The following is a 72,089-nucleotide window of genomic DNA, read 5'->3' as shown; positions in this document are numbered from 1 at the left end:
ATGGGAGTCGAGCGCCATGCTGCGCTCCAGTGATGTCAGCGGCCTGCTGAGACCTGGAAGCTTTCGCCTCAGCCCGAGCCTCGGCGTTCCGCCGCCATGAGTGCCCCGATGATCTCACAGACCTTTTTGTCTCGCTTCAATTTTCTTTTAAGTAGTCAGGTGCTGCTGATATCATTATTAAAAAGTGTCCCCCAGTTAGCAGTATTAGGTAGCCCTGTGTGGACCTCCCACATAATAGTATTAGATAGCCATATGAGCCTCCTATATTGTAGCTAGATGTACCCCCTCCCTCAGGGAGAAATATACATTTATATGTATGTATTTTAAATGTTACACTTTTTTTTGGGATCGTTGTCCTTTAAATAGCCAGAAACCATTTTACTGCTTTCTGTTCATCGATGATGTCTGGACTCTCAGGCCCATTCTTTGAAAAATGTCTTTCTCACTTATGTTTTATATTATTCCTCAGAAGAACATCAAAAAAGCAAGTTTTTGTTTCAACAGATCCATTGATTCCCAAGTTCCCAGCATGCCTTGTGTGAGGTACTGTCTATCTTCAGACTCCAGGAGGACACTGTCTATCTTCAGACTCCAGGAGGACTCTGTCTATCTTCAGACTCCAGGAGGACACTGTCTATCTTCAGACTCCAGGAGGACACTGTCTATCTTCAGACTCCAGGAGGACACTGTCTATCTTCAGACTCCAGGAGAACACTGTATCTTCAGACTCCTGTGGCCTGAGGACTAAACATTAGCTTGTTCTCTGACAATGGTTTCCTGATTGGATCAGTTCAGGGAAAGCTTAAAGAACAAGTGACACCCATACTAACCTAGAAATAATTAAAACACATATATAAGTAGATAAATACTACCTCTACTTACGTAACAGATGTATTGTCCTATCCAAGTACTGATTCCTGTGAATTTTATAAAGGAAAAGCAGAAAATCCTATTCTAGGCAGTGGCCATCTTGCCAAGCTAATGCTGACATCATATCCTCCCTGACTCTTGTTTTCCCCCCTCCCTTCTCTTGCTCATTGTGTATTCATTAGCTGCCCTCCTCCCAGAGTCTTCAGACACCCCCACTGAGGTGTAAACTAGCAACTGCGCTGTCTTTTTTTTATTTAAACATCCAATCACTGAGTCACCTCAGCCTTGCTTGTAAACACAAGTAATCAGAGGGTGTTTCTGATAAGCAGCTAGGCAGGGAAATACATGGAAGAGGAGGAATATATTATAGATAAAAAGAACTCCCAGCATTCAACTCTTTGGCACTAGGGCCAGTGCTCCTAAAGTATGTGATAACTACAAACCATAACAGCAGAAAAAGTTTTGCAAGTTTTGAATGCAGGATTAGCATCTTTATCACTTAATACACTCAGACCAGTTGCTGTTGAAATTTTTTATGGACAAGGTGGATATACCGCTACACTCGTAGTGGGAACCGAGCTGGACCTGGGCAACCAGCCCACAGATCAAGGTAGAAAAGAAGAGATTTGGTCCGCTTCAAGTCACTCCAATGATTTATTTGGGACTTATCCCAGGGCAGCCACAGCAATCTCAGCTAACATGTTTCGGACCTGCAATGGTCCTTAATCATAGCATGGTTATGGCAAAAACATCACAGGTTAAAAAGGGCATGACAGGGGGAGTGGTTGGTCCAGAGCCACCCGTAAAGGGGGTGGAGCCGGCCAAAATACAACCTTGTTCCCTCCGTCATGTTACAAATGCATAAAATATAAAATGTAATATAAGAAACAACGAGGTATAAAAAATGTGAAAAGGTTTAGGTAACCTGAGAGGAGAACACCAAATAGAAAATTATTTTGTTGGAAATACCTCGATACTGCAATTGAACCATAAATAGTATGTATAAATACTAGCGTACCAAAAGAGTATGACATGGACATAAAATGAAAAGGACAAGAACAGGACAGGAACCCCAGACAATTGGGGGGAGGGAAGATTGTATCAACCCAAAAAGGTAAGCAGCTAACTTGTGATAAGTGCCAAATCCCATCTCGCATTTAGGCCCCATGGGGCTCTTGTCTTCATGCGAAAGATCCAGAATGCCTCTCGCTTCTTTATTAGGGCTTGTAGATCCCCTCCTCTCTTGGGCAAAAATACCCTCTCTATACCCTGGAAAGAGAAAGAGGACATGTCACCTCCATGAACACTTCTAAAGTGTTTGGCCACATTAGATATATGCGTGGTAGACCATCCTGCCCCCAGAAAGTGCTCTGAAATTCTAGCTCTAAGGGGTCTGGTGGTACAACCCACGTACTGCAATGAGCATGCCGTACACGTCACCAAATATATAACGTTTTTTGTCCCACAGTTAATAAAATGTTTCATGGAAAAACAAGTCCCAGTGGTGCGTGATCGAATGGTGCGGGTCTGGTCATGCACAGAGCAATAACGACAGGTTGAAACAGCACATTTGTATGAGCCCTTCAGAGATAGCCAGGTGGAGGTCTGTGGGACAGAGGCAAAAAGACTGGGTGACAGGAGACTGCCCAGAGTCGGGGCCCGACGACTGGCAAATTTAACGCCATTCAGAAGGAGAGGCCGCAAAGCATCATCTCCCTCCAAAACCGGGAGATATTTCTTAATAGTCTGAACAACCTTGGTGTATTCCGAACTATAGGTAGTGACAAAAAAGGGGCCTCCCCCAGAGGTACGTACAGACGTGTTGTCCCGTACCAATTTGGACCGAGGAATAGAGAGGGCTCGCCTCTTGCCTCTCTCTATCATCCAATGTGGATAACCTCTCTCCAATAGACGCCTCCCAACCTCCACAAATTCCTCCTCCAGAGTCTCTGGATCCGAACAATTCCGGCGGGCCCGAATGAATTCGCCCACCGGAATGGCACGGATCGTGTGCTCGGGGTGACAACTTCCTGCCCTCAGAGTCGAGTTACCTGCACAAGCTTTTCTATACGTACGTGTCCTGATGGATTTGGAAATTATGTCTCCCACCAGGGTGACATCCAAATAGTCAACACTTTTATCCTGCCATGTGTACGTAAACTTGAGATTGCAGGCATTGTCATTGAGAGAGGCAACAAACTCCTGGGCTTCCTCTTGCTCCCCTTTCCAAATAACCAGCAAGTCATCGATATACCTCCCGTACCACGCAACGCACCCAAAAAGACGGCCGTCACCCCCAAAGATGTGGAACTTCTCCCACCATCCCATGAATAAATTCGCCAGGGATGGGGAGAATTTCGCACCCATGGAGGCTCCACACCTCTGGAGGTAAAAGCTGCCGTCAAACATAAAATAGTTGCGGGTCAGGAGGTATTCGACTGCAGCACATATGAAAATCCTTAAGTCAGAGGTATAGGTTGAATACTTTTCCAGATGAAATTGGAGAGCCATAAGAGCCAAATGATGGGGGATGCAGGAATATAAAGACTTCACATCAATAGCAATCCAGCTATAGTTCGCTTCCCACTCTACCCCATCCAGACTCGACAAAAGGTGTTTTGTATCCTTAATGTATCCTGGTAACCTCTTAACAAGGGGTTGCAATACAGAATCGACCCAATCGCTTAGACGCTCCCCCAGAGAGCCGATCCCCGCAACTATCGGCCTCCCCTCCTTTCTGGATCTTTCGCATGAAGACAAGAGCCCCATGGGGCCTAAATGCGAGATGGGATTTGGCACTTATCACAAGTTAGCTGCTTACCTTTTTGGGTTGATACAATCTTCCCTCCCCCCAATTGTCTGGGGTTCCTGTCCTGTTCTTGTCCTTTTCATTTTATGTCCATGTCATACTCTTTTGGTACGCTAGTATTTATACATACTATTTATGGTTCAATTGCAGTATCGAGGTATTTCCAACAAAATAATTTTCTATTTGGTGTTCTCCTCTCAGGTTACCTAAACCTTTTCACATTTTTTATACCTCGTTGTTTCTTATATTACATTTTATATTTTATGCATTTGTAACATGACGGAGGGAACAAGGTTGTATTTTGGCCGGCTCCACCCCCTTTACGGGTGGCTCTGGACCAACCACTCCCCCTGTCATGCCCTTTTTAACCTCTGATGTTTTTGCCATAACCATGCTATGATTAAGGACCATTGCAGGTCCGAAACATGTTAGCTGAGATTGCTGTGGCTGCCCTGGGATAAGTCCCAAATAAATCATTGGAGTGACTTGAAGCGGACCAAATCTCTTCTTTTCTACCTTGAAATTTTTTATGGTGACAATACCGCTTTAAGGCATTGAGAAGAATAATGGACAATATGCCCTCCAATACATAAACCCACCAACAGAGTGATTAATGTGGACGGCAGCAGAAAGAAATGTGTCTGCTGATGGTGGGGATGGTTGGGGGAAGTGTAACGATCGGTGTCAGCAACCAGAGAGAGAATCTGATTCTTGGCGATCTGCAGTATCCCCAAGAATACAGATATACCCGATTATTGAGGATCTGCGGAATCGTCAATAATCAGATATGTCTAACCTCTAGACACCTGAGAGAGAGTAAGTGTTTGGTGCAACAGTAACAACTCTGAGTGGAGATCACCAGGAGAGCTGGCGGCCTGACTCCTGAGGAATTCACCCCTGACTGTGGGCAGGTTCGGACTGGGACACCAAGGGCCCACCAAGGAAGTTTCAGCCTGGGGCCCACCCCCCTCTCCTCCTCCTCCCCCCCCCCCCCCCCCCCCCCATTTTGGGCTCACATACACATGTACTCTAGAAATTTTGCATGACTTTATGGTAGGGAATAGATTGTGAGCAATTCTGAGGACAGTCTCCAATAGGGATATGTCTAAATGCGAAACTAAATGGGTGTCACCACGCACTGGAACATCGGCGTGGTCATGATGAGTCATGGGCAGACTTAAAAAAAAAAAATACATAACACAAAATAAGTAGCGGCGTTATTCACAGAGATTAGGTCCGACCAGATACATTGTATATTCAAGTAGTTACATGCCTCATGATAATTCATCAAGTAGTCAAATGGCAGCAGATACCCCCACAAAATGCAATCGGGTTGACGGCAGATACCCCCACACAATGCAATCAGGTTGGTGGCAGATACCCCCACACAATGCAATCAGGTTGACGGCAGATACCCCCACAAAATGCAATCAGGTTGACGGCAGATACCCCCACAAAATGCAATCAGGTTGACGGCAGATACCCCCACACAATGCAATCAGGTTGACGGCAGATACCCCCACAAAATGCAATCAGTTTGGCTGCAGATACCCCCACAAAATGCAATCAGTTTGGCTGCAGATACCACCACACAATGCAATCAGTTTGGCTGCAGATACCCCCACACAATGCAATCAGTTTGGCTGCAGATACCCCCACACAATGCAATCAGGTTGGCTGCAGATACCCCCACACAATGCAATCAGGTTGGTGGCAGAGATACCCCCACACAATGCAATCAGGTTGGTGGCAGAGATACCCCCACACAATGCAAGTCCCCCCCAGCTTGGAAGGGGGGGCAGAGGGCACAGATCAGCGGGGAAGCCTCCCCCCCTCCCTCACCTAGGGCCCCCCCTTCCGCGCACCCCCCTCCTCGAGAAGTGCAGCCAGCAGCGAGCGGAGTATAGCTTACCAGCTTCAGATGATGCTATCTCCGCTCCGCATGCTGCTGCTGCCCTGCTGGTCTCTGTCTCCTGTAGTGACGCTGTCCAATCACGCTCTAGCAGGAAGTACTGCGAGAGCGTGATTGGACAGCGTCACACACTACAGTCAGAGACCAGCAGGGCAGCGGCATGCGGACTCGGAGCGGAGATAGCATCATCTCTGTAGCTATTCTCCGCTCGCTGCTGGCTGCACTTCTGGAGGAGGGGGGTGCGTGGAAGGGGGGGGCCCTAGGTGAGGGAGGGGGGGACGCTTCCCCCCCTCCCCGCCGCTCTGTGCCCAATTCCCCCCCTTCCAAGCTGTGCCCCCCTCCAGTGGCGTAGCTAGGGTGTTTGACACCCGGTGCGGATAATTTACCAACACCCCCCCCCCCCCCAAAAAGCAAAGCGCGCAGCGACAAAAAAAATGGGTGTGGACATGACATCACATGGGTGGGGGGTAATTGTAATGTAACTGTAACAGTAAGGCAGTGGGCTAATATAGGTAGCCAGAATAGTTTCCCTCAGCATAGGTTAGATAGGTAGGTGCCCCCAGTATAGGTTAGTTAGGTAGGTGCCTCCAATATAGGTAGCCAGTATAGTTGCCACCAGTAAAGGCTAGCAAGGTAGATGCCCCCAAGACAGGTTACATAGGTAGCTGCCACCAGTATAGGTTACATTGGTAGGTGCCTCCAGTATAGGTTAGATAGGTAGCTTCCCCCAGTATAGGTTAGATAGCTGCAGGGTGATAGGGCGGGCAGATAGCTAGCCGGGTGGGCAGATAGAAAAAAGGGGGAGGGGGAAGAAGTGGTGCGGTCATGGAAGAATTGGGTGTGGTCATGGACCAGAATGTGGGTGTAGTCATGGGTGGAGACAAATTTGCATGAATGGTGGGACATTAGATTAGGACAGTGGTGGCGAACCTTTTGAAGGCAGAGTGCCCAAACTGCAACCCAAAAGTCACTTATCTATTGCAAAGTGGCAACAGCAATTTAAACTAAATAAAAACGTTTTAACTCATACATGAACATTATGGAAAATCCAAGTTGAAAATAAACTGTGAAGATAAACAATTTCATCCATCCTACTCCTGAAAAATGTATTCTTTTTTTTTTTTTTTTAGAACCTCCCAGTTTTATTTTCTGTTTTAAAAAGCTAAAAAGTAGCTATTGTCTCATATGATGATGATTCAGCTTTTTCCATAGTCTCGCAGTTAGCAATCATGTGACCCTCAACAAGACAAATTCAGCAATCATGAGGTCCCCCATCAAGACAAAATCAGCAATCATGAGGCCCCTAACAAGACAAATTCAGCAATCATGAGGCCCCCAACAAGACAAATTCAGCAATCTTGAGGCCCCCAACAAGACAAATTCAGCAATCTTGAGGCCCCCAACAAGACAAATTCAGCAATCATGAGGCCCCCAACAAGACATTCAGTAACCATGAGGCCCCCAACAAGACAAATTCAGTAACCATGAGGCCCCCAACAAGACAAATTCAGCAGTCATGAGGCACATAAATAAACAGCATTTCACATAAATAGGCAGAATGCCCACTTAATATGGTAGACACCTCTCACCTGGCTTCTGAATTCTCCTCTACTGGCTGCTGTGCCAGGCAATACTGTTTTTGGCTGGATTGGGGATGATGTGTGGGCTGAAAGGCCTGGCGGTGATGCTGTGGCCGGCCTGGCGGTGATGCTGGGCTGTACTTGGCTGGTTGAAGTAAATGTTGGCCTGACTGTTGGTGGTGATGCTGTGGCCTTTTTGACAGTGATTCTGGGCTGGTTGGCTGGTGGTGATGCTGGGCTGGCCTGGATAGTTTAGGTAGTGACAGGTGCACCTAGTTTAGGTAGCACCAGGAGCCTCCCAGCTTAGGTAGTGACAGGACCCCCAAGTTTAGGTAGCGACAGGAGCCCCCCAGTTTAGTTAGTGACAGATACCCCCCAGTTTAGGTAGTGACAGGAGCCCCCAGTGTTTGTAGTGACAGGTGCCCCCCAGTTAAGGTAGTAACAGGTGCCCCCCAGGGTATGTAGTGACAGGAGCCCCCAGTGTTTGTAGTGACAGGTGCCCCCCAGTTAAGGTAGTAACAGGTGCCCCCCAGGGTATGTAGTGACAGGAGCCCCCAGTGTTTGTAGTGACAGGTGCCCCCCAGGGTATGTAGTGACAGGAGCCCCCAGTTTAGGTAGTGACAGTGCCCCCCAGTTCAGGTAGTGACAGGTGCCCCCAGTTCAGGTATTGACAGGCGCCCCCCCAGTTCAGTTAGTGACAGGTACCCCCAGTTTAGGTATGACAGGAGCCCCCCAGTGTATGCAGTGACAGGGACCCCCCCCAGTGTATGTAGTGACAGGAGCCCCTAGTTTAGGTAGTGACAGGGCCCCCCAGTATAGATAGACAGGTCTATAGGTGTCCCCAGTTTAAATAGCCAGATCTATAGGTGTCCTCAGTGGCAGCGGAGAGAGAAGAGAAGCGGTGGGGAAGGGAGGACGTTTCCCCCTCCCCCTTCCCTCACCTTGGGGCTCCCCCTCTCTCGCTCCCCCCTTTAGAATTAAGTGATGCGGCAGGCAGCGCCGCTGTGCCTGCCGCTTCTTTTCTCTCTCCGCTGCCACCCCAGGGCGGGCGGGCCAGCCACGTCCGGGTAGCTAGGGGGGGGGGGCAGCAGCTAGCCAGGGGAGTGCGCATGCCCCATTTTGCCCTATGTAGGGACGCCCATGGCATGGTAGGCAGATAGGTAGCCGGGTAGGCAGTTATGTAGCCGGGTGGGAGGGTAGGCAGATAGGTAGCTGGGTGGGCAGTTAGGTAGCCGGGTGGGAGGGTAGGCAGTTAGGTAGCCAGGTGGGCAGTTAGGTAGCCGGGTGGGCAGTTAGGTAGCCGGGTGGGCAGTTAGGTACCCAGGTGGGAGGGTAGGCAGATAGGTAGCTGGGTGGGTAGATAGGTAGCCGGGTGGGCAGATAGGTAGCCGGGTGGGAGGGTAGGCAGATAGGTAGCTGGGTGGGTAGATAGGTAGCTGGGTGGGTAGATAGGTAGCCGGGTGGGTAGATAGGTAGCCGGGTGGGTAGATAGGTAGCCGGGTGGGAGGGTAGGCAGATAGGTAGCTGGGTGGGTAGATAGGTAACCGGGTGGGCAGTTAGGTAGCCAGGTGGGAGGGTAGGCAGTTAGGTAGCCGGGTGGGCAGATAGGTAGCTGGGTGGGTAGATAGGTATCCAGGTGGGCAGATAGGTAGCCAGGTGGGCAGATAGGTAGCCGGGTGGGAGGGTAGGCAGTTAGGTAGCCGGGTGGGCAATTAGGTAGCCGGGTGGGAGGGTAGGCAGATAGGTAGCTGGGTGGGTAGATAGGTAGCCAGGTGGGAGGGTAGGCAGTTAGGTAGCCGGGTGGGCAGTTAGGTAGCCGGGTGGGAGGGTAGGCAGAAGGGTAGCCGGGTGGGAGGGTAGGCAGATAGGTAGCTGGGTGGGTAGATAGGTAGCCGGGTGGGCAGCCAGTTAGGTAGCCGGGTGGGTAGATAGGTAGCCGGGTGGGAGGGTAGGCAGTTAGGTAGCCGGGTGGGCAGTTAGGTAGCCGGGTGGGAGGGTAGGCAGAAGGGTAGCCGGGTGGGAGGGTAGGCAGTTAGGTAGCCGGGTGGGCAGTTAGGTAGCCGGGTGGGCAGTTAGGTAGCCGGGTGGGAGGGTAGGCAGAAGGGTAGCCGGGTGGGAATGTAGGCAGTTAGATAGCCGGGTGGGCAGTTAGGTAGCCGGGTGGGTAGCCAGTGGGGGCCCCGACTCCTATGCTCCCCCTCACCTGGGTGTCCCCCCTCCTTACAAGCCGCGGGGAGGGCAGCCCGACTGTTTTTTTTCCCTTAAAAAAAACTATTTTCCCCGGGGGGCCCCCTCCTATCCTCCCCCTCCCTCACCTCGGAGGGCCCCCCTCCTGTTACGAGCGGCGGGAGAGCGGCGGGTACAGCAAACTTCCGGCGAGGTAAAGCAGAAGATAGAGGTCCAGCTGCCTCCCAGTCGCTGTCTCCTTTGTAATTGCCGCGCACTAAACCAGGAAGCAGTGCGAGCGGCATAGAGGAGACAGCGTAGCCCGGAAGGCAGCTGGACCTCTATCTTCTGCTATACCTCGCCGGAACTTTGCTGTACCCGCCGCTCGTAACAGGAGGGGGGCCCTCCGAGGTGAGGGAGGGGGAGGATAGGAGGGGGCCCCCCCGGGGAAAATAGTTTTTTTTAAGGGACATAAAAAAAAACAAAAAACAGTCGGGCTGCCCTCCCCGGCTCTCCCCTCCAGCGCACCCCTTCTAGGGGCCCCCAGGAGGAGGGGCAGTCGGGGCCCACCGATGGGACCGTCGGTGGTTCGGCGGCTCTGTCCGAGCCTGACTGTGGGTGATATTCCTGTAGCCTGTGGACCCCTGAGCGAGGGACCGAGGCTGGGGTTGCAGGAAGCCCTGCTGCTAATATAAGGTCTTGCCCTGAACTGGGCTAACGTAATACAGTAGTAGCACAATCCTAGTCTTGGGTGTGAGGTCCGTATTCACAACACCCTGGAACTAGTCTGAAGAATAACATAAATGATAATACAATTCCCTAGTCTTGGATGTGAGTTCCGTGATCATCAACACCCTGGAACTAGTCTGGGATATAACACAAAGACAATACAGTTCCCTAGTCTTGGGTGTGAGTTCCGTGATCATCAACACCCTGGAACTAGTCTGTAATATAACACAAAGACAATACAGTTCCCTACTCTTGGGTGTGAGCTCCGTGATCATCAACACCCTGGAACTAGTCTAACAAATAATACAATTCAATTAGTACTTTAAAGGGACTCCGAGCTCAGAAAAAAAAGGAAAGGTGTACTCACCAGGGGCTTTTTCCAGCCCAGTGCTGGTCGGGAGGTCCCACGCCGGCGTCCTGGCTCCTCTTCTTCACCCCGCTCCGGAATGGCTGGCAGGCCGCAGCCCGGGCGACACTCTCCCGAGTGTCGGGCTGCTCCTTCCGCATATGACGCGGATTACGTCACACGCCGGCCGCCTCGCGTCATCACGGCGGCCGGCGTGAAAGTACTGCGCATGCGCAAACAAAGCGCGCATGCGCAGTACTTTCACGCCGGCCGCCGTGATGACGCGAGGCGGCCGGCGTGTGACGTAATCCGCGGCATACGCGGAAGCTGCAGCCCGACACTCCACCGAGTGTCGCCCGGGCTGCGGCCTGTCAGCTATACCGGAGCGGGGAGAAGGAGAGGAGCCAGGACGCTGGCGTGGGACCTCCCGACCAGCACTGGGCTGGAAAAAGCCCCTGGTGAGTACAACTTTCCTTTTTTTTTCTGAGCTCGGAGTCCCTTTAAGCTATCAACAGAATCTGACTAAGTGTGAATTCCCAGGTCCACCTAGTTCAAACACACTGTAAGGATCTGACTATGGTCTGAGTGCCTTCACATAAGTGTTAGCAATGGCAGACAACCAGCAATTGACAAGCAGCAGAATATATAGTAGCTGGACTCTGCCGCCCCGCCCGATCCACTCAGCCAATCATGAGTCCTGCAGGAATCAGCTGATCTTCCTGATCAGCTGACACTTCCCCTGCTGGTATAAGGCCTCGTTCAGACTATACGCGCTGCCGTCCGCATTTTGGCAGCGCGTATAGTGTGCGACACGCAAGAACGGTAGAAGGGCATAGACAGCCCTTCTACCGTTCCCATCATATGCGCTGCGTGGCAGCGCGATTGCGCTATCGCGTGCTGCACGCATTTTTGGGAATCGCAGCGCAGATCCCATTCATTGTAATGAATGGGATCTGCAGCGCAGCGCATAGGAGCGCAGATGGCGTGCGATCGGACGCGTTGCGTTCCAATCGCACAGCCATCTGCGCTAATGATGTGAACGAGGCCTAAAGGTCCTGAGTTCAGGCCCGCGCGCGCGTAGCTCTCCATCTGCCTATGTGCACTAACAGACCCAGCCACAGCAAGCGCACGCTGCTGCATGCAAACCGCCGCGTTGGACGCGGAAACAGCCGCTTTGCTGTCAGGACATGCGGCGGCCTTTCCGCATTCCACCATACTACCTGACGCGTGTCTATGCGTGCAAACCGCCGCGCTGGTCGCGGAGTCAGCCGCCTTGCTCTTGACACACGCGGCGGCTTTTCCGCGTTTTCTCACAGGAAGGGGTGTTATCAAGTTCTTTATCCCTACTGGAGAGATTTCCATACAGGGCTTAGCAAGAACTCAAGTGTTGGTTAGGGCCCCCCAAAAGTTAAATGGCACCTTTGTGCCCCTCCCCTGTAAACACCATTTTTAGGTAGCCAGAGCTCCCTCCCTCCCCCTAGCATTAAAGAGAATCTGTATTGTTAAAATCGCACAAAAGTAAACATACCAGTGCGTTAGGGGGCATCTCCTATTACCCTCTGACACAATTTCGCCGCTCCTCGCCGCATTAAAAGTGGTTAAAAACAGTTTTTAAAAGTTTGTTTATAAACAAACAAAATGGCCACCAAAACAGGAAGTAGGTTGATGTACAGTATGTCCACACATAGAAAATACATTCATACACAAGCAGGCTGTATACAGCCTTCCTTTTGAATCTCAAGAGATCATTTGTGTGTTTCTTCCCCCCTGCAGCTATCTTCCACTGAAGTGTCAGGCTGTTTCTCCCTGCAGAGTGCAGACAGCTCTGCCTGTATGTAATTCCTCAGTATTTGAAAGCCCAGCCAGCTCAGAGGAGGATTTATCCAGCTTGTAAAAGATAAGAGAGAAGAGAGAAGCTGCCCTAATCTAAATAATACACAGGCAGTGTGCAGAGAGGGGCCTGGAGGGGGCAGATGCATCACAGAACCACAACACTGAAGAACTTGGCAGCCTTCCAGACACAGGCTGACAAGTCTGACAAGAGAGAGATAAGTTGATTTATTACAGAGATGGTGATAGTAGAACGTGCTGCAGTAAGCCAGAACACATTAGAAAAGCTTTTGGAACTTGTAGGATGATAAAAAACAGGATGCAATTTTTGTTACGGAGTCTCTTTAAGTAGCGCTTCAGTAACAGTAGTAAGAGGTACCTCCCAGGTAGAACCCAGTAGAGGTAGCCAAAGGCTCCTACCATCAGTATAGGTAGCCACTGATGACTCCCATATAGGTAGCCAGAAGTATCGCCTTCAGAATAGGTAGCCACAGGGTCCCCCATATAGGTTCCTCGAAGTAGACTCCCCCCCAGTATAGGTAGTCAGAGGCATCAGAAGTTGTCTCCTTAGTATAGTTAGCCAGAGGGCTGCCAGTGTGGTTGGCCCAAAGCCCCCCTCCCCCCAAGTATAGGTTACCAGAAGTAGTCCCTCAGTATAGGTAGGCAGGGGCCCCACAGTGTAGTTAGCCAGTAGAACCCCATATAGGTAGCCAGATGTACCCTACCATCCCTCCCCAGAATACGGTAGTGGCCCGCCTCTATGATTAGAGTGCCTTCTAGAGGGCGCTGTAGTCAAGGAGATGGGGATGTCTGGAGAAGATGGATGGTCGGTGGAGCCGAGGTGAGTGACCTGTCTATAATGCTCCAGCTTCCACAACTCTGCATTTCGGGGGAGGGGGCACACCATGGGTCTCCTCGAGGCCTGCCACGGACCCCAATATCACCGCATCCCAGGCCTCCCCATGGCTGTGGGCCTCATAGCAGCTGCTACAGTGATTCCTACACCATTGTTTCCATACCTAGGAACGTGATGGCTTTTATTCAGAAACTTTAGCTATTCAGCTGTGCCAAGTCCCTGGGTGACAATCTGCTGCAGTTATGTCAGCCGTCATGTGACTTGCAGTATCGAGCCGTTTGATTGGGTGATTCCAACTACAGTGGTTCTTAGTGTAGAATTGTTTTGGATGCAGTTTTAATTAAAGATTTTATTTGAAAGTCTTAAACCATCATCAGCCTGTTGATTAAATTGAGATTAAATTAGGATTCCATTAAGATTAAATTAAAATTTTTAATGTAGATTAAATTGAGATTAAGATTAAACGATTAAATATATTTTGTATTTTCAGATAGAAGCAAACCTGTGACTGTAAAAAGCCTCTTCTGTGTCCTCCAGGAGATTCTCTGATCCTTCTTGAGCCCACCGGTGGTCACCGGGATCCTCTACCTCTTGGCTGCCATGTGATCCTGGCAGTGAATGAGCAGGGGAGCACTGCGCAGACGCACTGATTGTCCCCACCTACAGAGTAACACGAAGTAAAAGGCCATGCATGAGCAGCTTCAGGCAACTGCGCAGGTGCGAGTCATCTTGCGCATGCGCAGTGCAGCCACGCTGGTTCACAGATGGGAGTACAGCAGCGCAAACCTGTTCAACAAACACATATGACAGAGGTGCCAAGCATGCTCTAGACTCTGTACTGTGTATCACTCCTGTTGTTTATTGCCTGAAGAAGCGGGACTTTGCCTGCGAAACGCGTTGCAACTGTTCTTGGAGTATATAAATAAGTTGTTTACTACTTTAATTGACAGTACTTGCGTCTGTCTTGGATTGGCTGGTCCACCACCGCATCCCTAACTTTTTAAACATTTTAGCGAATTTTATCCTACTGGCGCCTCTGTACTACTCTGCGTAATAAGCACATACCGTTCGTGTAGATTCAGAGGGTTGCATCGTTGGAACAGCAAGCTTGAGGGGATACTTACCTCTACTGAGTATGTAACTTTAATTGTATTTTTGTCCTACACTTTAACCACTTCCCCTCCCCCGGGACAAGTAACTACGTCCCTGCAAGTCCCCATAACTTCTTGCAGGGACATAGCTATCATGTCCCTCTCCGCCCCGCGTTCCCGCTCATTAACCCCCCCCCCCCCCACACTTGTTACCACCGCTGATCAATAGCCGCTAGATCAATCAATGGGAACACTGTTCCCATTGATTGATCTACGTCCCCTTGTGAATGACAGCAGCGGTCGATGAAACGGCACCGTCATTCACAAAACCCGTCCAAGCATCACTTTCTCTATGCGTACTAATACTACGCATGACAAAGTGAGCGGCGAGGACATCTTGTGGCCAAAAAGTAAAATTACATCTACCTTTTATTTTTTCAATAAAGGACTTCAGAATTTATTTTTACATGTTAAATTAACCCCTGACCTCCCACACTCCCCAATAGTTACCCCAAAAAATGTTTTTGCAAACAAAAAATTACAAATAAAAAAAATACATGAATGTTTGAACTTTCTTTTTTAATATGTATATCAAGAGGGTATATTACTATTACTTTTAAAATAATGGGCTTGTAATTAGGGATGGACGCAAAACTGAAAAAAATGCACCTTTATATCCAAATAAAATATTGGCACCATACATTGTCCTAGGGAAAAATTTTAAACATTGCAATAACCGGGCAAATGGGCAAATAAAATGTGTGGGTTTTAATTATGGTAGCATGTATTATTTTAAAACTATAATGGCCAAAAACTAAGAAATTATGAAGTTATTTCTTATTATTCCCATTAAAATGCAGTCACAATAAAATAATTCTTAGAAAAAAGTACCACCCAAAGAAAGCCTTATTGGTGGTGAAAATAAACAAGATATACATTTATTTGTTGTGATAAGTAGTAATAAAGTTATAGGCGAATAAATGGAAGGAGCGCTATTGTTCTGATGTTTAAAGTGAGCCTAAACCTAATTAAAAAAATGAGTTTCATTACCTGGGGCTTTTACCAGCCTCCTGCAGCCATCCTGTGCCCTTGACGTCACTCCCGGATCCTCTGGTCTCCCGCCGCCAGCTAGTTTGGTTTTTGCTGACTTGGAGTCGGCAGGCCGCACGCATATCATTGCACGTGTTACCGTGGATACAGGACGCTAAAGCGGGTGTGAACACGTATCTTCGTACGCATTGACACCCGCTATAGCATCCTGTAGTGCGTGCAATGATACGTGTGGCAGCCCGCCGACTCGAAGTTGGCAAAAAACAAAACTGGCGGCGGGGGACCAGAAGGTCGGGGGTGACGTTGAGGGCACAGGATGGATGCGGGGGGCTGGTAAAAGCCACAGGTAAGTAAAACTCGTTTTTTTAAAATTGGGTTTAGGTTCACTTTAAAGGGAAAATCCCTTGGAGGTGAAGTGATTAATTAGTTCTCAGTGAGAGTTACTCTATACTTCAACTTCCTCCAACTGGAGAGAAATTGTCAGTTACATACCCAAATTCTTAACTCTTCTATTCTTCTAGTTCTCTGCTCTGTTATTCTAGCGCTCGGCTCTTCTATTCTTCTAGTCCTATGCTCCATTCTTCTAGTCCTATGCTCCATTCTTCTAGTCCTATGCTCCATTCTTCTAGTCCTATGCTCCATTCTTCTAGTCCTATGTTCCATTCTTCTAGTCCTATGCTCCATTCTTCTAGTCCTATGTTCCATTCTTCTAGTCCTATGCTCCATTCTTCTAGTCCTGTGCTCCATTCTTCTAGTCCTATGTTCCATTCTTCTAGTCCTATGTTCCATTCTTCTAGTCCTGTGCTCCATTCTTCTAGTCCTCTGCTCTACTCTTCTAGTCCTATGTTCTATTCTTCTAGTCATATGCTCCATTCTTCTAGTCCTATGCTCTATTCTTCTAGTCCTATGCTCCATTCTTCTAGTCCTATGTTCCATTCTTCTAGTCCTGTGCTCCATTCTTCTAGTCCTATGCTCCATTCTTCTAGTCCTGTGCTCCATTCTTCTAGTCCTATGTTCCATTCTTCTAGTCCTATGTTCCATTCTTCTAGTCCTGTGCTCCATTCTTCTAGTCCTATGTTCCATTCTTCTAGTCCTATGCTCCATTCTTCTAGTCCTATGCTCTACTCTTCTAGTCCTATGTTCCATTCTTCTAGCCCTATGTTCCATTCTTCTAGTCCTCTGCTCCATTCTTCTAGTCCTATGCTCTATTCTTCTAGTCCTATGCTCCATTCTTCTAGTCCTCTGCTCTATTCTTCTAGTCCTATGCTCCATTCTTCTAGTCCTATGCTCCATTCTTCTAGTCCTATGCTCCATTCTTCTAGTCCTATGCTCCATTCTTCTAGTTCTATGCTCCATTCTTCTAGTCCTATGCTCCATTCTTCTAGTCCTATGCTCTATTCTTCTAGTCCTATGCTTTATTCTTCTAGTCCTATGTTCCATTCTTCTAGTCCTATGCTCCATTCTTCTAGTCCTATGTTCCATTCTTCTAGTCCTATGCTCCATTCTTCTAGTCCTGTGCTCCATTCTTCTAGTCCTATGTTCCATTCTTCTAGTCCTATGTTCCATTCTTCTAGTCCTGTGCTCCATTCTTCTAGTCCTATGTTCCATTCTTCTAGTCCTATGTTCCATTCTTCTAGTCCTATGCTCTACTCTTCTAGTCCTATGTTCTATTCTTCTAGTCCTATGCTCCATTCTTCTAGTCCTATGCTCCATTCTTCTAGTCCTATGTTCCATTCTTCTAGTCCTGTGCTCCATTCTTCTAGTCCTATGCTCCATTCTTCTAGTCCTGTGCTCCATTCTTCTAGTCCTATGTTCCATTCTTCTAGTCCTATGTTCCATTCTTCTAGTCCTGTGCTCCATTCTTCTAGTCCTATGTTCCATTCTTCTAGTCCTATGTTCCATTCTTCTAGTCCTATGCTCTACTCTTCTAGTCCTATGTTCCATTCTTCCAGCCCTATGTTCCATTCTTCTAGTCCTCTGCTCCATTCTTCTAGTCCTATGCTCTATTCTTCTAGTCCTATGCTCCATTCTTCTAGTCCTCTGCTCCATTCTTCTAGTCCTATGCTCCATTCTTCTAGTCCTATGCTCCATTCTTCTAGTCCTATGCTCTATTCTTCTAGTCCTATGCTCCATTCTTCTAGTCCTATGCTCCATTCTTCTAGTCCTATGCTCCATTCTTCTAGTCCTATGCTTTATTCTTCTAGTCCTATGCTCTATTCTTCTAGTCCTATGTTCCATTCTTCTAGTCCTATGCTCTATTCTTCTAGTCCTATGCTCTATTCTTCTAGTCCTATGCTCCATTCTTCTAGTCCTATGCTCTATTCTTCTAGTCCTATGCTTTATTCTTCTAGTCCTATGCTCCATTCTTCTAGTCCTCTGCTCTATTCTTCTAGTCCTATGCTCCATTCTTCTAGTCCTATGCTCTATTCTTCTAGTCCTATGCTTTATTCTTCTAGTCCTATGCTCCATTCTTCTAGTCCTCTGCTCTATTCTTTAGTCCTATGCTCTATTCTTCTAGTCCTATGTTCCATTCTTCTAGTCCTATGCTCTATTCTTCTAGTCCTATGCTCCATTCTTCTAGTCCTCTGCTCCATTCTTCTAGTCCTCTGCTCCATTCTTCTAGTCCTCTGCTCTATTCTTCTAGTCCTATGCTCTATTCTTCTAGTCCTATGCTCTATTCTTCTAGTCCTATGCTCCATTCTTCTAGTCCTATGCTCCATTCTTCTAGTCCTATGCTCCATTCTTCTTGTCCTATGCTCCATTCTTCTAGTCCTATGCTCCATTCTTCTAGTCCTATGCTCCATTCTTCTAGTCCTATGCTCTATTCTTCTAGTCCTATGTTCCATTCTTCTAGTCCTATGCTCCATTCTTCTAGTTCTATGCGCCATTCTTCTAGTCCTATGCTCCATTCTTCTAGTCCTATGCTCCATTCTTCTAGTCCTATGCTCCATTCTTCTAGTCCTATGCTCCATTCTTCTAGTCCTATGCTCCATTCTTCTAGTACTATGTTCCATTCTTCTAGTCCTATGTTCTATTCTTCTAGTCCTATGCTCCATTCTTCTAGTCCTATGTTCCATTCTTCTAGTCCTCTGCTCTATTCTTATAGTCCTCTGCTCTATTCTTATAGTCCTATGCTCTATTCTTCTAGTCCTATGCTCTATTCTTCTAGTCCTATGCTCCATTCTTCTAGTCCTATGCACCATTCTTCTAGTCCTATGCTCCATTCTTCTAGTCCTATGCTCCATTCTTCTAGTCCTATGCTCTATTCTTCTAGTCCTATGCTCCATGCTTCTAGTCCTCTGCTCCATTCTTCTAGTCCTATGCTCTATTCTTCTAGTCCTATGCTCCATTCTTCTAGTCCTATGCTCCATTCTTCTAGTCCTATGCTCCATTCTTCTTGTCCTATGCTCCATTCTTCTAGTCCTATGCTCTATTCTTCTAGTCCTCTGCTCCATTCTTCTAGTCCTCTGCTCTATTCTTCTACTCCTATGCTCCATTCTTCTAGTCCTATTCTCCATTCTTCTAGTCCTATGCTCTATTCTTCTAGTCCTATGCTCCATTCTTCTAGTCCTCTGCTCCATTCTTCTAGTCCTATGCTCTATTCTTCTAGTCCTATGCTCTATTCTTCTAGTCCTATGCTCCATTCTTCTAGTCCTCTGCTCTATTCTTCTAGTCCTCTGCTCCATTCTTCTAGTCCTCTGCTCTATTCTTCTACTCCTATGCTCCATTCTTCTAGTCCTATTCTCCATTCTTCTAGTCCTATGCTCTATTCTTCTAGTCCTATGCTCTATTCTTCTAGTCCTATGCTCCATTCGTCTAGTCCTATGCTCCATTCTTCTAGTCCCATGCTCCATTCTTCTAGTCCCATGTTCTATTCTTCTAGTCCTATGCTCAATTCGTCTAGTCCTATGCTCTATTCTTCTGGTCCTATGCTCCATTCTTCTGGTCCTATGCTCCATTCGTCTAGTCCTATGCTCTATTCTTCTGGTCCTATGCTCCATTCTTCTGGTCCTATGCTCTATTCTTCTAGTCCTCTGCTCTATTCTTCTAGTCCTCTGCTCTATTATTCTAGTCCTCTGCTCCATTCTTCTAGTCCTATGTTCCCTTCTTCTAGTCCTATGCTCCATTCTTCTAGTCCTATGCTCCATTCTTCTAGTCCTATGCTCCATTCGTCTAGTCCTATGCTCTATTCTTCTGGTCCTATGCTCCGTTCTTCTAGTCCTATGCTCCATTCGTCTAGTCCTATGCTCTATTCTTCTGGTCCTATGCTCCATTCTTCTAGTCCTATGCTCCATTCTTCTAGCCCTATGCTCCATTCGTCTAGTCCTATGTTCTATTCTTCTAGTCCTATGTTCCATTCTTCTATTCCTCTGCTCCATTCTTCTAGTCCTATGCTCCATTCGTCTAGTCCTATGCTCCATTCTTCTAGTCCTATGCTCCATTCTTCTAGTCCTATGCTCTATTCTTCTAGTCCTATGCTCCATTCTTCTAGTCCTCTGCTCCATTCTTCTAGTCCTATGCTCCATTCTTCTAGTCCTATGCTCCATTCGTCTAGTCCTATGCTCCATTCTTCTAGTCCTATGCTCTATTCTTCTAGTCCTATGCTCTATACTTCTAGTCCTATGCTCCATTCTTCTAGTCCTATGCTCCATCTTTCTAGTCCTATGTTCCATTCTTCTAGTCCTATGCTCCATTCTTCTAGTCCTATGCTCCATTATTCTAGTCCTTTGCTCTATTCTTCTAGTCCTATGCTCCATTCTTCTAGTCCTATGCTCCATTCTTCTAGTCCTATGCTCCATTCTTCTAGTCCTATGTTCCATTCTTCTATTCCTCTGCTCCATTCTTCTAGTCCTATGCTCCATTCTTCTAGTCCTATGCTCCATTCGTCTAGTCCTATGTTCTATTCTTCTAGTCCTATGTTCCATTCTTCTATTCCTCTGCTCCATTCTTCTAGTCCTATGCTCCATTCGTCTAGTCCTATGATCCATTCTTCTAGTCCTATGTTCCATTCTTCTAGTCCTATGCTCCATTCTTCTAGTCCTCTGCTCCATTCTTCTAGTCCTATGCTCCATTCTTCTAGTCCTATGCTCTATTCTTCTAGTCCTATGCTCTATTCTTCTAGTCCTATGCTCCATTCTTCTAGTCCTATGTTCCATTCTTCTAGTCCTCTGCTCTATTCTTCTAGTCCTATGCTCTATTCTTCTAGTCCTCTGCTCTATTCGTCTAGTCCTATGCTCTATTCTTCTGGTCCTATGCTCCATTCTTCTAGTCCTATGCTCCATCCTTCTAGTCCTATGTTCCATTCTTCTATTCCTCTGCTCCATTCTTCTAGTCCTATGTTCCATTCTTCTAGTCCTATGCTCCATTCTTCTAGTCCTATGCTCCATTCTTCTAGTCCTATGCTCTATTCTTCTAGTCCTATGCTTCATTCTTCTAGTCCTATGCTCCATTCGTCTAGTCCTATGTTCTATTCTTCTAGTCCTATGTTCCATTCTTCTATTCCTCTGCTCCATTCTTCTAGTCCTATGTTCCATTCTTCTAGTCCTATGCTCCATTCTTCTAGTCCTATGCTCCATTCTTCTAGTCCTATGCTCTATTCTTCTAGTCCTATGCTCCATTCTTCTAGTCCTATGCTCCATTCGTCTAGTCCTATGTTCTATTCTTCTAGTCCTATGTTCCATTCTTCTATTCCTATGCTCTATTCGTCTAGTCCTATGCTCCATTCGTCTAGTCCTATGCTCTATTCTTCTAGTCCTCCTATGCTCCATTCTTCTAGTCCTATGCTCCATTTGTCTAGTCCTATGTTCTATTCTTCTAGTCCTATGTTCCATTCTTCTATTCCTATGCTCTATTCTTCTAGTCCTATGCTCTATTCTTCTAGTCCTATGCTCCATTCTTCTAGTCCTATGCTCTATTCTTCTAGTCCTCCTATGCTCCATTCTTCTAGTCCTATGCTCCATTCGTCTAGTCCTATGATCCATTCTTCTAGTCCTATGTTCCATTCTTCTAGTCCTATGCTCCATTCTTCTAGTCCTCTGCTCCATTCTTCTAGTCCTATGCTCCATTCTTCTAGTCCTATGCTCTATTCTTCTAGTCCTATGCTCTATTCTTCTAGTCCTATGCTCTATTCTTCTAGTCCTATGCTCCATTCTTCTAGTCCTATGTTCCATTCTTCTAGTCCTCTGCTCTATTCTTCTAGTCCTATGCTCTATTCTTCTAGTCCTATGCTCTATTCGTCTGGTCCTATGCTCCATTCTTCTGGTCCTATGCTCCATTCTTTTAGCCCTATGCTCCATTCTTCTAGCCCTATGCTCCATTCTTCTAGTCCTATGTTCTATTCTTCTAGTCCTATGTTCCATTCTTCTATTCCTCTGCTCCATTCTTCTAGTCCTATGCTCCATTCGTCTAGTCCTATGCTCCATTCTTCTAGTCCTATGCTCTATTCTTCTAGTCCTATGCTCTATTCTTCTAGTCCTATGTTCCATTCTTCTAGTCCTATGCTCCATTCTTCTAGTCCTCTGCTCCATTCTTCTAGTCCTATGCTCCATTCTTCTAGTCCTATGCTCCATTCTTCTAGTCCTATGCTCCATTCTTCTAGTCCTATGCTCTATTCTTCTAGTCCTATGCTCCATTCTTCTAGTCCTATGCTCCATTCTTCTAGTCCTATGCTCCATTCTTCTAGTCCTCTGCTCCATTCTTCTAGTCCTCTGCTCCATTCTTCTAGTCCTATGCTCCATTCTTCTAGTCCTATGCTCCATTCTTCTAGTCCTATGCTCCATTCTTCTAGTCCTATGCTCTATTCTTCTAGTCCTATGCTCTATTCTTCTAGTCCTATGCTCCATTCTTCTAGTCCTATGCTCCATCTTTCAAGTCCTATGTTCCATTCTTCTAGTCCTATGCTCCATTCTTCTAGTCCTCTGCTCCATTCTTCTAGTCCTCTGCTCCATTCTTCTAGTCCTATGCTCTATTCTTCTAGTCCTATGCTCTATTCTTCTAGTCCTATGCTCCATTCTTCTAGTCCTATGCTCCATCTTTCTAGTCCTATGTTCCATTCTTCTAGTCCTATGCTCCATTCTTCTAGTCCTCTGCTCCATTCTTCTAGTCCTATGCTCCATTCTTCTAGTCCTATGCTCCATTCTTCTAGTCCTATGCTCTATTCTTCTAGTCCTATGCTCTATTCTTCTAGTCCTATGCTCCATTCTTCTAGTCCTATGCTCCATCTTTCAAGTCCTATGTTCCATTCTTCTAGTCCTATGCTCTATTCTTCTAGTCCTCTGCTCCATTCTTCTAGTCCTATGCTCCATTCTTCTAGTCCTATGCTCTATTCTTCTAGTCCTATGCTCCATTCTTCTAGTCCTATGCTCCATCTTTCTAGTCCTATGTTCCATTCTTCTAGTCCTATGCTCCATTCTTCTAGTCCTCTGCTCCATTCTTCTAGTCCTATGCTCCATTCTTCTAGTCCTCTGCTCCATTCTTCTAGTCCTATGCTCCATTCTTCTAGTCCTATGCTCTATTCTTCTAGTCCTATTCTCCATTCTTCTAGTCCTATGCTCCATCTTTCTAGTCCTATGTTCCATTCTTCTAGTCCTATGCTCTATTCTTCTAGTCCTATGCTCCATTCTTCTAGTCCTATGCTCTATTCTTCTAGTCCTATGCTCTATTCTTCTAGTCCTATGCTCCATTCTTCTAGTCCTATGTTCCATTCTTCTAGTCCTCTGCTCTATTCTTCTAGTCCTATGCTCTATTCTTCTAGTCCTATGTTCCATTCTTCTAGTCCTCTGCTCTATTCTTCTAGTCCTATGCTCTATTCTTCTAGTCCTATGCTCTATTCTTCTAGTCCTATTCTCCATTCTTCTAGTCCTATGTTCCATTCTTATAGTCCTATGCTCCATTCTTCTAGTCCTATGTTCCATTCTTCTAGTCCTATGTTCCATTCTTCTAGTCCTATGCTCTATTCTTCTAGTCCTCTGCTCTATTCTTCTAGTCCTATGCTCCATTCTTCTAGTCCTCTGCTCCATCCTTCTAGTCCTATGCTCCATTCTTCTAGTCCTATGCTCCATTCTTCTAGTCCTATGCTCTATTCTTCTAGTCCTCTGCTCTATTCTTCTAGTCCTATGCTCTATTCTTCTAGTCCTCTGCTCTATTCTTCTAGTCCTATGCTCCATTCTTCTAGTCCTATGTTCCATTCTTCTAGTCCTATGTTCCATTCTTCTAGTCCTATGCTCTATTCTTCTAGCCCTATGCTCCATTCGTCTAGTCCTATGTTCTATTCTTCTAGTCCTATGTTCCATTCTTCTATTCCTCTGCTCCATTCTTCTAGTCCTATGCTCCATTCGTCTAGTCCTATGCTCCATTCTTCTAGTCCTATGCTCCATTCTTCTAGTCCTATGCTCCATTCTTCTAGTCCTCTGCTCCATTCTTCTAGTCCTATGCTCCATTCTTCTAGTCCTATGCTCCATTCGTCTAGTCCTATGCTCTATTCTTCTAGTCCTATGCTCTATTCTTCTAGTCCTATGCTCCATTCTTCTAGTCCTATGCTCCATCTTTCTAGTCCTATGTTCCATTCTTCTAGTCCTATGCTCCATTCTTCTAGTCCTATGCTCCATTATTCTAGTCCTTTGCTCTATTCTTCTAGTCCTATGCTCCATTCTTCTAGTCCTATGCTCCATTCGTCTAGTCATATGTTCTATTCTTCTAGTCCTATGTTCCATTCTTCTATTCCTCTGCTCCATTCTTCTAGTCCTATGCTCCATTCGTCTAGTCCTATGATCCATTCTTCTAGTCCTATGTTCCATTCTTCTAGTCCTATGTTCCATTCTTCTAGTCCTATGCTCCATTCTTCTAGTCCTCTGCTCCATTCTTCTAGTCCTATGCTCAATTCTTCTAGTCCTATGCTCTATTCTTCTAGTCCTATGCTCTATTCTTCTAGTCCTATGCTCTATTCTTCTAGTCCTATGCTCCATTCTTCTAGTCCTATGTTCCATTCTTCTAGTCCTCTGCTCTATTCTTCTAGTCCTATGCTCTATTCTTCTAGTCCTCTGCTCTATTCGTCTACTCCTATGCTCTATTCTTCTGGTCCTATGCTCCATTCTTCTAGTCCTATGCTCCATTCTTCTAGCCCTATGCTCCATCCTTCTAGTCCTATGTTCCATTCTTCTATTCCTCTGCTCCATTCTTCTAGTCCTATGTTCCATTCTTCTAGTCCTATGCTCCATTCTTCTAGCCCTATGCTCCATTCTTCTAGTCCTATGCTCTATTCTTCTAGTCCTATGCTCCATTCTTCTAGTCCTATGCTCCATTCGTCTAGTCCTATGTTCTATTCTTCTAGTCCTATGTTCCATTCTTCTATTCCTCTGCTCCATTCTTCTAGTCCTATGTTCCATTCTTCTAGTCCTATGCTCCATTCTTCTAGTCCTATGCTCCATTCTTCTAGTCCTATGCTCTATTCTTCTAGTCCTATGCTCCATTCTTCTAGTCCTATGCTCCATTCGTCTAGTCCTATGTTCTATTCTTCTAGTCCTATGTTCCATTCTTCTATTCCTATGCTCTATTCGTCTAGTCCTATGCTCCATTCGTCTAGTCCTATGCTCTATTCTTCTAGTCCTCCTATGCTCCATTCTTCTAGTCCTATGCTCCATTCGTCTAGTCCTATGTTCTATTCTTCTAGTCCTATGTTCCATTCTTCTATTCCTCTGCTCCATTCTTCTAGTCCTATGCTCTATTCTTCTAGTCCTATGCTCCATTCTTCTAGTCCTATGCTCTATTCTTCTAGTCCTCCTATGCTCCATTCTTCTAGTCCTATGCTCCATTCGTCTAGTCCTATGATCCATTCTTCTAGTCCTATGTTCCATTCTTCTAGTCCTATGCTCCATTCTTCTAGTCCTCTGCTCCATTCTTCTAGTCCTATGCTCCATTCTTCTAGTCCTATGCTCTATTCTTCTAGTCCTATGCTCTATTCTTCTAGTCCTATGCTCTATTCTTCTAGTCCTATGCTCCATTCTTCTAGTCCTATGTTCCATTCTTCTAGTCCTCTGCTCTATTCTTCTAGTCCTATGCTCTATTCTTCTAGTCCTATGCTCTATTCGTCTGGTCCTATGCTCCATTCTTCTGGTCCTATGCTCCATTCTTCTAGTCCTATGCTCCATTCTTCTAGCCCTATGCTCCATTCTTCTAGTCCTATGTTCTATTCTTCTAGTCCTATGTTCCATTCTTCTATTCCTCTGCTCCATTCTTCTAGTCCTATGCTCCATTCGTCTAGTCCTATGCTCCATTCTTCTAGTCCTATGCTCTATTCTTCTAGTCCTATGCTCCATTCTTCTAGTCCTATGTTCCATTCTTCTAGTCCTATGCTCCATTCTTCTAGTCCTCTGCTCCATTCTTCTAGTCCTATGCTCCATTCTTCTAGTCCTATGCTCCATTCTTCTAGTCCTATGCTCTATTCTTCTAGTCCTATGCTCCATTCTTCTAGTCCTATGCTCCATTCTTCTAGTCCTATGCTCCATTCTTCTAGTCCTCTGCTCCATTCTTCTAGTCCTATGCTCCATTCTTCTAGTCCTATGCTCCATTCTTCTAGTCCTATGCTCCATTCTTCTAGTCCTATGCTCTATTCTTCTAGTCCTATGCTCCATTCTTCTAGTCCTATGCTCCATTCTTCTAGTCCTATGCTCCATCTTTCAAGTCCTATGTTCCATTCTTCTAGTCCTATGCTCCATTCTTCTAGTCCTCTGCTCCATTCTTCTAGTCCTATGCTCCATTCTTCTAGTCCTATGCTCTATTCTTCTAGTCCTATGCTCTATTCTTCTAGTCCTATGCTCCATTCTTCTAGTCCTACGCTCCATCTTTCTAGTCCTACGTTCCATTCTTCTAGTCCTATGCTCCATTCTTCTAGTCCTCTGCTCCATTCTTCTAGTCCTATGCTCCATTCTTCTAGTCCTATGCTCTATTCTTCTAGTCCTATGCTCTATTCTTCTAGTCCTATGCTCCATTCTTCTAGTCCTATGCTCCATCTTTCAAGTCCTATGTTCCATTCTTCTAGTCCTATGCTCTATTCTTCTAGTCCTCTGCTCCATTCTTCTAGTCCTATGCTCCATTCTTCTAGTCCTATGCTCTATTCTTCTAGTCCTATGCTCTATTCTTCTAGTCCTATGCTCCATTCTTCTAGTCCTATGCTCCATCTTTCTAGTCCTATGTTCCATTCTTCTAGTCCTATGCTCCATTCTTCTAGTCCTCTGCTCCATTCTTCTAGTCCTATGCTCCATTCTTCTAGTCCTCTGCTCCATTCTTCTAGTCCTATGCTCCATTCTTCTAGTCCTATGCTCTATTCTTCTAGTCCTATGCTCTATTCTTCTAGTCCTATGCTCCATTCTTCTAGTCCTATGCTCTATTCTTCTAGTCCTATGCTCTATTCTTCTAGTCCTATGCTCCATTCTTCTAGTCCTATGCTCCATCTTTCTAGTCCTATGTTCCATTCTTCTAGTCCTATGCTCTATTCTTCTAGTCCTATGCTCTATTCTTCTAGTCCTATGCTCCATTCTTCTAGTCCTATGCTCTATTCTTCTAGTCCTATGCTCCATTCTTCTAGTCCTATGTTCCATTCTTCTAGTCCTCTGCTCTATTCTTCTAGTCCTATGCTCTATTCTTCTAGTCCTATGCTCTATTCTTCTAGTCCTATGCTCCATTCTTCTAGTCCTATGTTCCATTCTTCTAGTCCTCTGCTCTATTCTTCTAGTCCTATGCTCTATTCTTCTAGTCCTATGCTCTATTCTTCTAGTCCTATTCTCCATTCTTCTAGTCCTATGTTCCATTCTTCTAGTCCTATGCTCCATTCCTCTAGTCCTATGCTCCATTCTTCTAGTCCTATGCTCTATTATTCTAGTCCTCTGCTCCATCCTTCTAGTCCTATGCTCCATTCTTCTAGTCCTATGCTCTATTCTTCTAGTCCTATGCTCCATTCTTCTAGTCCTATGTTCCATTCTTCTAGTCCTATGTTCCATTCTTCTAGTCCTATGCTCTATTCTTCTAGTCCTCTGCTCTATTCTTCTAGTCCTATGCTCCATTCTTCTAGTCCTCTGCTCCATCCTTCTAGTCCTATGCTCCATTCTTCTAGTCCTATGCTCCATTCTTCTAGTCCTATGCTCTATTCTTCTAGTCCTATGCTCCATTCTTCTAGTCCTATGCTCTATTCTTCTAGTCCTATGCTCTATTCTTCTAGTCCTCTGCTCTATTCTTCTAGTCCTATGCTCTATTCTTCTAGTCCTCTGCTCTATTCTTCTAGTCCTATGCTCCATTCTTCTAGTCCTATGCTCTATTCTTCTAGTCCTCTGCTCTATTCTTCTAGTCCTATGCTCCATTCTTCTAGTCCTATGTTCCATTCTTCTAGTCCTATGCTCTATTCTTCTAGTCCTCTGCTCTATTCTTCTAGTCCTATGCTCTATTCTTCTAGTCCTCTGCTCTATTCTTCTAGTCCTATGCTCCATTCTTCTAGTCCTATGCTCCATTCTTCTAGTCCTATGTTCCATTCTTCTAGTCCTATGTTCCATTCTTCTAGTCCTATGTTCCATTCTTCTAGTCCTATGCTCCATTCTTCTAGTCCTATGCTCTATTCTTCTAGTCCTATGCTCCATTCTTCTAGTCCTCTGCTCTATTCTTCTAGTCCTATGCTCTATTCTTCTAGTCCTATGCTCTATTCTTCTAGTCCTACGCTCCATTCTTCTAGTCCTATGTTCCATTCTTCTAGTCCTATGCTCTATTCTTCTAGTCATCTGCTCTATTCTTCTAGTCCTATGCTCTATTCTTCTGGTCCTATGCTCTATTCTTCTAGTCCTATGCTCCATTCTTCTAGTCCTATGCTCCAATCTTCTAGTCCTATACTCCATTCTTCTAGTCCTATGCTCCATTCTTCTAGTCCTATGTTCCATTCTTCTAGTCCTCTGCTCCATTCTTCTAGTCCTCTGCTCCATTCTTCTAGTCCTATGCTCCATTCTTCTGGTCCTCTGCTCCATTCTTCTAGTCCTATGCTCTATTCTTCTGGTCCTATGCTCCATTCTTCTAGTCCTATGCTCTATTCTTCTAGTCCTTTGCTCCATTCTTCTGGTCCTATGCTCTATTCTTCTAGTCCTATGTTCCATTCTTCTAGTCCTATGCTCCATTCTTCTAGTCGTATGCTCCATTCTTCTAGTCGTATGCTCCATTCTTCTAGTCCTATGCTCCATTCTTCTAGTCCTATGCTCCATTCTTCTAGTCCTATGCTCCATTCTTCTAGTCTTATGCTCCATTCTTCTAGTCCTTTGCTCCATTCTTCTAGTCCTCTGCTCTATTCTTCTAGTCCTATGCTCCATTCTTCTAGTCCTATGCTCTATTCTTCTAGTCCTATGTTCCATTCTTCTAGTCCTATGTTTCATTCTTCCAGTCCTATGCTCCATTCTTCTAGTCCTATGCTCTATTCTTCTAGTCCTATGCTCCATTCTTCTAGTCCTATGCTCTATTCTTCTAGTCCTATGTTCCATTCTTCTAGTCCTATGCTTTATTCTTCTAGTCCTATGCTCCATTCTTCTAGTCCTGTGCTCCATTCTTCTAGTGCTATGACCCATTCTTCTAGTCCTATTCTCCATTCTTCTAGTCCTATGCTCCATTCTTCTAGTCCTCTGCTCCATTCCTCTAGTCCTATGCTCCGTTCTTCTAGTCCTATGCTCTATTCTTCTAGTCCTCTGCTCCATTCTTCTAGTCCTCTGCTTCATTCTTCTAGTCCTATGCTCTATTCTTCTAGTCCTATGCTCCATTCTTCTAGTCCTATGCTCTATTCTTCTAGTCCTATGCTCCATTCTTCTAGTCCTATGCTCTATTCTTCTAGTCCTCTGCTCTATTCTTCTAGTCCTATGCTCCATTCTTCTAGTCCTCTGCTCCATTCTTCTAGTCCTATGCTCTATTCTTCTAGTCCTATGCTCCATTCTTCTAGTCCTATGCTCTATTCTTCTAGTCCTATGCTCCATTCTTCTAGTCCTATGCTCCATTCTTCTAGTCCTATGCTCCATTCGTCTAGTCCTATGCTCTATTCTTCTGGTCCTATGCTCCATTCTTCTAGTCCTCTGCTCCATTCTTCTAGCCCTATGCTCCATTCGTCTAGTCCTATGCTCTATTCTTCTGGTCCTATGCTCCATTCTTCTAGTCCTATGCTCCATTCTTCTAGCCCTATGCTCCATTCGTCTAGTCCTATGTTCTATTCTTCTAGTCCTATGTTCCATTCTTCTATTCCTCTGCTCCATTCTTCTAGTCCTATGCTCTATTCTTCTAGTCCTCTGCTCTATTCTTCTAGTCCTATGCTCCATTCTTCTAGTCCTCTGCTCTATTCTTCTAGTCCTATGCTCTATTCTTCTAGTCCTATGCTCCATTCTTCTAGTCCTATGCTTTATTCTTCTAGTCATCTGCACTATTTTTGTAATACCCTCTCTTCTAGTATATATGTCTCTTCTAATCTTCTAGTCCTTGGTTATTTTATTCCTCTAACCCATTGCTCTTCTTTTCTTCTAATACTCTCTTCTTCAAGTCCTCTTCCTTCCTATTCTTTCAGTCATCTGGGGTTTTCTCCTTCTATTTTTCTGCCTTTTTTTTCCTTCTAAAATTGTACTTTCTGCATGCCATCTGCCACTTTAACATGCAGTAAATAATTGGTAGCCCTTTTGGTGGACATTTTAATATATTGTTGGGGCTTTCTATTTCCTGATATTATGGACCGATAGTAAATCAGAGGGCTGATTCAAATAAGCTCCACTCCCCCTACAGGAAATTCAGTAATATTACATTGCCCAGTAGGCTGTTTGATTTCAGTCTGATCATGCTGAGAGATGTTTGGCTCTTTCCTGTAATTGGAGTTGTACTTTAAATAAGGAAGCATGACAGGTACACTTGTTCTGTGTAGTCACATTGCAGGTTGCTCTTTCTCTCTCAGTTTGGCGTCCCCTTCGTGGCATCAGGACGTCCCCAGGGGGGCTGGTAACACGTCCATTCAGCTGCAGCGAGGGATTCGGAGAATAATCATTAGGATGAGGTACTTGAAGTTGCGTAGCGGCTGAGTCACCCGTGAAGAAGGTGCGACGAGTGATAAAGCGGCGTGACTAGACGGGGTACCTCAGCCTGCATGCTAAAGTCTCTGCAATCATACGAAGTACTAATAAGTTATAGACGTATCAGGCAACGAATGCCTCCAGCCCTCATGCCTCACCAATCTGCGCATCAGAAATATCAATGATTGATACATATTAATATTTTACCAGCCTGCATTGAGAAATAGATGCTGACTCATCTTAGACCTTTTTTCTGTTGAGTTTAGGAAGCATTACTGTGTTTTGGCTGCAATACACAACTGATGTCGTCTATACATAGCTCAGAGCACTGTCCCACTTTGGGAACCCCGTCCCTCTGTCACTCATTTGGGACTGATTTACAGATCTATATAAATATATATGTATTTTATCTACTGAAAAAATGTGTTGATTCTAAACTTTATTCCCATCCTTTAAATTGATATATTTCTTATTTTTACGTGTTAAAGGAAAATGAACCAAGATAGAAAGGAGGACCAATGTGGTTTTAATGATTAAAACAACATATTTTTCTTGTGCTAGGAGGACTGGAGGCGCCCGTAGGAGAAAAGGCCTGGACAATATCCTACCTTAGGTGTTTCTTATTCTAGACCGAGGCAATAGTAGTTCAGGATAAAGTTCAACGATTTTATTTCGCACTTGACAACGCGTTTCTCAGCAAAAAGCCACTTCCTTAGGTCAATAAAATGTGCCTGATGAAACGTAAGGTTCAGTTCCGCGCGACATAAATTTTTCTTGTGAAATCTTTATGGAATGCGTGACTAGGGGTGCCTCAGGGACGAGGTTAGAGGTGTGACAGGGGTGTGGCTTAAGTGTCCCTCTTTCTGGTCTCAAAAAGTTGGGAGGTATGTCTATATTGTATACTGAGGTCTGGCTGCAGTACACAACTGATGTCGTCTATGTACTGTGGTCTGGCTGCAGTACACAACTGATATCATCTATATACTGTGGTCTGGCTGCAGTACACAACTGATGGCGTCTATATACTGTGGTCTGGCTGCAGTACACAACTGATGTCGTCTATGTACTGTGGTCTGGCTGCAGTACACAACTGATATCGTCTATATACTGTGGTCTGGCTGCAGTATACAACTGATGGCGTCTATATACTGTGGTCTGGCCGCAGTACACAACTGATGTCGTCTATATACTGTGGTCTGGCTGCAGTACACAACTGATGTCGTCTATGTACTGTGGTCTGGCTGCAGTACACAACTGATATCGTCTATATACTGTGGTCTGGCTGCAGTATACAACTGATGGCGTCTATATACTGTGGTCTGGCCGCAGTACACAACTGATGTCGTCTATATACTGTGGTGTGGCTGCAGTACACAACTGATGGCGTCTATGTACTGTGGTCTGGCTGCAGTACACAACTGATGTCGTCTATGTACTGTGGTCTGGCTGCAGTACACAACTGATATCGTCTATATACTGTGGTCTGGCTGCAGTACACAACTGATGGCGTCTATATACTGTGGTCTGGCTGCAGTACACAACTGATGTCGTCTATGTACTGTGGTCTGGCTGCAGTACACAACTGATATCGTCTATATACTGTGGTCTGGCTGCAGTATACAACTGATGGCGTCTATATACTGTGGTCTGGCCGCAGTACACAACTGATGTCGTCTATATACTGTGGTCTGGCTGCAGTACACAACTGATGTCGTCTATGTACTGTGGTCTGGCTGCAGTACACAACTGATATCGTCTATATACTGTGGTCTGGCTGCAGTATACAACTGATGGCGTCTATATACTGTGGTCTGGCCGCAGTACACAACTGATGTCGTCTATATACTGTGGTGTGGCTGCAGTACACAACTGATGGCGTCTATGTACTGTGGTCTGGCTGCAGTACACAACTGATGTCGTCTATATACTGTGGTCTGGCTGCTGTACACAACTGATATCGTCTATATACTGAGGTCTGGCTGCAGTACACAACTGATGTCGTCTATATACTGAGGTCTGGCTGCAGTACACAACTGATGTCGTCTATATACTGTGGTCTGGCCGCAGTACACAACTGATGTCGTCTATATACTGTGGTCTGGCCGCATTACACAACTGATGTCGTCTATATACTGTGGTCTGGCCGCAGTGCACAACTGATGTCGTCTATATACTGTGGTCTGGCTGCAGTGCGCAACTGATGTCGCCTATATACTGTGGTCTGGCTGCAGTACACAACTGATGTCGCCTATATACTGTGGTCTGGCTGCAGTACACAACTGATGTCGTCTATATACTGTGGTCTGGCTGCAGTACACAACTGATGGCGTCTATATACTGTGGTCTGGCTGCAGTACACAACTGATGTTGTCTATATACTGTGGTCTGGCTGCAGTACACAACTGATGTCATCTATATACTGTGGTCTGCCTGCAGTACACAACTGATGTCGTCTATATACTGAGGTCTGCCTGCAGTACACAACTGATGTCGTCTATATACTGTGGTCTGCCTGCAGTACACAACTGATGTTGTCTATATACTGTGGTCTGGCTGCAGTACACAACTGATGTCATCTATATACTGTGGTCTGCCTGCAGTACACAACTGATGTCGTCTGTAGACTGTGGTCTGGCTGCAGTACACAACTGATGCTGTCTATATACTGTGGTCTGGCTGCAGCACGCAACTGAAGTTGTCTATATACTGTGGTCTGGCCGCAGTACGCAACTGATGTCGTCTATATACTGTGGTCTAGCTGCTGTACACAACTGATATCGTCTATATACTGAGGTCTGGCTGCAGTACACAACTGATGTCGTCTATATACTGAGGTCTGGCTGCAGTACACAACTGATGTCGTCTATATACTGTGGTCTGGCTGCAGTACACAACTGATATTGTCTATATACTGAGGTCTGGCTGCAGTACACAACTGATTTCATCTATATACTGAGGTCTGGCTGCAGTACACAACTGATTTCTATATACTGTGGTCTGGCTGCAGTACACAACTGATATCGTCTATATACTGAGGTCTGGCTGCAGTACACAACTGATATCGTCTATATACTGAGGTCTGGCTGCAGTACACAACTGATTTCTATATACTGTGGTCTGGCTGCAGTACACAACTGATGTCGTCTATATACTGAGGTCTGGCTGCAGTACACAACTGATGTCGTCTATATACTGAGGTCTGGCTGCAGTACACAACTGATGTCGTCTATATACTGTGGTCTGGCTGCAGTACACAACTGATGTCGTCTATATACTGTGGTCTGGCTGCAGTACACAACTGATGTCTTCTATATACTGTGGTCTGGCTGCAGTACACAACTGATGTCGTCTATGTACTGTTGTCTGGCTGCAGTACACAACTGATGTCGTCTATATACTGTGGTCTGGCTGCAGTACACAACTGATGTCGTTTATATACTGTGGTGTGGCTGCAGTACACAACTGATATCGTCTATATACTGTGGTCTGGCTGCAGTACACAACTGATGTCGTCTATATACTGTGGTCTGGCTGCAGTACACAACTGATGTCGTCTATATACTGTGGTCTGGCTGCAGTACACAACTGATGTCATCTATATACTGTGGTCTGGCTGCTGTGCACAACTGATGTAGTCTATATACTGAGGTCTGGCTGCAGTACACAACTAATGCTGTCTATATACTGTGGTCTGGCTGCAGTACACAACTGATGGCGTCTATATACTGTGGTGTGGCTGCAGTACACAACTGATATCGTCTATATACTGTGGTCTGGCTGCAGTACACAACTGATGGCGTCTATATACTGTGGTCTGGCTGCAGTACACAACTGATGTCGTCTATATACTGTGGTCTGGCTGCAGTACACAACTGATGTCGTCTATATACTGTGGTCTGGCTGCAGTACACAACTGATGTCGTCTATATACTGTGGTCTGGCTGCAGTACACAACTGATGTCGTCTATATACTGTGGTCTGGCTGCAGTACACAACTGATGTCGTCTATATACTGTGGTCTGGCTGCAGGACACAACTGATGTCGCCTATATACTGTGGTCTGGCCGCAGTACACAACTGATGTCGTCTATATACTGTGGTCTGGCTGCAGTACACAACTGATATCGTCTATATACTGTGGTGTGGCTGCAGTACACAACTGATGTCATCTATATACTGTGGTCTGGCTGCAGTACACAACTGATGTTGTCTGTAGACTGTGGTCTGGCTGCAGCACGCAACTGAAGTTGTCTATATACTGTGGTCTGGCTGCAGTACACAACTGATGTCTATATACTGTGGTCTGGCTGCTGTGCACAACTGATGTCGTCTATATACTGTGGTCTGGCTGCAGTACACAACTGATGTCGCCTATATACTGGGGTCTGGCTGCAGTACACAACTGATGTCGTCTATATACTGTGGTCTGGCTGCAGTACACAACTGATATCATCTATATACTGTGGTCTGGCTGCAGTACACAACTGATGTCGTCTATATACTGTGGTCTGGCTGCAGTACACAACTGATGTTGTCTATATACTGTGGTCTGGCTGCAGTACACAACTGATGTTGTCTATATACTGTGGTCTGGCTGCAGTACACAAATGATGTCGTCTATATACTGTGGTCTGGCTGCAGTACACAACTGATGTCGTCTATATACTGTGGTCTGCCTGCAGTACACAACTGATGTCGTCTATATACTGTGGTCTGGCTGCAGTACACAACTGATGTCGTCTATATACTGTGGTCTGGCTGCAGGACACAACTGATGTTGTCTATATACTGTGGTCTGGCTGCAGTGCACAACTGATGTCGTCTATATACTGTGGTCTGGCCGCAGTGCGCAACTGATGTCTTCTATATACTGTGGTCTGGCCGCAGTACACAACTGATGTCGTCTATATACTGTGGTCTGGCTGCAGCACGCAACTGACGTTGTCTATATACTGTGGTCTGGCTGCAGTACACAACTGATGTCTATATACTGTGGTCTGGCTGCAGTACACAACTGATATTGTCTATATACTGTGGTCTGGCTGCAGTACACAACTGATGTCGTCTATATACTGTGGTCTGGCTGCAGTACACAACTGATGTCGTCTATATACTGAGGTCTGGCTGCAGTACACAACTGATGTCTATATACTGTGGTCTGGCTACAGTGCACAACTGATGTCTATATACTGTGGTCTGGCTACAGTACACAACTGATGTTGTCTATATACTGTGGTCTGGCTGTTGTCTATATACTGTGGTCTGGCTGCAGTACACAACTGATGTTGTCTATATACTGTGGTCTGGCTGTTGTCTATATACTGTGGTCTGGCTGCAGTACACAACTGATATCGTCTATATACTGTGGTCTGGCTGCAGTGCACAACTGATGTCGTCTATATACTGTGGTCTGGCTGCAGTACACAACTAATGTCGTCTATATACTGTGGTCTGGCCGCAGTATGCAACTGATGTCGTCTATATACTGTGGTCTGGCTGCAGTACACAACTGATGTTGTCTATTTACTGTGGTGTGGCTGCAGTACACAACTGATATTGTCTATATACTGTGGTCTGGTTGCTGTACACAACTGATGTTGCCTATATATTGTGGTCTGGCCGCAGTACACAACTGATGTCGTCTATATACTGTGGTCTGGCTGCAGTGCACAACTGATATCGTCTATATACTGTGGTGTGGCTGCAGTACACAACTGATATCGTCTATATACTGTGGTCTGGCTGCAGTACACAACTGATATCGTCTATATACTGTGGTCTGGCTGCAGTACACAACTGATGTCATCTATATACTGTGGTCTGGCTGCAGTACACAACTGATATCGTCTATATACTGATGTCTGGCTGCAGTACACAACTGATGTCGTCTATATACTGTGGTGTGGCTGCAGTACACAACTGATGTCGTCTATAGACTGTGGTCTGGCTGCAGTACACAACTGATGTCGTCTATATACTGTGGTCTGGCTGCAGTACACAACTGATGTCGTCTATATGCTGAGGTCTGGCTGCAGTACACAACTGATGTCTATATACTGTGGTCTGGCTACAGTGCACAACTGATGTCTATATACTGTGGTCTGGCTACAGTACACAACTGATGTTGTCTATATACTGTGGTCTGGCTGTTGTCTATATACTGTGGTCTTGCTGCAGTACACAACTGATGTCGTCTATATACTGTGGTCTGGCTGTTGTCTATATACTGTGGTCTGGCTGCAGTACACAACTGATATCGTCTATATACTGTGGTCTGGCTGCAGTGCACAACTGATGTCGTCTATATACTGTGGTCTGGCTGCAGTACACAACTAATGTCGTCTATATACTGTGGTCTGGCCGCAGTATGCAACTGATGTCGTCTATATACTGTGGTCTGGCTGCAGTACACAACTGATGTCATCTATATACTGTGGTGTGGCTGCAGTACACAGCTGATGTCGTCTATATACTGTGGTCTGGCTGCAGTGCACAACTGATATCGTCTATATACTGTGGTGTGGCTGCAGTACACAACTGATATCGTCTATATATTGTGGTCTGGCCGCAGTACACAACTGATGTCGTCTATATACTGTGGTCTGGCTGCAGTGCACAACTGATATCGTCTATACACTGTGGTGTGGCTGCAGTACACAACTGATATCGTCTATATACTGTGGTGTGGCTGCAGTACACAACTGATATCGTCTATATACTGTGGTCTGGCTGCAGTACACAACTGATGTCATCTATATACTGTGGTCTGGCTGCAGTACACAACTGATATCGTCTATATACTGATGTCTGGCTGCAGTACACAACTGATGTCGTCTATATACTGTGGTCTGGCTGCAGTACACAACTGATATCGTCTATATACTGATGTCTGGCTGCAGTACACAACTGATGTCGTCTATATACTGTGGTGTGGCTGCAGTACACAACTGATGTCGTCTATAGACTGTGGTCTGGCTGCAGTACACAACTGATGTCGTCTATATACTGTGGTCTGGCTGCAGTACACAACTGATGTCGTCTATATGCTGAGGTCTGGCTGCAGTACACAACTGATGTCTATATACTGTGGTCTGGCTACAGTGCACAACTGATGTCTATATACTGTGGTCTGGCTACAGTACACAACTGATGTTGTCTATATACTGTGGTCTGGCTGTTGTCTATATACTGTGGTCTTGCTGCAGTACACAACTGATGTCGTCTATATACTGTGGTCTGGCTGTTGTCTATATACTGTGGTCTGGCTGCAGTACACAACTGATATCGTCTATATACTGTGGTCTGGCTGCAGTGCACAACTGATGTCGTCTATATACTGTGGTCTGGCTGCAGTACACAACTAATGTCGTCTATATACTGTGGTCTGGCCGCAGTATGCAACTGATGTCGTCTATATACTGTGGTCTGGCTGCAGTACACAACTGATGTCATCTATATACTGTGGTGTGGCTGCAGTACACAGCTGATGTCGTCTATATACTGTGGTCTGGCTGCAGTGCACAACTGATATCGTCTATATACTGTGGTGTGGCTGCAGTACACAACTGATATCGTCTATATATTGTGGTCTGGCCGCAGTACACAACTGATGTCGTCTATATACTGTGGTCTGGCTGCAGTGCACAACTGATATCGTCTATACACTGTGGTGTGGCTGCAGTACACAACTGATATCGTCTATATACTGTGGTGTGGCTGCAGTACACAACTGATATCGTCTATATACTGTGGTCTGGCTGCAGTACACAACTGATGTCATCTATATACTGTGGTCTGGCTGCAGTACACAACTGATATCGTCTATATACTGATGTCTGGCTGCAGTACACAACTGATGTCGTCTATATACTGTGGTCTGGCTGCAGTACACAACTGATGTCGTCTATATACTGTGGTCTGGCTGCAGTACACAACTGATGTCGTCTATATACTGTGGTCTGGCTGCAGTACACAACTGATATCGTCTATATACTGATGTCTGGCTTCAGTACACAACTGATGTCGTCTGTAGACTGTGGTCTGGCTGCAGTACACAACTGATGTCGTCTATATACTGTGGTCTGGCTGCAGTACACAACTGATGTCGTCTATATACTGTGGTCTGGCTGCCAGTGGTGCTCAAATACCCCTTTTAAAAATTCGAATTTGGTCGAATTCGAATAGTAAATTATTCGAGGTCAGTCGAATATTCGAGTCGAATATTTTTTACTATTCGATTCGACCTCGGACTTCGAGCTCACTATTCGAGTCGGTATTCGAGCTCACTATTCGAGCTGACTATTCGAATTGGCCCAAAATAGCTTCCAACACTTGTTTTGAGGGTGAATGATGCAAGAAACATCTTTTTTTCCAAGTAACAACAGCAAGTGATTATGTGGGGATGTTCCTTTAAAAAAAAATGTGGAAAGAGAAGTTGTGTCCTTAATTTGGTTCAGTAGTGTAGTGTTACTGTATATACTTGTTCTTCTTCTTCTTTATCTTTCTTAATCTTCTTCTAGATCTTCTTCTTCTTCTTCTTCTTCTTCTTCATCATCTTCTTCTTCTTCTTCATCTTCATCTTCTTCATCTTCTTCTTCATCTTCTTCTTCTTCTTCTTCATCTTCTTCTTCTTCTTCATCTTCTTCATCTTCTTCATCTTCATCTTCTTCATCTTCATCTTCTTCATCTTCATCTTCTTCTTCATCTTCTTCATCTTCTTCATCTTCTTCATCTTCTTCTTCTTCTTCTTCATCTTCTTCTTCTTCTTCTTCATCTTCTTCATCTTCTTCTTCTTCTTCTTCATCTTCTTCATCATCTTCTTCTTCTTCTTCATCTTCATCTTCTTCATCTTCTTCTTCATCTTCTTCATCTTCTTCTTCATCTTCTTCTTCTTCATCTTCTTCTTCTTCATCTTCTTCTTCTTCTTCTTCATCTTCTTCATCATCTTCTTCTTCTTCTTCATCTTCATCTTCTTCATCTTCTTCTTCATCTTCTTCTTCTTCATCTTCTTCTTCTTCTTCATCTTCATCTTCTTCATCTTCATCTTCTTCTTCTTCATCTTCTTCTTCATCTTCTTCTTCATCTTCTCCTTCTCCTTCTTTTTCAATATCGTCTTCTTCTTCTTCTTCACGTATTTCTCTTTTCAAATTTTTTTTTAAAGAAATGCAGCTATTTTTGAGCGTAACAAATAGCTGGTGGGCGCACGCATGTTGGAAGCGCCATTGTATGTGCTCCCTGGCAGTGGAAACACAAAGACAGCAGGAGGTAAATTCAGCAGCAGGAGGAGGAGGATGAGTGTGTGGCAGCAGGCAGTCAATGAGGCAGGCAGCTCGCCGTGACATAATAGCCCTGGTACCTAGCGGTGATACCAGGGCTGTAAATAAACACAACAGGAGGTCCCAGACAGCGGTCGTGCAGCCCACATTGTGTCCAATACACAACTGGGACAACACAGTTTTCAACCCGGGCACCTCAGAAAAATTAAACCTTTTTTTTTTTTTTATTGGTTTTTTTTGGTTTTGGTTTTACAACCAATATAGCTATTGTTTTGACGTAATAGCTGGTGGCAGAGTGGCAGCAGAAGGTAATTCTGTGTACCCTGGCAGTGGGAAACACAGACAGACAGCAGCAGCAGGAGGAATGGAGGAGCAGTGTGAGCAGCTATTGTTGTGACGTAATAGCTGGTGGCAGAGTGGCAGCAGACGGTAATTCTGTGTACCCTGGCAGTGGGAAACACAGACAGACAGCAGCAGCAGGAGGAATGGAGGAGCAGTGTGAGTGTGGCAGCAGGTAGGCAGCGTGACATAATAGCCCTGGTACCTAGCGGTGATACCAGGGCTGTAAATAAACACAACAGGAGGTCCCAGACAGCGGTCGTGCAGCCCACATTGTGTCCAATACACAACTGGGACAACACAGTTTTCAACCCGGGCACCTCAGAAAAATTAAACCTTTTTTTTTTTTTATTGGTTTTTTTTGGTTTTGGTTTTACAACCAATATAGCTATTGTTTTGACGTAATAGCTGGTGGCAGAGTGGCAGCAGAAGGTAATTCTGTGTACCCTGGCAGTGGGAAACACAGACAGACAGCAGCAGCAGGAGGAATGGAGGAGCAGTGTGAGCAGCTATTGTTGTGACGTAATAGCTGGTGGCAGAGTGGCAGCAGACGGTAATTCTGTGTACCCTGGCAGTGGGAAACACAGACAGACAGCAGAAGGGCAGTACACAGCAGCAGCCCACTGTAGGTGTGAAATGTGTGGCTGCAGGCGACGTAATAGTCAAAGTGAACCAGGCTGGCTTAGTGAGCAGGAGCCAGGAGGTGGTAAAGGGTGGTAAGGCACATTAACGATGGTACTAAGTTCCGGCAGCCAGTTCATGTCCCCCTCTCGCCGACAACAGGGGCCAGGAACTCGCCTTCCACCCACGCCTGGTTCATCTTGAGAAACGTCAGTCTGTCCACAGACTTGTGAGACAGACGTGAGCGTTTCTCGGTGACCACGCCACCAGCTGCACTGAAGCAGCGCTCGGACAGCACGCTGGAAGGGGGGCAGGACAGCACTTCCAGGGCGTACTGCGCCAGCTCGCTCCAGATCTCCATGCGCTTGACCCAATACTCCATGGGATCAACAGGGGCATCGCTGTCAAGCCCGCTGTAGGACCCCATGTAGTCAGCCACCATGCGGGTCAGGCGCTGGCTGTGACCGGAGGAGGATGCTGCTGCATGCATCTCCTCTCTAGTCACTGCTGCCGGAGCCTCTACAGTCCTGTAGAGCTCGTGGCTGAGAGACAGCAGGTCTGTGGGGCGCTTGCTGCTGCTGGATGCAGGCACCTGCTGCTGCCTCTGTGCTGGCTGCTGGACAGTGGGGGTGGAAGGCTGGGGGAAGGCTTCCTCCAAGCGCTCAACAAGGGCCTGCTGCAAGCTCCTTATTTGTTGCGCTGGGTCTCCTCCTGCAGGCGGCAGGAACTGGCTCAACTTCCCCTTGAGGCGTGGGTCCAACATCATGCTGATCCAGATGTCCTCCCTCTGCTTCATCTGGATCACCCTGGGGTCCCTGCGCAGGCACGTCAGCATGTGCGCTGCCATTGGGAAGAGGCGGGCCACGTCTGCTGGCACATCGACGTCAGTGCTGTCCTCCTCATCCTCCTCCTCTGCTGCCTCATCCTCTCTCCACCCCCGCACCAACTCAGCTGCACTGCGCTGATCCCCCTCATCAGCAGCCAGGTCAGGGACCTCCACCAAGTCCTCCTCCTCCTCCCCCTCAGAGGTGGACTGTGCAGCTGCTTGCCGCTCCTGCTGGTCCAAGGCTGCCGCTCCCTGTGCCAGCAAAGCATCGAGTGCCCTGTTCAGCAGAGAAACCAGGGGCACCCACTCGCAGACCATAGCATGGTCCCTGCTCACCATGTTTGTGGCCTGCAGGAAGGGAGCCAGCACTAAGCACACCTGCTGCATGTGCCTCCAGTCATCATCGGGGACGATGGACGGGATGTTGCTGGTCTTGTCCCTTCTCTGAGCTGCGGAAACAGTGGCCAGGGCAAGGTAGTGGTTGACAGCGTGCTTCTGTTCAACCAGACGCTCCAACATCGCCAGGGTGGAGTTCCAGCGAGTCGGAACGTCAATGATCAGCCGATGGCGTGGCAGATCCAGCTCCTTTTGCACGTCTTCCAGGCTCGCACAGGCTGCAGCCGAGCGCCGGAAGTGACGCACAACGTTCCTTGCCGTTTCCAGCAGCTCGTCCATCCCCTGGTAGGTGCGCAGGAACTTCTGCACCACCAGGTTCAGCACGTGGGCAAGACAGGGGATGTGGGTCAGGTTTCCCCTGTCTATGGCAGCAACCAGATTGGCCCCATTGTCGGACACCACCTCTCCGACTCTGAGGCCTCTGGGGGTCAGCCAAATCCGCTCCTGCTCCTGGAGTTTGGCCAACACGTGGGCTGCCGTCAGCTTGGTCTTGCCAAGGCTGACCAAGTGCAGCAGCGCTTGGCAGTGGCGGGCCTTCACACTGCTGCTGAGGCGGGGGGTTTGGCCAGGTGTGGCGGAGGATGGCAGAGGATCGGAGGAACCCGCTGCAGTTCCCCTGACCCTGCGGGGTGGCACCACCCACTGTGTTGCTGCTGCTGCTGTGCCCGCTGCTGCTCTCCCATCCTCACCCCCTTCCACCAAGCTGACCCAGTGGACAGTGAAGGACAGGTAGCGGCCTGTCCCGAAGCGGCTGCTCCAGGAGTCCATGGTGACGTGGACCCTTTCACCAACCGCGTGCTCCAGCCCTCGCTCCACATTGGCCATCACAAAGCGGTGCAGTGCAGGAATGGCCTTGCGGGCGAAGAAGTGTCTGCTGGGGAGCTGCCAGTCTGGGGCTGCACAAGCAAGCAGCGCCCGCATGTCGCTCCCCTCCTGCACGAGCGTGTACGGCAGGAGTTGGGAGCACATGGCCCGTGCCAGCAAGCCGTTCAGCTGCCGCACGCGACGGCTGCTGGGAGGCAGAGCCCTAACCACCCCCTGGAAGGACTCGCTCAAAAGGCTCTGGCGTGCCTTTTTGCTGGCACGGGAATCAGCAGACGGAGCAGAGGAGGCCACTGAGGACTGGCTGCCAGAACAGGCCTCAGTGTCGGCGGCAGGAGTTGCAGAGGGGGGAGGAGCAGGGCGTTTCCGCACTCCTGCTGGTGCTGCTGGAGGAGCAGGAGGGCGGGTGGCTGCTGTTGCTGCTGCTGCTGCTGAAGGCTGTGCAGTGATGGGATTGGTGCCACTGCCAGCACCAGATGCCTTCAGCCTCTGGAACTCCTCATGCTGGTGGAAGTGTTTCGCAGAAAGGTGGTTGATCAGCGAGCTGGTGCTGAACTTCAAGGGGTCTGCACCTCTGCTCAACTTCCGCTGACAGTGGTTGCAAGTGGCGTACTTGCTGTACACTGTGGGCATGGTGAAAAACCGCCAGATTGGTGACAAAAACATCCCCCTACGGCATGGAAGCGCTGCTGCCTGTTTCCCTGTGGTGGTTGGGGGGGGGGGGGGGGTCTTGGGTGCGGCTGGTGGTGGTACTGGCTGATGCTGCTGCTGCTGCTGCTGAGCCTGAGACACCAGCAGGCTGTGGGACGCTGCCAATGCTTGCAATGATGCGCCTCCTTGCAAGGCCCACAACCGCATCCTCCTCCTCCTCCTCAGAGCTGCTGAGGACGACATCCTCTGGATGTGTTGGCACCCAGTCTCTGTCTGTCACCGGGTCATCATCATCATGCCCCTCCTGAAACATGTCCTGCTCTGATGATGACCCCCCAAACTCCTCTGCTGATGCATGGATGGGACGCTTGACTGTCGCCACAGTCTTGCTGTCCAATCCCTCCTCCCCCAAAGTGCCCATCAGCATCTCCTCCTCCAAATCGCCAACAACAGCATTCAATTGACTCATCATGCCTGGGGTCAAAAGAGTGCTGAGTGACAGGTCGGCGACTGACGGTGAACTGGCCTCCTCCCCAGGCCCTGCTGGGCGGCTGCTGCGAACAGGGGTGGTGGTGGTGAGGGTGGAGGCCTCGGATGCAGAGCTGATGGCGGGCTGCTCATCCTCCGTCATGAGTTGCACCACAGTGTCTGCATCCTTTTCCTCAATGGGACGTTTCCGACCCGGCTGGAGGAAAATGGGAGCAGGTGCTACACGCTGCTGCTGCTGTGTCTCTGCAGCGTGAGTTGCAGATGCTCCTCCTGGGCGGCGCCCAAGGCGTCCACGGCCAGTGGCTATGGGAGGAATGTTAGCCACTGACGCTGCTGCTGCTGCTGCGGAACTGTGCATGGTGGCGCGCCCGCGGCCGCGGCTTGCCACAATGCTGCTCCCTCTCTTCCTGATTCCCTTGCTGCCCTTCCCCTTGCCCAAACCGCGCTGGCTGCCACTTCCAGACATCTTCAATGTTTTGGGCGTATAGACAAAAGTTTTGTAAAAGGGCGGGTGAAAAGTGGGGTACTTTAATGGAGTGGGTTGGTTGGTGAGGTGACTGAGTGAGTGTCCCCTAGTACAGTAAGTAAGTATTAACAGTCAGGAAGTACAACTAGCAGTTACAATAATCAGTAGTAGTAATCACAAGTAAATTTAGTGTGTGTACACTCAGACAGTGAGTGCACGCACGCAGGAGCTAGTAGCCTATGGACACAGTGACTGAGTGTCCTAGACTCCTAGTACGGTAAGAGTAAGTAAGTAGTAACAGTAAGTAGAACTAACTAATAACAATAATCAATCAGCGATCAGAAGGAAATGGAGTGTGGGTGGTGTGTGTGTACACTCAGACAGTGAGTGCACGCACGCAGGAGCTAGTAGCCTATGGACACAGTGACTGAGTGTCCTAGACTCCTAGTACAGTAAGAGTAAGTAAGTAGTAACAGTAAGTAGAACTAACTAATAACAATAATCAATCAGCGATCAGAAGGAAATGGAGTGTGGGTGGTGTGTGTACACTCAGACAGTGAGTGCACGCACGCAGGAGCTAGTAGCCTATGGACACAGTGACTGGGTGTCCTAGACTCCTAGTACAGTAAGAGTAAGTAAGTAGTAACAGTAAGTAGTAGAACTAACTAATAACAATAATCAATCAGCGATCAGAAGGAAATGGAGTGTGGGTGGTGTGTGTACACTCAGACAGTGAGTGCACGCACGCAGGAGCTAGTAGCCTATGGACACAGTGACTGAGTGTCCTAGACTCCTAGTACAGTAAGAGTAAGTAAGTAGTAACAGTAAGTAGAACTAACTAATAACAATAATCAATCAGCGATCAGAAGGAAATGGAGTGTGGGTGGTGTGTGTACACTCAGACAGTGAGTGCACGCACGCAGGAGCTAGTAGCCTATGGACACAGTGACTGGGTGTCCTAGACTCCTAGTACAGTAAGAGTAAGTAAGTAGTAACAGTAAGTAGTAGAACTAACTAATAACAATAATCAATCAGCGATCAGAAGGAAATGGAGTGTGGGTGGTGTGTGTACACTCAGACAGTGAGTGCACGCACGCAGGAGCTAGTAGCCTATGGACACAGTGACTGAGTGTCCTAGACTCCTAGTACAGTAAGTAGTAACAGTAAGTAGTAGAACTAACTAATAACAATAATCAATCAGCGATCAGAAGGAAATGGAGTGTGGGTGGTGTGTGTACACTCAGACAGTGAGTGCACGCACGCAGGAGCTAGTAGCCTATGGACACAGTGACTGAGTGTCCTAGACTCCTAGTACAGTAAGAGTAAGTAAGTAGTAACAGTAAGTAGAACTAACTAATAACAATAATCAATCAGCGATCAGAAGGAAATGGAGTGTGGGTGGTGTGTGTACACTCAGACAGTGAGTGCACGCACGCAGGAGCTAGTAGCCTATGGACACAGTGACTGGGTGTCCTAGACTCCTAGTACAGTAAGAGTAAGTAAGTAGTAACAGTAAGTAGTAGAACTAACTAATAACAATAATCAATCAGCGATCAGAAGGAAATGGAGTGTGGGTGGTGTGTGTACACTCAGACAGTGAGTGCACGCACGCAGGAGCTAGTAGCCTATGGACACAGTGACTGAGTGTCCTAGACTCCTAGTACAGTAAGTAGTAACAGTAAGTAGTAGAACTAACTAATAACAATAATCAATCAGCGATCAGAAGGAAATGGAGTGTGGGTGGTGTGTGTACACTCAGACAGTGAGTGCACGCACGCAGGAGCTAGTAGCCTATGGACACAGTGACTGAGTGTCCTAGACTCCTAGTACAGTAAGAGTAAGTAAGTAGTAACAGTAAGTAGAACTAACTAATAACAATAATCAATCAGCGATCAGAAGGAAATGGAGTGTGGGTGTGTGTACACTCAGACAGTGAGTGCACGCACGCAGGAGCTAGTAGCCTATGAACACAGTGACTGAGTGTCCTAGACTCCTAGTACAGTAAGAGTAAGTAGTAACAGTAAGTAGAACTAACTAATTACAATAATCAATCAGCGATCAGAAGGAAATAGAGTGTGTGTTGTGTGTGTACACTCAGACAGTGAGTGCGCACACGCAGGAGCTAGTAGCCTATATGAACAGTGACAGTGAGTGTCCCTACGGGTACAGTAAGAGTAAGTAGTAAGTAAGTACAACTAACAATAATCAATCAGTAATCAGAAGGAAATAGAGTGTGTGTACACACAGACAGTGAGTGAGTGCACACACGCAGGAGCTAGCTAGTAGCCTATAAACAGTGACAGTCAGTGAGTGTCCTACTCCTAGTACAGTATAACTACAATACTATTAGTAAAGGACAGCAGAAATACTGGTATAGATGATGAGAGAAATAAACAGAGGACAGCTGCCCACAGAGGCAAGGCCCCCCTGAGGCCTAAACCTGTAAGCTTGCAGCAGCTGCCTGTCTCTAATGTAACACACAAGCTACTAACTAAAATACAATGTCTATCTAAATAACAACAATACAGGTGTATATGGCAGGTGTAGGTGAGCAAAAACGCTAGGTAAATGAACACAATAGAGCACTTGCTAAGCCAAAGCACAAAGGAGCAGATCTCTCTCTGTACAAGTCTCAGGCAAGCATGGAAAACCCGAACATGGCGGCCGCTATTTATAGGGTAGGGGCTGGCCAGGGTCCCCCTCTGTGATTGGCTGCCGTCAGAGGGCCTGGGAGCCCTCTGATTGGCTCTAAGCACATCAATCTGGGCTATGACGCTATTCGAGCTCGGTACCGAGCTCGAATAGCGCCGGTTTGCTCGAATAGCTCGAATAGTGAATGGGCTATTCGAGTGTTCTCGAATAGCCCATTCGAATAGCTACAGCTATTCGGAGCTCGAATACCGAGCTCGAATAGCTGAAAAAGAGCTCGAATATTCGAGCTACTCGAATATTCGAGCTCTGCTGAGCACCACTACTGGCTGCAGTACACAACTGATGTCGTCTATATACTGTGGTCTGGCTGCAGTACACAACTGATGTCGTCTGTAGACTGTGGTCTGGCTGCAGTACACAACTGATGTCGTCTATATACTGTGGTCTGGCTGCAGGACACAACTGATGTCGTCTATATACAGGAAGGGGTTGTGTTGCATCAATCCTTGCAACATGTGCTTGAACAATTCTATATTTTATCTACAGAGGAACAAAAACGGTGAAACTCAATACAGCACCAAATATCAAAAAAATATTTATTAACAACAATTAATAAATAAATCCATTTGAATAAAATGACAAGAATCTCTTTCCATGATTATTATTATTATCATTGATTTATAAAGCGCCAACATATTCCGTGGCGCTGTACAAAGTAAGAAACAAACATGGGGTACAAAATACTACAGACAATGGTATACAGCAATATATGAAATACAGAGTCGGTACAAAATACAGAATTGGTAATTACAAAATGAATATGAATTAATTTGTAACTAATTCCAAGACACCAAAGGGTGAGAGAGACCTGCCCTTGTGAGCTTACATTCTATTACATCTAATAATGATGAATGCAGTTCGGTGGTGGGTTCTGTATAAGAGACCCCTCAATGTTCAACTTGGGTTCAAAAACATGTTTAATCTCAATGTAGTAAATGACCCTGAATATCATATAAAGAAGGTGATACAAAAGTGCAGACTGTGCAGGAACAGGATACTCGCATAAGAATGCAGTACAAGTAAGGGCCCGTTTCCACTGTTGCGACACGATTTCGCCGGCATCCCGACGCTTGTAAAAACGCATGCGGATGCGTTTCCGCATGCGTTTTTACCCGCGATTTTGCGTGCGATTTCGCATGGCAGGGTGCCATGCGAAATTAACCATGACTCTGCCAGGGCAAAATAACATTGAAAAAGGTGCGAAATCGCACGCGAATCGCGGGTAAAAACGCATGTAAAAAACGCATGCGTTTTTCCTATTAAATACCTTAGCGGCGATTCGCATGGATTCCCGACGCAGGCGAATTCTGTGGGTCCCATCGTGCAGATTTGGCCCGCCGCCAAATCGCTCCCGCACGCCGCACATATGGAAACAGCCCCGGCCACTTCAATGTACCAAGCGAATCCGCATGTCGGCGCCGCATGCGGATTCGCTATGGTGGAAACGAGCCCTAAGTCAGTGAGCTGCCTTTTAACAAGGTAACGCAGACGTCAATAAATGCAAAAGGACAAACTATGCTTATAATAATGATATCAAAACACATATAAACAGTGTATAACCAAAACAAATCATATACCAATCCTATAGCGATGAATCATGCTGCAGTAAAGTGCTGACTATAGAGCTAGATCTAGGGTAGGGAACCTATGGCTCGGGAGGCAGATGTGGCTCTTTTGATGGCTGCATCTGGCTCACAGACTAATCAGTAGGGGTTGATCATTCACCAATTAACCTTCCTGGACGTAAAAGTTACGTCCAGGAGGCCATGTGCGCTCCCGTGCGCTCCCGCGTCAGATCGCGCGCATGCACGTGCGCTCCCGGCCCGCGGTTCGTTAGCCAGGCAATCAGTGAATCGGGCTATGGTGCCCGATCACTGATTCCTCTCCCCCGCAGAAAAAGCGACAGCTTCTCTCGGAAGCTTCGCTTTTTCTGGCTCTAGCGTCCCTCTGAGCGTACATGTGACGCTTAGAGTGACGTCATTAAACAAACTCATGGCTGCCATCTTGTGGCCAAAAAGTGGAACTACACCTAAATGTAAAAAAAAAAAAAAATAATAATAATATAAAATATAGAGAAACCGAGAGCCCAATATAGTGTAGTATGTTAAAACATAAATGAAGTAAGGCAAATCAGTGAGAAGAATATACTCACAAACGTGGGTTACCACACAGGCAACCACTGTATAGGCAGGTGAGGAGATTAGACCTGTCCTCACTCAGGGATAAGAAGTCGCTCTCTGTAGATGCGAAAAAGGGGTAGATCACCCCTCCACCAGGGGTGGACACGGTATAGCAGTAGGAGAACAGAGGCGCCAGCAGGATAAAAGTGGATAAAACCTTTAAAATTTGCTAGGAGGAAGTGGTGGACTTACCTCCATAAAGCAGACACAAAAGACTGTCTGAAAAGTAGCAATCACATTTATTATAGTGAGGCGCTAGACCTGCTACTGCTGGAATTCTGTCTTGTCCCCACGTTTATTGCCTGATGAAGCGGGCTGGGCCTGCGAAACGCATTGTACTTTTGGGGTACCATATAATAAATGTGATTGCTACTTTTCAGACAGTCTTTCGTGTCTGCTTTATGGAGGTAAGTCCACCACTTTCTCCAAGCAAATGTTAAAGGTTTTATCCACTTTTACTCTGCTGGCGCCTCTGTTCTCCTACTGCAAAAATAATCATATATTTACATTTAAAAATGAGAATTTACATCCCACCCTCCAAAAAATACCCACATAAAATGTTTAATAAAAATGAATAAAAAAAACATGTAAATATTTACCTAAGGGTCTAAACTTTTTAACCACTTCAGGATTCGGCGTACGCTTAACTACGCCCCTGAATCCTGAAGTGGATTGCATGGAAACGGCCGCTCGTATGAGCGGCCTTTCCATGTCAGTTCACGGAGGGTGTCTCCGTGAACACCCTGCGAGCCGCCGATCGCAGCTCGCAGGGTAAATGTAAACACACGGGGAAGATCTTCCCCGGTGCTTACATGTATACGGCGCTGCTGCGCAGCAGCGCCGTGGCGGAGATCGGCGATCCCCGGCCTCTGATTGGCCGGGGACCGCCGGCACCTGATAGGCTGAAGCCTATCCCATCAGGCGCAGGACGGAATTCCGTCCTGCGCCGCTCACAGGGGGAGGTAGAGGGAGGGAAGGGGAAGGCGGCCAGGAAGCGCTGCGGAGGGGGGCTTTGAAGAGAGCCCCCCCCCGCAAGCGCAAGCAGCCGGCGGCGATCAGACCCCCCCAGCAGGACATCCCCCTAGTGGGGAAAAAAGGGGGGAAGTCTGATCGGCCTCGCTGCTAGCTGATCGGTGCTGCGGGCTGCAGAGCCCACGCAGCACCGATCAGCAAAACCACCCGGTATCCGGAAGTGGTTAAATATCAAAGTAAAGATGAAATATTTCTATTTTTTTTTTTTATTATAACCTTGTAAATAGTGATGGATGCAAAACGGAAAAAAATGCACTTTTATTTCGAATAAAACATTGTCGCCATACATTGTGATAGGGACATAATTTAAATTGTGTAATAACCAGGACAAATAGGCAAATACAATACATGGGTTTTAATTATGGAGGCATGTATTATTTTAAAACTATAATGGCCGAAAACTGAGAAATAATGAATTTTTTCCGTTTTTTTTCTCATTTTTCCTGTTAAAATGCATTTACAGTAAAGTGGCTCTTAGCAAAATGTACCCCTCAAAGAAAGCCTAATTGGTGGTGGAAAAAACAAGATATAGATCAGTTCATTGTGATAAGTAGTGATAAAGTTATAGGCTTATGAATGGGAGGTGAACATTGCTCGGATGCATAAAGTGAAAACGACTGAATACGAAGTGGTTAAACTACACTGCTCAAGCAGCGCAGCTTAGTGTGGCAGCGCAAGTAAAATTTTCAAAGAAGGTACACTACTGCTGTAGCATGCACTACTAACTTACTCACACTCTCCCCCCAAAACTAACAGCTGCTCCAATTGTCCCACCCTGGACCCTGTCAGCTCCAGTGACTTTGTAGGACGAGATCCCTGCACTTTGATTGACCCAATAGACTGTCACTTGAAAAGCAGCCTATTGGGACAAAGTGCTGGGATCTCGTCCTACAAAGTGAATCAACCCCCCAAGTCAGCGAGCTAATTGTACAAGCTGTTAGTCGGTATTTCTCCTGTTTTGCTCTCAGGGAAATTGCTGATGTTGCTAAAACCCATGAGAAGCTGAAGACGTGTGTGTGACACTTCCGCTGCCTGGCGGATCAGTTGTGTACACATCACCATGGCAACAGGGACATGAGCCCTCTTCTGCGCATGCACACTGTCCAGTTTGAAACATATTGTATGGCTCTCACAGAATTACATTTTAAAATATGTGGCGTTTATGGCTCTCTCAGCCAAAAAGGTTCCTGACCCCTGATCTAGATGGAACAGCATATGAGAGTACTAGACAGGTGTAGCAATAATGGGATGACACTACACCGGGACTACACAAACAAACAAATAAACACAGAACATTTATATTGCGCTTTTCTCCTGGCGGACTCAAAGCGCCAGAGCTACAGCCACTAGGGTGCGCTCTATAGGCAGTAGCAGTGTTAGGCCAGAGCTGCAGCCACTAGGAGATGCTCTATAGGCAGTAACAGTGATAGGCCAGAGCTGTAGCCACTAGGGTGCTCTCTATAGGCAGTAGCAGCGTTGTGGAGTCTTGCCCAAGGTCTCCTACTGAATAGGCGCTGGCTTACTGAACGGGAAGAGCCAAGATGCAAACCCAGGTCTCCGGTATTTAAATAGTTTTATTCATTGATTGTCATAATTTTTTGTTTTCAGTATTTTTTTCTATAAAGTTGTTGCTGTATTGACCATTCAAGTCTCTCTGCGGTACTGTGCTCTGAACATATGTGCCCCAGCTTTATTAACCAATTAGCAGCTTCAGTAGCGCTAGAGATGAGCGTAATGACGTAATTACGATTTCGCGAAATTTCGCGTAATTAGTGTAATTACGATTATGGCCGTAAGTACATAATCGTAATGAAGAAGGATTTCGCGAAATTTCGCGTAACCATAATTTTCGCGTAATTTTCGCATTACATTGGGTATTACGAAATTAATGCGTAAGGTCATGCTCCCAAGCGGAAAATTTGACGCATAGATCAATGTTAGGTAGCCGCCGACTTTAAGGGTTAATAGCAAAGCCCCCTTAAATGCTAAGAGCCTCAAATTTGGAGAATATATTAAGGAGATCAGGAGGAATAAGAGGAAAAAATTTTTTCAAAAAGACCTTATAGTTTTTGAGAAAATCGATGTTAAAGTTTCAAAGTAAAAATGTATACATTTAAAAACCCGCCGACTTTAACGGTTAATAGCAAAGCCTGCTTAAAGTTTAGGAACACCAAATTCCTAGGGTATATTAAGGGGATCAGTGGAAATAAGAGGAAAACATTTTTTTTCAAAAAGACCTTATAGTTTTTGAGAAAATCGATTTTTAAGTTTCAAGAGCAAAAATGTCTTTTAAATGCGGAAAATGTCAGTTTTTTTTGCACAGGTAACAATAGTGCATTATTTTCATAGATTCCCCCAAGTGGGAAGAGTTTTACTTACTTCGTTCTGAGTGTGGGAAATATAAAATATAAAACGACGTGGGGTCCCCCCTCCCAGACCTCTTTAACCCCTTGTCCCCCATGCAGGCTGGGATAGCCAGAATGCGGAGCACCGGCCGCGTGGGGCTCCGCACCCTGACTATACCAGCCCGCATGGTCCATGGATTGGGGGGTCTCGGAAGGGGAGGGGCAGCCAAGCTTTCCCCTCCCCCTCCGAGCCCTTGTCCAATTCAAGGACAACGGGCTCTTCTCCACCTCCGATGGGCGGTGGAGGTGGAGGCCGCGATTTCCTGGGGGGGGGGGGTTCATGGTGGAATCTGGGAGTCCCCTTCAAAAAGGGGTCCCCCAGATGCCCACCCCCCCTCCCAGGAGAAATGAGTATAGAGGTACTTGTACCCCTTACCCATTTCCTTTAAGAGTTAAAAGTAAATAAACACACAAACACTTAGAAAAAGTATTTTAATTGAACAAAAAACATAACCACGCGGCCGGTGCTCCGCATTCTGGCTATCCCAGCCTGCATTAGGGACAAGGGGTTAAAGAGGTCTGGGAGGGGGGACCCCACGTTTTGTTTTTTTTCCCACACTCAGAACGAAGTAAGTAAAACTCTTCCCACTTGGGGGAATCTATGAAAATAATACACTATTGTTACCTGTGCAAAAAAAACTGACATTTTCCGCATTTAAAAGACATTTTTGCCCTTGAAACTTAAAAATCGATTTTCTCAAAAGGTCTTTTTGAAAAAAAATGTTTCCTCCTATTCCCACTGATCCCCTTAATATACCCTAGGAATTTGGTGTTCCTAAACTTTAAGCAGGCTTTGCTATTAACCGTTAAAGTCGGCGGGTTTTTAAATGTATACATTTGTACTTTGAAACTTTAACATCGATTTTCTCAAAAACTATAAGGTCTTTTTGAAAAAAAAAATTTTCCTCTTATTCCTCCTGATTTCCTTAATATATTCTCCAAATTTGAGGCTCTTAGCATGTAAGGGGGCTTTGCTATTAACCCTTAAAGTCGGCGGCTTTTTTATATTATACGGAGCGTTAATATACCCTAGGAATTTGGTGTTCCTAAACTTTAAGCAGGCTTTGCTATTAACCGTTAAAGTCGGCGGGTTTTTAAATGTATACATTTTTACTTTGAAACTTTAACATCGATTTTCTCAAAAACTATAAGGTCTTTTTGAAAAAAAAAATTTCCCTCTTATTCATCCTGATCTCCTTAGTATATTCTCCAAATTTGAGGCTCTTAGCATGTAAGGGGGCTTTGCTATTAACCCTTAAAGTCGGCGGCTTTTTTATATTATACGGAGCGTTACGGTTTAACGCGAAATTACGGTAGTGTTTAATGCGAAATTACGGCATGAACGAAACACGAAATTACGCGTTGAAAATTACGCTTACGGTATTTTCAATTACGATTTTAATGGCAATTACACTACCGTAATTTCGCATCGTAATCGCAAATTTCGCATGCGTAATTATAGTAATGCGAAATTACGAAAACTTCGGCTCAACTCTAAGTAGCGCTATCTCATTTGAGATAATTATGCTGCTTTTCACCTCAGCCGGAAGAACTCGTTGTGCTGTAAACATCTTGGTATGCATTGATGTCTCTCTACTAGCAGAGGATACAGAAACTGAAAGCAGAAGTCCTCTGTTATTGCCTCACACTGCCCCCTAGTGACAAGTGGCCATAAATACATATCACAGCAGTACTAATTAGTAGCAAGGAAATGTAACAAATAAGAAATGAAAAAATGTGCTAAAATGAAATTGGACTGGAGCACTTGCATGCCTCTAAATAAATTGTCTTCTAAAGGGTTAAAATTGTCAATACAATATTCCTCACTGGCAGTGGATCAGGTTATAAACATTTGTTTTTATCCTGTTCATAGTCGTTGACAGAAGTTTTTGGCTCGCACCCTCGTGGCATCGATAAAGATGCGTTCACCTCATGCGTACCGCGTACCACTCCTGCCTCATCCAGCTATTCCCGGTCCCCGGGACACTGGGTCTTTTGTCTACTGTAGCCGGAGAGAATTTGTTCTCTATTCCCCTTTAGAAATCAGACAGATCCCCTTCATGTTTCATCCTCCACATACATCCTGATCCGTGTCATGGCTTGGAACCGGTAAATGGCCCGAGGACGCCTCATATATCAACCTGTGTCACTTTTAATTAAAAATATCCTGAAGTGAGAATGTAAAGTAAATATAAAACAGACACACATAGCTCCCAACTGTCCCTCTTTTGGAAGGACAGTCCCTCTCTAAAAAAACAAATCCCTCTGTCAATCTTTCAGATACACACTAACCAGCCAGCTCATGGTGACCCAGAACTCATTGGAGTGTGTAAGGGACTACAATGGTCCTAAAAGCCCCCTTACTATGATGTTACGAAAAAAAGTTTGCTTTCTTAAAACAGAAAGAATTTGCAATAATTCAGGTTGGAGTGAGCTTGAGATGTCTCCCAGTGCATCACTGCTGAATATATGCAAATTAACCATTCTACCCTTAGAAGCTAAACACACCTCCAGAACTGCTGGAATGCAATGATGTGTCAGCTTGTTAATTTGTACAGAGCCATAATAATCCAACATGCATACAGACTGTTTCGGATTGTTTGATCCTCATCAGTGCATGACATGGATTAATTTGGCTCTATGCAGTAGGGCTTGTAACACCGAGAGGCACAGACTAACCAGCGAGCTCATGGTTACCCAGAACTCATTGGAGTGTGTAAGGGACTACAATGGTCCTAAAAGCCCCCTTACTAAGATGTCCCTCTTTCAGGACTGATGTACAGATCTGTGTAAATATATTTATTTTTCTACTGAAAATGTGTTTAGATGAGACTAAACTTTATTCCCATCCTTTAAAGTGGACCTGAACTCTTGCACAGGAAGGAAAACAAAGAAATGCACCTTGTATGTATTTTAGAGAGTTTAGCCTGTCTGATTCCCCCTCATCTGTGTCACAAGTTGTAATTTGATCTCTTCTCTGTGTCACCTGACTGCCACTGCAGATAAGCTCATGTGAAAGCACAGGAGGTTAACAAGGTCTGCTTCCATGAAAGTAGGAAGTAGATACACTGCAGATTTATTGCAGGATTTGTATCAGCTGTAACAAAAATATTTTTCTTTATACTGTTGCGTATCTTTTAGCGCAAAGGGGAAGTTCTGAGTTCAGGTCCACTTTAAATTGATATATTTCGTATTATTGAATGTTAGTATAAAGCAAAATAACCCGGATAGAAAGGACCAGCGTGGTTTGAATTATAAAATAACCAATTTTACTAATTAAATTTTTATGGTATGCGTGACTAGGGGTATGATGGGGGCATGACCAGGGGTGTGTCAGGGACATGATTAGAGGCGTGGCAGGGATGTGGCTTAAAGTGGATCAGAGATAAACTTTTACTCATTGCATAATTGTGTTCCTTTCATATAGTTTATAGGGCATTCCTCAAGCCAAATACTTGTTTTGTTTTGTTTTAATACTCTAATTTCCTATAAACTAATCAAGCCACACCCACAGCTTCTCCAGCACCTAGGCATTCTGAGACCCATGGAGCAAGTGGCTCATAGGAGCTCAGTCTGGTGGGGAGGAGGAAGAGGCATTATCAGCCCGAGCTTTCAGAGGCAAGGGGGCGGAGAGGGGAGGAGAGAGAGGAGGAGAGGGGAGTGGAGTTTTCACAGGCTGAGAGGTGGAGATGCAGAGCAGCTTGCCTTTGTAATGATGACAAGCAGAATATGACTGCTCTCATTGTATCACAGGAAGAAATAATCATATACTGTCGAAGCCGTTTGCAGCAAGATATGCTGTGTAAACGATCTAAACTTTAGATAAGATATATAGACAAGTTACTTGTTATAGTTAGTTTCTCATCTCGGATCCGCTTTAAGTGTCTCTCTTTCTCATTTCAAAAAGTTTGGAGGTTTGCACACACACACTCACACACCTTTTATTACTGTTAGTTTGATATATTGATATAAATATTTTAAATCTGGATAGATACTTCTGGTATTCTATATAGAGGACACCCATGGGAATGCATTCGACATTAGCATATTAATAAACGTATACTCTAAATTAAATAAAGAAATAACACCACCACAACCAGAGGTGTTATAACTAGAGACGTCGCGAACCTCCGAAGTTCGCAAACCGCAATAGACTTCAATGGGGAGGCGAACTTTGAAAATTTAAAAAAATTCTACCAGCTGGAAAAATGATAGAAAACATGTTTCAAGAGCTCTGATACCTGGAGGCACACCTGATTGAGTGAAATACACATCACTGCTGGAGGACCCGCCCACCCTCCCACCTCCAAGTAAGGTCCTTATACCATTTGACACAGTTGTCTGCCTACACTAATTAGTTATGGGACAGCTGCTACACACTCTGCTAGGGAGATTTAAATTAGCCTCTTGTGGGCTCCCTCCTACCTATTCCCTCCTCCCTCCTACCAGAGGGAGGAGGGTCTCTTCGGCCAGGGAATTATACTATTTTAAAAACCAGTATACATCATACCATAGCTGTGAATCGAACCCAGATCTCACTGTGTGGTAGGCAAGTCACCCTAACCACTGTACCACTACAGTAGTAAGTGAAGTTGGCCTAAAATTTACCATTTATGCTCAATGCAATAGAAACATTAGGTTGCTTAAAGGGAACCTTAACTGAGAGTGATATGGATGTTTCCTGTAAACAATACCAGTTGCCTGGCAGTCCAGATGATCTTTGTGACTGCAATAGTGGCTGAATCACACCCTGAAACAAGCATGCAGCTAATCCAGTCTGACTTCAGTCAGAGCACCTGATCTGCATGCTTGTTCAGGGGCTGTGGTTAAAAGTATTAGAGACACAGGATCAGCAGGCGATTCAGGCAACTGGTATTATTTTAAAAGGAAAAATCCATATCCTTCTCCGTTTAGGTTCCCTTTAAGGATTTGTAGCATAAAAGCCAACTCACATTGGCTGGGATTTGAACCTGGGTCTCACTGTGTGGTGGGCAAGCACCCTAACCACTGTACCAACTGAAGCTGGCCTAAAATTTACCATTTATGCTCAATACAAGAGAAAAAGTAGACAAGACAAATAACATTTATATCACACTTTTCTCCTGGTGGACTCAAAGCACCAGAGCTGCAGCCACTAGGACATGCTCTATAGGCAGTAGCAGTGTTAGGAAGACTTGCCTAAGGTCTCCTACTGAATAGGTGCTGGCTTACTGAACAGACAGAGCTGAGATTTGAACTCTGGTCTCCTGTGTCAGAGCCCTTGACCATTACACCATGCAGCCACTGCTTACAGATATGTAGCCAGACATGGCCTTGTCTTTTGTGTTCAACAGTTGTCAAGAGAAAATCTAGACAAGATAGCAGTGTTAGGAAGACTTGCCTAAGGTCTCCTACAGAATAGGTGCTGGCTTACTTAACAGACAGAGCTGAGATTTGAACTCTGGTCTCCTGTGTCAGAGGCAGAGCCCTTGACCATTACACCATGCAGCCACTGCTTACAGATATGTAGCCAGACATGGCCTTCTCTTTTGTGTTCAACAGTTGAACCCCAGATAGCCAGGTAGATTCATATCTCTCTCTCTTCCTAACACTGCTACTGCCTATAGAGCATTCCCTAGTGGCTGCAGCTCTGGTGCTTTGAGTCCGCCAGGAGAAAAGTGTGATATAAATGTTATTTGTCTTGTCTACTTTTTCTCTTGTATTTAGCATAAATGGTAAATTTTAGGCCAGCTTCAGTTGGTACAGTGGTTAGGGTGCTTGCCCACCACACAGTGAGACCCAGGTTCAAATCCCAGCCAATGTGAGTTGGCTTTTATGCTACAAATCCTTAAAGGGAACCTAAACAGAGAAGGATATGGATTTTTCCTTTTAAAATAATACCAGTTGCCTGAATCGCCTGCTGATCCTGTGTCTCTAATACTTTTAGCCACAGCCCCTGAACAAGCATGCAGATCAGGTGCTCTGACTGAAGTCAGACTGGATTAGCTGCATGCTTGTTTCAGGGTGTGATTCAGCCACTATTGCAGTCACAAAGATCAGCTGGACTGCCAGGCAACTGGTATTGTTTACAGGAAACATCCATATCACTCTCAGTTAAGGTTCCCTTTAAGCAACCTAATGTTTCTATTGCATTGAGCATACATGGTAAATTTTAGGCCAGCTTCACTTACTACTGTAGTGGTACAGTGGTTAGGGTGGCTTGCCCACCACACGGTGAGATCTGGGTTCGATTCCCAGCTATGGTATGATGTATACTGGTTTTTAAAATAGTATAATTCCCTGGCAGAAGAGACCCTCCTCCCTCCGGTAGAAGTGTAGAAGGGTAGAAGGGAGCCCACAAGAGGCTAATTAAAATCTCCCTAGCAGAGTGTGTAGCAGCTATCCCATAACTAATTAGTGTAGGCAGACAACTGAGTCAAATGGTATAAGGACCTAGGTTGGAGGAGGGAGGGTGGGTCCTCCAGCAGTGTGTTTGGCAATAACATGTCTGCTGACATGTTATGGAGGGTCAAACTTTTGCTCAATACAGCATTATGGGGCGAATCGAACTTCCGCAAAAGTTTGCCTGCTGCAGGCGAACACGAACCCCCAAAGTTCGCCTGGAACCGTTCGCAGGTGAACCGTTCGCGACATCTCTAGTTATAACAGGCCGCAGCCATTTTTATTGGGGGTAAACCTATCAGGTTCATCAGAAACTTTAATTTGTAACCAAACATTTCCTTTTCCTTTTATACTTTAATAGTTTGTTTAATGACATAACAAACCATAATACCACAACACTGGAAGGGGGATCGCTGGTCAGTGGACCCGAGCAATCCCACCACACCAAGTCTATGGATAGACTCCTTCAGAATAACATACCCCCAACAATGTAGCCAGCAGCAATCCTTGACATATATATATTTTTTTAATGGGAGGGCTGGTCAGGAAGCTCCCAAGTCCGGTATCCAAGTGCCTCAGAGGAATGTCCTGCAAACCCTTAAAGGACCACCATGGCAAAAAAAGTAGGCAGTTAAAATCTGACAGAACCGACAGGTTTTGGGCCAGTCCATCTGCTCAAGGGGGATTCTCAGGGTTTTTGTTTGTTTTCAACAGCATTTCCTGAGCAGCAGTTTAACTGCCAAAATTGTAAGATACCAGCCAGCCTCGCTTGCACACTGTTTTGTCAGTTAGACTTTGCAACTGCTGTTCAGGAAATGCTGTTGAAAACAAAGAGAACCCGGAGAATCCTCCAAGAGCAGATGGACTGGCCCAAAACCAGTCGGTTCTGTCAGATTTTAACTGCCTACTACTTTTTTTGCGATAGTGGTCCTTTAAGGGTTGGCAGGACATTCTTCCGAAGCACTCATGATAGTGGTCCTTTAAATAAACTTCAGCCAGGAACCCGATTGACCGAGCTACACTTGGAGGGAAAACCTCAGCACCTATGAAGTGCTCCCTGCCTCTGATTGGCTCACCTCCCTGATCTGCATACCAGCAGCAACTTCACAGCACCTGCAACATACAAACACACTGAGGGCTCTTTTCCACTACGGCGTTTGCGATGGCTGAATTGCAAAAACGCAAACCGCCAGTGATTTTCAAATCGCTACGGTTTGCTTTTTAACATAGGAATCGCGGTAGGCCATTTCCACTACCGCGATTCGTTTTTTTACTCAATCGCGATTGCGCCGCGGAACGATTATTGCCGCGATTTTGCTATGCAGTGCATAGCATAGCAAAATCGTGATCGCAAACGTCGGGTAATCGCCGCGAAATTTAGCACTTTTGCTGAATCGCAATCGCTAGCGTTCAGCGCGAACGCTAGCGATTGCTAGTGGAAGAGGGCCCTTAGGCCCCGTTTACACTTAATCAGTTGGTGTGCGTAAAGGTGGCCACTAACAATTCAATTTCTAGCGAAAAATCGTTAGAGCGATCAGAAATTCTGGTCGGAAGTGAAATATTGTAATACATCGTTCACTACACCATCAGCGAACCAATCTTTGCTTCCTATCTATCACAACCGACAGGAAAATCGAAATTTTGGTTAGACGAAAATTCATTCAGACAACATTTTTTTCACTCGTTCATAATCGGTTGTGTCCACCAACAGAGATTATTTACAACCAATCCGATCAGAATTTATGATCGCTCGAATGATTTTTCGCTAGAGATTGGATTGTTAGTGGCCACCTTTAGTGTACATTAGTATGTGTTTTTCCATAGCAGTGCATTCCGGAGAAGATTTCAGTTCAAACGCGTTAAGTGTGAAAGGTGCCATAGGAAAACATGGGCGTTACTTTGAAAATCAGTTTTCTTTCAGTTACAACTGAGAGCAACTGATAGTGTAAAAGGGCCCTGACAGTACCCCAACCTTACACTACACATACACACTGTGCCCAGTCTTCAGCAATGCCATGTGTACTGCGGCTCACCTCCATTCCCTCCAGCTTATCTTTTGCACTTCCTGTAAAGCTGGCCACTAACGGTCCAATTTCTAGCGAAAAATCGTTAAGAGCGATCAGAAATTCTGATCGGATTGGTTGTAAATAATCTCAGTTGATGGGCACAATCGATAATGAACGATTATAAAAACAATCGTCTGATTGAGTTTTCGTTGCAGCAAAATTTGGATTTTTGATAGATAGGAAGCAATGATTGGTTAGTTGATGGTGTAGTGAACAATTTTTCGTCCGATCAGAATTTCTAATCGCTCGAACGATTTTTCGCTAGAAATTGGACCGTTAGTGGCCACCTTAAGAGAGGGAACCAATGTACTTGTTTGTGGTGGGGACAGTGGCGTAGCTAAGGACTTGTGGGCGTAACAATAGGGGATGCAGCCCATTCTCTCGCGGGGCCCGCTTTTGGGGGGCTGGAGGGGTCGCAGCATGAGAGGAGAGCTTGGTGGCACGTCGGCGGGGAGGGGGGACGGTCCCCCCCCTCCCTCACCTCGGGCTCTCCCCTCTGTGCTCCTCTCTAGCATTGAATAAAGTGTATGCAGGCGGCGGGGCAGCGGCAGATATATACCTTCCGTGCGGTCCATTGTGGATGTTTCTCCCTCTAGTGTCTGACGCGACTTCCTGTTTATACATCAAAGAGCCGCTAGATTGCGCAGTTCAGAATCTGGTTACCATAGAAACGGACAACAATAGGTGTCCGTTTCATTGCCAGCTTAGCAAAAGGGGTCCTTGGCGGCCGGACTGCGTTTCAACACACAGCCGGTCGCAGTCACGTCCTGCACTTTAAGGCGGCTGCTGTGAGCTCTGTAACTGCACGTTAGAGCACTTACAAGGTGGCACAAAATATATGAGCTGCACAGAGCGGCAGCTCTAACACCAGTGATGCCTCCCTACTATAAAATGGATTAGGCTGCATTGGCGTCGGAAAGGTAAAACTACTGACGGGACTGCCTGGCTCTAAATGCATATTGTCAGTGAACAATTACATTTGAATAGGACTATATACTTAGCAGGAGCATTACTCCAGAAAGACATATGAATATGTGTCTAAAAAAGATGAAATTAGCAATAGTGCCCCTTTAATGATTACCACTATTCAAAGTATAGAAAGGATTATTATGAGCACAGGACCAATAGAGAGCTAATACTGCAGTTGAGGGAAAGCCCTTCGGTGCCCCTCTGGCCCAAGGGCCCCGATGCAGTGGCTACCTCTGCAACCCCTCTTGCTACGCCCCTGGGTGGGGAACTTTTCCTAGTTGCACCGTCCCTGCCAGAGTGAAAAGCAATCCTGTATTTCATTCCAGATTGCATAGCTCCCAACTGTCTCTCTTTTCGAAGGACAGTCCCTCTTTGGGAGCCCTGTCCCTCTGTCCCTCTGTCCCTCTTTCCTCCTCATTTCATTTGTCCCTCTTTCAGGACTTTCATGTACAGATCTATGTAAATATATGTACCTTATCTACTAAAAAAAAAATGTGTTTTAAATGACTTTAAACTTTATTCCCATCCTTTAAATTGATAGATTTCTTATTTTCAAATGTTAATATGAAGGAAATTGCACCAGGATAGAAAGGGCCAGTTTGGTTTGAATTATAAAACAACATATTTTTCTTATGAAATCTTTATAGTATGTGTGGCTAGGGGTGCGTTGGGGGCGTGGTTATGGGGTGTGGAAGGGCGTGGCATAAGTGTCTCTATTTCTTATCTCAAAAATTTGGGAGGTATGAGATTGTTTGAGCCTCCTTACCCACCCCATCGCATTGTGAAGTTTATTCATCATATGTGCAACAGAGAATCCATGCTCACTTTAAAGGGAAACTGAAGTGAATAGCATACGGAGGCTGCCATCTTTATTCCCTTATTATCAATGCCGGTTGCCTGACTGTCATGCAAGTTAAATGAAAAGCGGAAATATAACATTCTCAAGCAGCCATAGTAAGAACAATGTGAGGGGGAAGAATGGGCATTTAGATAAGAAAAAACATTTAAAACCGATAAAAACAAAAACAACGAAGGTAAGAATGACTTATCATATGGACCGACAACTTTAATGTTTCAAAAGGATCTATTGCACTAATGACAATGCGTTTTGTGGAGCAAACTCCTCTTCCTCGGGTCAGTACACAGTGCCTAGATGAGATAGAAGCGGATAAGAACAAATTATTAAAGGAATACTATCGATTCACATATTTTTTTTCAATTGACACAGGAATTGTTTGGGAAGTGCTGCTAAGTACTGGTGTATACATTTTAGTAGTAACTTCTTTGTTTACTGTTAGCAAAATTCAAAGTTTACTGACGCCAAAACTGACAGCTGACTGAGCCATGAGGAGAGGGGAAATTCCCCTCACACTTGATCAGTTAGCTCTATGTGTAGCTCTGTGTGTGACAGAGAGAAAGCTCCCAACAGCTGCAGCTCCTGTGTCCTGTGTTTCTGACTGACCTGTCTGAAGAGAGCAGAGGAAATGTAACTAATTGTCACAGCTTTTTCATACTGTTTTTGCTTTCAGAGTTTGATATGTTTGATATTTGCTTTCTGTAGTCTGATATGCAGCACTGGCTGTGCATTGAAGCACACACCCCTTCTGCAATTGATTTGTCCCAATATAGCTAAATCCTACCCTCAATAAATTACAGCTTTTGCCTCTGATATTTAACATGAAAAGTAGGAAAATGTTTACACAGCTACTTAGACATTATTTGCACACTGTCATTTTAGAACACTTGGGTATCAATAGTATTCCTTTAAGCATTAGTGTTGCTCTTTGACTACTATTTAGCGATCTGCTAGTTGAAGCACTAGCCGATTGGCTCATGATTGGCGATCTGCTGTATAACCCTAAACCATTACCAAAACTGTTAACCCATCAGCTAGTAATAGCCGTTAAGCTAGTAGTACCCAAAACTCTTGGCTGAACGAATGGCCAATTAGCAAGCGGTTAGCGCCCAACTCACCCACATGGGGCTGCGTATTGCAATTAACACTGAGGTATTTTAGTATATTTAAACCCCCCAAATACAGGGGCAAAATTCCACGACTCTCCAGGTCATGGATTTTGCTTCCCGGGGAGGAGCTTAGCACTGTAGTTCTGCCTCCAGTCTCGTCAATCTCCACGCGGATCTCCGCCTCTCCCCGCCCCTCTCAGTGAAAGAAGACTGAGAGGGGTGGGGAGAGGTGGCGATCAGCGGGAATTGACGCAAGTAGAGGCAGAACTACAGCACAAAGCTCTGCCTCTACCAGGAAGCGATCCCCGAATTTTGCTCCAGGGATTGGGGAGGTTTAATGACCTCATTCTGCCGCGGGAATGCAGCGTTTTAGCTAGACTGTTGCTGATTTACATAAATATCTAATAAAAAGAGGATTTTTAAAAGGCTTCAGACTCTCTTTAATACTTGTAAAAATGAGGAGAAAAAATTGATTTAAAAAGTGATAACTATTAAAAGAAGTTAAAGGCACTTTGACCTTGGTGAGTCTGGTCGGAGATTTACTCTTAACTTCCCGCGACTCTATTTATTGCCGGAATTACCTATATTACCTGTATTGTGTAGCTCGTAGCTATTCTGGTTCAGATGTCCGCTGGACGAGCATGTCCTCCTGGCACTAAGGATCTGTGTCGTTTTTCAGGTCACCGCGTTCTCAGTCTATTTCTCTTGTTGAGTGGATATACCTTGCAGATGTCTGTTTCCAATTCCGTTATTGCCTTGAGTTGATTGTCTGATGTTTATCTGGGCACGCTGCCCTTCTGCTGTCATTTAGTCCCCTGTAATGTTTTCCTGGCTGGTCTTAGTAGCTGGAAATGAAATACAATTATAGAGCAAACCCGATGTGCTTTCAATAAACGGTTTCCAATACCTACCCTTAAAATGGGAAGTGGTTGATTTCAGGAATTCATGCTGACGTAATTACTTAAAGCGGTCCAACACCCACCATTACAACTTTGCTTTAAAAGATTGCTTACAGCTTAGAAACTATGCTGGCAGATTTTTTTTTAAGCATAAATTCACTGAATGGGTTAAACATGACATTTTAGTTTTGCAATTAGCTAGAAATCCACCTCAGTGCTGAGGTTTAGTTACAAATGTATCTTTGTTTGGAATGCAAACAGACCTCTGAAAAGCCGGTCTGGGAAGCCCTCTGTGCTCTCTCAGAGAGGTGTTTGTTTATTTACATTGTAAATAGATACATTTGTGTCTAATAACCTCAGCACAGAGGAGGATTTCTAGCTAAATGCAACACTAAAATGCCATGTTTAATCCATTCAGTTAATTTCTGCTAAAAAAAAAATCTGGCATAATAGTTTCTAAGCTGTAAGCAATCTTTTAAAGCAAAGTTGAAATGCTGGGTGTTAGACCACTCTTTCTGCCATTCATAGATGTTTGATTCCAGAAAACCCTGATAGCATAACAACAAGACAAGACAAATAACATTTATCAGCAAACTGAAGAGAGTGGAGTAGAGGCACTAAGATTGCAATTATTGTTTCTTTAAAGGGAAGGTTCAGGGAGTCTTAAAAAAAAATAAATCCATATCCACTTACCTGGGGCTTCCTCCAGCCCGTGGAAGGCAGGAGGTGCCCTCGGCGCCGCTCCGCAGGCTCCCGGTGGTCTCCGGTGGCCGACCCGACCTGGCCAGGCCAGCTGCCAGGTCGGGCTCTTCTGCGTCCCACGCGGGCGCGCTGACGTCATCGGACGTCCTCCGGGCTGTACTGCGCAGGCACAGAACTACTGCGCATGCGCAGTACAGTCCGTAGGACGCAGGGGCGTAGCAATAGCGGGTGCAGGGGTAGCGACCGCATCGGGGCCCTTTGGCCATTGGGGCCCCAAAGGGCCCTTCCTCAACTACAGTATTAGCTCTCTATTGGTCCTGTGCTCATAATAATCACTTCTATAGATACTTTGAATAGTGGTAATCACTAACAAGCTGTTCCCCATTCCCTTCTTGCACCTCTGACACTGTAGTTGCCATTGGCAGATTTTGGTGCGCCATATAAATTGTTATGTGTAGAGTGCTTGGGGGGCCCCATTGTAAAACTTGCATCAGGGCCCACAGCTCCTTAGCTACGCCACTGGTAGGACGTCCAATGACATCAGCGCGCCCCCGTGAGGCGCAGATTGGAGCGCAGAAGAGCCCGACCTGGACCTTCCCTTTAATCACAGCAGACAGACATCAGGGTTACAGTGGAGGTAAAGAGAGCCTGACAGCTGTTTCACTTAAGGTCTCCTTAGGTGCTGGTGGCTTACTGGACAGGAAGAGCTGAGATTTGAACCCTGGTCTCCTGTGTCAGAGGCAGAGCCCTTAACCATTACACTATCGAGCCACTACCACCATCCTACCACTGTCCAGCCACTATCCAACCACTAACCAAACTAATGACAATATTGACTATTCCAGATCTCACAGAAGAGGACTTGTTGAGTCGTTTATAACCTTAAATGGTTATACAGGTAAGAGAGTGAATAATGGAGTTTATATTTTTGCATAGAGCGTATTAACCGCTGGACAAACTGTGGCGATACCTCACAACAGCACATTGGACATGATTCCCAAAGCTTTTTCACCTGTTTCCCTCTGTTTTCACCTTTTCCATGTTACATTCTTAAAGTGAACCAGAGACGAAGCACCCTTGTGTATTTTACCATAGAAATCAGTGGGAACATTAGAGAAAACATTTACCATGCTCTCTGTTCCATCCTCACTGCTAAAAGTGTCTGTTATCTAGCTGAGATAAGAATCCCGGACTGAGCATTGATTCTGGCTTTGCTATAATGACTCAGCTATAATGATTCCTGAGCAAAGCCAGCAGGGGGCTGGCTTGGACTTGAAGACAGCAAAGAACACAGTCTCAGCTATAATTATTCTGTAGCAAAGCCAGACCGACTGCTTAGTCGGGATTCTTATCTTAGAGGTGATAACAGGCAAATTAAACAGAGAACAATGTAACAAAGAGCAGATTAGGTGTTTACTGTCATGTTCCCACTGATTTATAAGGTAAAATACATGAGGTTGCTTCATCTCTGGTTCTCTTTAAGCTTCCAAAGAGAAAAAATATAATATAATTAAGGCAGTTCTAGACTTTTTTGCTGCCTGGCGGAAAAAACAAGATATGGATCAATTCTTTGTGATAATTAGTGGTAAAGTTATTGGCGCATGACTGGGAGGTGAAAATTGCTGCATGCAGAGTAAGTTATTTTATGCAAATCTGCAGGAAACAAATCCTGTAGCTAGGTAACGTCCTCCCTCGCTCAGCGTTGATATTCTGTGCTGACTGAGGGGGCGCGGCTAGTGAAGGGCAGTCAGTCATGTGGGCGGTCATGTGATGACGCCCACATGACCTAGTACAGTGTATACGGAGCTACGATGTGCCGCTCCCAGGGCTGAAAGCCTGCGCAGCCGCAGTACTGGGTATGCGAACTGCGCAGGCACTGCCAGAGGAATTTTAAAGCGGCGATTCTTAGCAGTGTGAGCTAAGGCGACCCTGGGCCGGGTCGGGGCCGCTAATGATAAGTGGATTATGCTAATGGGGCATCTGTAAACAGCAAGGGGGCCAGTGATCGTCTGCCCTGAGGTCTGATATTCACCTAAGGCAGGCATGGGCAAACGTGGCCCTCCAGCTGTTGAGGAACTACAAGTCCCACAATGCATTGCAGGAGTCTGACAGCCACAGTCTTGACTCACAAAGGCAAATGCATTGTGGGATTTGTAGTTCCTTAACAGCTGGAGGGCCAAGTTTGCCCATGCCTGACCTAAGGTAATTAACTTTTTTTCTATGACTCGGCTCGTAAGTCCTTTAAATTCTGGTGATTTACTTTATTAATTTTTCAGCATTAAAGGGATACTGTAGGGGGGTCGGGGGAAAATGAGTTGAAGTTACCCGGGGCTTCTAATGGTCCCCCGCAGGCATCTTGTGCCCATGCAGCCACTCACCGATGCTCCGGCCCCGCCTCTGGTTCACTTCTGGAATTTCAGACTTTAAAGTCTGAAAACCACTGCGCCTGCGTTGCCGTGTCCTTGCTACCGCTAACGTCACCAGGAGTGTACTACGCAGGCACAGACCATACTGGGCCTACGCAGTACGCTCCTGGTGCCATCAGCAGGAGTGAGGACACGGCAACGCAGGCGCAGTGGTTTTCAGACTTCAAAGTCTGAAATTCCAGAAGTGAACTGAAGGCAGAGCCGGAGCATCGGTGAGTGGCTGCGCGGGCACAGGATGCCTGCGAGGGACCATTAGAAGCCCCGGGTAAGTTCAACTCATTTTCCCCCGACCCCCCTACAGTATCCCTGTAAGTTCTGTAAAACTCAGCTCAAGACATTTGGGCTCCTGTAAAAATCGGCTCCTGACATTTGGGCTCCTACAAAACTCGGCTCTGGACATTTGGACTCCTGAAAAACTCGGCTCCTGACATTTGACTACACCCCTTAAAAAACTCGGGTCTTGACATTTGGGCTCCTGGAAGTTTGGCTCCTGACATTTGGGCTCCTGTAAACTTAAATCTGGACATTTGGCATTCTGAAAAACTCGGCTCCTGACATTTGGGCTCCTGGAAATTTCGGCTCCTGACGTGTAAGCTCCTGGAAATTTCGGCTCCTATCATGTAAGCTCCTGAAAAAACTCGGCTTCTGACATTTGGGCTCCTGGAAAACTAGACTATGGACATTTGGGCTCCTGGAAAACTCGGCTCTGGACATTTGGGCTTCTGAAATACTCGGCACCTGACATATGGGCTCCGGTAAAACTCGGCACCTGACATTTGGGCTCCTGGAAAACTCGGCTCCTGACATTTGGGCTTCTGAAATACTTGGCTCTGGACATTTGGGCTCCTGTAAAACTCGACAGCTGACATTTGGGCTCCTGGAAAACTCGGCATCTAACATTTGAGCACCTGTTAAACTTGATAATAGATATTTGGGTTCCTGGAAAACTTGGCTGAATTTTCTGACATTTGGATGCCTAAATACTCTGCACCAAAAAACTCAGCTTCAGACATTTTGGCTCCTCACATCTTCACACCTAACACTTTGGGCTCACGACTCGGCACTTGACACTAGGGCACCTGTAAATTCGGCTCCTGACATTTGGGCTCCTAAAAGCTTGGCTCCTGACATGAAACTTCTATTCCCAACATTTGGCCTCCTAATAATTCACCTCCTAACATTTTGGTACCTGATACCTTGAAAAACTCCCTGAAAAACTCAGCTCCTGATATTTGGGCTCCTGAATAACCTTGCATTTGGGCTCCTGGAAAACTCAGCTGTTGACATTTGGGCTCCTGGAACACTCGGCTCTTGACATTTGGGCTCCTGGAAAACTCGGCTCCTGACATTTGACTACACCCCTTAAAAAACTCTGGTCTTGACATTTGGGCTCCTGGAAGTTTGGCTCCTGACATTTGGGCTCCTGTAAACCTAAATCTGGACATTTGGCCTTCTGAAAAACTCGGCTCCTGACATGTGGGCTCCTGTAAACTTAAATCTGGACATTTGGCCTTCTGAAAAACTCAGTGTGAGAAAACGCGGAAAAGCCGGCGCGTGTACTCAGAACAAGGCCGCTGATTCCGCGTCCAACGCGGCGGTTGGCACGCGTAGGCCTACACCTAGTAGTATGGCCGAACGCGGAGAAACCGCTTCATGCCTTGATAGCGCTGCGGCGGTTTCCGCGTCCAGCGCGGCGGGTGCTTTACATCACATGTCTGGTGTGGCTGGGACTGATAGTCCACACAGGTTCAGAAGGACGCGCGCGCGCGCTGAGAGGCAGAACTTATATGACAGCCAGAAGGGAGTCAGCTGACCAAGCCGGTCAGCTGACGGCAGTACCGCTTCCCATTGGTCCAGCACTTAGGGGAGGCGCTGGAGAGCGCTTTGCTATATATACTGGGTGCTGGTGATTCTCTGGTTGTCTGTCGTTGCGATCACTACGTGGTAGCACTCAGACCTGTTTGTCAGTATCTGTGTTATTCTCTAGACTAGTTCCAGGGTGTTGATGACTACGGAGCTCACACCCAAGACTAGGAATACTGTGTATTATCTGTGTTATTATTCAGACTAGTTCCAGGGTGTTGATGACTACAGAGCTCACACCCAAGACTAGGAATACTATGTATTATCTGTGTTATACTTCAGACTAGTTCCAGGGTGTTGATGACTACGGAGCTCACACCCAAGACTAGGAATTAGCTTTACCATCCTGTTATACTTCAGACTAGTTCCAGGGTGTTGATGATCAAGGAGCTCACACCTATAGACTAGACACTGTTGATTATTTGTTATGACCTTCTGCTTTCCTGACCTCTCTTCTGGTCTCTGATTTGGTACTTCGCTATATCTGATACTCCGTGGCCAAACCTTGCTTGCCTTAGGACTTTGTATTGTCTCTTCCTCTGTATCTTACCTGTCTGTCTGTTGCCGACCTGGCTTGTCCGACCTCGAGAGCTATCTCCTCTGTTTAGAGATAGTTCACAGATCTGTCGGTGACACTCCACCATTGGTGTCACTCACACTCTGGTCCTTCCCACTCTCAGTCTAACTCCTCCCCCTGGGGAGCCTCAGACCTTTGGAAGGAGCTTGTTCTTGGGCAGTATCTCTTACTGCCTTGCACCCTCGATACGGGTGCTCTCCTCAAAGTATCACTGTTGCACCAAACACTCATCTTACTCAGGTGTCCAGAGGTTAGAGATATATCTGATTATCGGTGATACTGCAGATCATCAATAATCGGGTATATATCTGTATTCTCGGTGATACTACAGATCACCGATAATCAGATCCTCTCTGTGTTACACCGATCGTTACAGAACGACAGACCAAATGCAAATGGACGCACTCACCGGCCGTCTGGGCACACTTACCACTTCGGTGGATAACATCAACCAAGTGCTGGGTAGTCACTGGGCGTTAATTGACGCTTTGTCCGGGTCTATACAAACCCTCCAGTCGGCTGTGGATGAAGTGCGATCTCCTCCTAGCACAGACATACGTATGCCTGTACCTGAAAAGTTTTCTGGTCACAGATCTGACTTCCGAAATTTTAGGAGTAGAGTGTTATCATACTTTGAGTTGAGACCTAGATCCTCAGGAACTATGGCCCAAAGGGTCACATTTATTAAAACTTTGTTATCAGGTGATTCTCAGACCTGGGCGTACAGTCTGCCTGCCGGAGACTTAGCCCTGACCTCTGTGGAGGAATTTTTTAAAGCCATGGCTGTAATTTACAATGATCCAGACATTGCCTTGACTTCTGAGCGGAAGCTCAAACTGTTACGTCAAAGCAAGAGTCCGGTTGAGGAGTATGCTGCTGAATTTAGGAGGTGATCAGTATCAGCCAGGTGGGATACCTTTGCCCTTTTAGATTGTTTCCTATCAGGGTTGTCAGATGAGGTCTCTGATCTTATGTTAAGTCAGCCTGAACCTAAGTCCATCGATGAGGCCATTTCATCGGCCATCAGAATAGATCGTCGGCTGCGCTATCAGAGACAGACCAGGGGTAGAAACTGTGTGAGAATGGTGTCCCACGCTGCGGCGCCCCCTGTGACTCCACCTCCTCCCGTTTCGCCTCCACCTGAACCAATGCAGATTGGCCGGTCAAAGTTGTCTCAAGTGGAGCGGAAACGCAGGATAGCAGAGCAGCTTTGTCTTTATTGTGCAGAGGGGGGTCATAGAGTACAGAATTGCCCTAAGAAATCGGGAAACGCTACAGCCTAGGGGTAGTTGGGGGTAATACCCTAGGCGTGCAATTTTTACCCCTAGAAGATGAACGATTGCTTCTTCCTTGTAGTATTTCATGGGAGGATAAATCTGAAGCCACTGAAGCCTTTGTTGACTCAGGCTCAGCGGCCAATTTTATGGATTACGAATTTGCAAAAAAATTGGGTATTCCGCTCACCCCGGTAAAACCACCTCATCAAGTTACGGCAGTGGATGATTTTCCTCTGCAGACTAACAGTCCTTTGTCGCAGACTCCAGAGGTGGGAGTCACTATAGGGGTGCTGCATAGGGAGAGCTTGCATTTTTTTGTGTTACACATGACAACCTCCACGATCATTCTTGGCATGCCCTGGTTAAGACTTCACTCCCCTCAGATTAATTGGGCCACTGGTCAGCTAACGAGCTGGTCGTCCCATTGCTTTCATCATTGTTTAGCAAAGGTA

The sequence above is a fragment of the Hyperolius riggenbachi genome, chromosome 7 (assembly GCF_040937935.1).
Source record: "Hyperolius riggenbachi isolate aHypRig1 chromosome 7, aHypRig1.pri, whole genome shotgun sequence".
Classification (NCBI taxonomy): domain Eukaryota; kingdom Metazoa; phylum Chordata; class Amphibia; order Anura; family Hyperoliidae; genus Hyperolius; species Hyperolius riggenbachi.
The sequence above is the reverse complement of the archived record's forward strand: the minus strand, read 5'-3'. Positions refer to the sequence as shown.